The 72,089-nt window shown below is 39.2% G+C and overlaps 4 protein-coding genes, 1 long non-coding RNA gene and 1 other non-coding gene across 11 annotated transcripts in view; 3 read left to right on the top strand and 3 right to left on the bottom strand.

Moving 5' to 3' along the window:
* ppm1bb (protein phosphatase, Mg2+/Mn2+ dependent, 1Bb) overlaps positions 1 to 2,598 on the bottom strand; it is a 28,539-nt gene extending 25,941 nt beyond the window's left edge. For 2 of the 3 annotated variants that reach the window (XM_074619647.1, XM_074619648.1), the window contains exon 1: positions 2,164 to 2,598. The gene's annotated coding sequence lies outside the window, so the exon portion shown is untranslated. The remainder of the gene's footprint in view (positions 1 to 2,163) is intronic. The other variant, XM_074619649.1, reaches the window with a different exon arrangement.
* Positions 2,599 to 9,131: 6,533 nt separating this feature from the next.
* Positions 9,132 to 9,225, bottom strand: trnai-uau (transfer RNA isoleucine (anticodon UAU)). Its single transcript has 2 exons — positions 9,188 to 9,225; positions 9,132 to 9,167 (listed from the first exon to the last, which is right to left on the bottom strand). It is a non-coding gene; the product is annotated as a tRNA-Ile (tRNA).
* Positions 9,226 to 13,721: 4,496 nt separating this feature from the next.
* Positions 13,722 to 45,297, bottom strand: mta3 (metastasis associated 1 family, member 3). Of its 4 annotated transcripts, XR_012591821.1 has the most exons (21): positions 44,933 to 45,295; positions 39,915 to 39,982; positions 37,627 to 37,720; positions 32,353 to 32,479; positions 32,132 to 32,195; positions 30,437 to 30,554; positions 29,390 to 29,492; positions 28,069 to 28,168; positions 27,778 to 27,966; positions 26,214 to 26,288; positions 25,536 to 25,594; positions 25,281 to 25,405; positions 23,974 to 24,131; positions 23,440 to 23,484; positions 22,196 to 22,418; positions 20,580 to 20,672; positions 20,289 to 20,450; positions 19,909 to 20,016; positions 19,747 to 19,778; positions 19,513 to 19,641; positions 13,877 to 14,016 (listed from the first exon to the last, which is right to left on the bottom strand). XR_012591821.1 is itself a non-coding variant. In XM_074619247.1 (20 exons), the coding sequence occupies exons 1-20, from the start codon at positions 44,958 to 44,960 to the stop codon at positions 13,845 to 13,847; spliced, it is 2,154 nt and encodes a 717-aa protein (XP_074475348.1). In that variant the 5' UTR covers positions 44,961 to 45,297; the 3' UTR covers positions 13,722 to 13,844. The 4 variants fall into 4 exon arrangements, 3 of the variants coding, with proteins under 3 accessions (XP_074475348.1, XP_074475349.1, XP_074475350.1); XM_074619247.1 differs by lacking the exon at positions 19,909 to 20,016 and having other exon boundaries at positions 13,722 to 14,016; positions 19,523 to 19,641; positions 44,933 to 45,297; XM_074619248.1 differs by lacking the exons at positions 19,909 to 20,016; positions 23,440 to 23,484 and having other exon boundaries at positions 13,747 to 14,016; positions 19,523 to 19,641; positions 44,933 to 45,296.
* Positions 45,298 to 46,509: 1,212 nt separating this feature from the next.
* On the top strand, positions 46,510 to 52,260 carry kcng3 (potassium voltage-gated channel, subfamily G, member 3). Its single transcript, XM_074620214.1, has 2 exons — positions 46,510 to 47,618; positions 49,611 to 52,260. The coding sequence occupies exons 1-2, from the start codon at positions 46,993 to 46,995 to the stop codon at positions 50,254 to 50,256; spliced, it is 1,272 nt and encodes a 423-aa protein (XP_074476315.1). The 5' UTR covers positions 46,510 to 46,992; the 3' UTR covers positions 50,257 to 52,260.
* A 5,115-nt stretch (positions 52,261 to 57,375) lies between these two features.
* On the top strand, positions 57,376 to 64,703 carry cox7a2l (cytochrome c oxidase subunit 7A2 like). The gene is made up of 3 exons (XM_074619724.1): positions 57,376 to 57,535; positions 63,594 to 63,728; positions 64,381 to 64,703. The coding sequence occupies exons 1-3, from the start codon at positions 57,464 to 57,466 to the stop codon at positions 64,519 to 64,521; spliced, it is 348 nt and encodes a 115-aa protein (XP_074475825.1). The 5' UTR covers positions 57,376 to 57,463; the 3' UTR covers positions 64,522 to 64,703.
* On the top strand, positions 57,542 to 63,075 carry LOC141758375 (uncharacterized). The gene is made up of 3 exons (XR_012591866.1): positions 57,542 to 57,806; positions 59,270 to 60,041; positions 60,083 to 63,075. It is a non-coding gene; the product is annotated as an uncharacterized LOC141758375 (long non-coding RNA).
* Positions 64,704 to 72,089: the final 7,386 nt, after the last annotated feature.

The following is a 72,089-nucleotide window of genomic DNA, read 5'->3' as shown; positions in this document are numbered from 1 at the left end:
ATGACTGGGTATAAACACCTTACCAGCTTGTGACTAACATTATCTGCTTAGATTACATTTCATGTGTACTGACTGATTTCACAGGCTTCAATAAAAGATACTAAACGTAAAAAAAACGGGGGCTTGTGGTTATAATTACCGCTCTAAGGTCACACTGCATACACACAACAGAACATACAGTAGCTACCCACAACTGGCACTGCATGTTTTGTTTGTTTGACACATTATTGACGGTTAACTCTGGACGTTAACATCGCTACTTGTTTATTAATAATAATAATAATAATAATAATAAATTGTACCTATATAACGCCTTTCAGAAACCCAAGGTTGCTTTACAAAGGGGGCACACAAAACCATACTAATAAATAACACAGAGGAGAAACTATAGCTAAGTAATTAAAAGAGTGATATGTAGGAAGAGTTCTATAAATGAATGGCAGTTTGTGGCTGTGTTTGTTTAAATATAATATTATATCTTTAAAAAATACCATTACACTGCCAAAAGCTTAGATTGCATTTCATGTGTACTGACTGATTTCACAGGCTTCAACAAAGACCTAAAACACTTGGGCTTGTGGTTATAATTACCCCTCTAAGGTCACACTGCATACACACAACTGAACATACAGAACATACAGTAGCTATCCACAACTGGCACTGCATGTTTTGTTTAGACACATATTGACGGTTAACTCTGGACATTAACATCGCTACTTGTTTACATTAATGGCAGTTTGTGGCTGTGTTGTTGTTTAAATATAATATAAACACCATTACTCTAAGCCAAAAGCTAACATCACAAAGCTAACACCCCATATGACAAAGTCCTCTAAGCTGTCATTAGCTAGTGGAGCTAGATTAGCTACCATGGGACCAGACTAAACACTGGGAGGCCAACGTGTCGTGTTTTGACTGTTATAACATTACTTTAAAAAATGTGCTTCATTCAGAATTAGCTCACCAAGTGTTGCATTGTAGTCAAGTTACTTTGAAACGTCACATGATAGGTCAGGTTTTATTTTGACAAGTCTGTTTGAACACTTATGTTGTGTTGTTATTGCACAACAACACAATTTATGTTGCATGAAACCAACTGACTGTTTTTGGAAATTTCTGTGTTAAATACCAATCCACTGACCACATGCAACTCCACTCCATTCCCACTTTAACACTGCTCCCCTCTACAGAAAGGCCTAGTTTACTAGTGTGTTGATGTGAGCTAATGTTAGCTAGCAGCGTTCAGTTTTTATGCACCAAATATCTGGAACAAGCTCCCAGAAACCTGCAGGACCAACTACAACCCTTCTAAATCAAAGCTTCAAACTTTCCTGTTTGCTGCTGCCTTTTATTAAACCAGATAATGATCTTATACTGCACTAGAGCTTTTACTCTTGTGTGTTATATTCTATTATAGCTTTTATTTTTAGCTTGTTTTTATTTTCTAATCTTTAATGTTTTTTATAACTGTTTTAATTATGTCTTAATGTTCTTTTGCACTTTGTCGCAATATTCTTGAATGTTTTATGTAAAGCACTTTGAATTGTCCTGATGCTGAAATGTGCTCTACAAATAAAGCTGCCTTGCCTTCAGTTAGCCAGCTGCTAATGTTAGCAGCTAGCTAATGTTAGCCAGCTGCTAATGTTAGCCACCTGCTAACGTTAGCTAGCTGCTAATGTTAGCCAACTGCTAATGTTAGCCAGCTGCTAATGTTAGCTATCTGCTAATGTTAGCCAACTGCTAATGTTAGCCACCTGATAATGTTAGCCACCTGATAATGTTAGCCAACTGCTAATGTTAGCCAGCTGCTAATGTTAGCCACCTGATAATGTTAGCCACCTGCTAATGTTAGCCACCTGATAACATTAACTAGCAGCTAACATTAGCAGCTGCTAACATTAGCAGTTGGCTAACATTAGCTAGCTGCTAACATTAACTAGCTGCTAACATTAGCTAGCTGCTAACATTAACTAGCTGCTAACATTAGCTAGCTGCTAACATTAACTAGCTGCTAATGTTAGCTGTCTGCTAACATTAACTAGCTGCTAACATTAGCAGCTAGTTAATGTCAGCTAGCTGCTAATGCTAACGGCTAACGTTAACTTACCAGCTTGTCAAACTGAAGCTAATGACGTTAGCTCAACATGCTAACATGCTACTTACGTTTTCCTGCTGTTGCGACTGTAGATCCAATCTTGATGCTCTGCTGGATGTCTGCTTTAGTGTGTGAAGAGATAAGTCTACGGAGCTAACGTTAGCTAGCTAAGCTATGTAATGTTGTTATCTTATTTAACAGATAATAATAATAATACTAATAATAATGATGTAGATGTTGTTCCTCAGATGAGCGGTGATAAGTCCTCTCTCGGTGGTTCCCTGCTTGGACAGCGTTGATTTCTACGCATGTTTGACGCCAGTTTCTTCTCTTCTCACACTAAAAATGACTATTCCGATGGTTCCCAAAACAGATATGGACCCTGAGAGAAGTGGTTGTATTATAAAACACTAGATTAATCTCTCAGTTTCTGCTGTTGAAAGAGGCCAACACAGAGCAGAGCTATCCTTCGACTTTGGGGTGCTGAACAAGAGGAGGTGTTATTTTTGGCATCTGCTCGCTGATTGGTTGCAACGTCAGGGGCGAAACGGCCGCTGATTGGCTGATTCTGCCTGTCAATCAGCTCTGCCCCCCTGTCCCAAAGCTGCACTCTCATTGGTCTGTTACTGAAAGTTCCTATGATGCACTCGATCTGGAGGGTGTGCTCGTAATTATTTTGGCGTACGCCGAAAGCAAGTCTGGATAGGCGGGGTTAGATAGATAGATAGATAGATAGATAGATAGATAGATAGATAGATAGATAGATAGATAGATAGATAGATAGATAGATAGATAGATAGATAGATAGATAGATAGAAAGTAACTTTATTGATGCCGAGGGAAATTCAAGTTTCCAGCATCACAGTTCCATAGTGCAAAACATGTTAATAAAAAACCAACAGAAGGAAGAATTGTTCCATTTTACTGTTATTCATTAGAAATTATGCTATTTTAAGATATTTCACATAACTATTGGATTCAAGATTCAAGAGATTCAAGAGTTTTATTTGCCATTTGCACCTATAAGTACATTGGAATTCTGAGCAATTTACACCGAGTCAGCTTTAAGAAAAGAAAAAAGGTAGAAAAGGCACAAGGTAATTACAGTACAAAATAAGTAGCACATTCAACTCAACACAATAAATAAATAAATTATTAAAATATAAAACGCCCTCTGTGTACACAATAAATAAACTAAACTACCCTCTGCATAGGAACGATACCCCCAGAATACAAATATACAGTATATATATATATATATATATATATATATATATATATATGCTCCATGACCACGTTAAAAGAACTTGTAGCTCACAAAAATATTTAAAAAAAGAAATAATTCATATATTTCAGACAATTACGCAGCGGAAGGCAGCATATTGCACAGCATTACAGTCCATTCAGTTCAGGTGTACTGTGTTTCAATAATGGTATGGAGGTGAGGTGTGGGGTATTTGTGTCCCTCTTTAATGTCTTTAATGTCAGTTGTGAAATAAAAGCGTTCAACGCCACAGCGGGAGTTGATTGACCACAACCTGGCGTCCAGGACTCAAAATATAAATAAAATCACAGGTGGCACAGTTAATATTGAAATACATTAACATCCTAATCTTCTATAATGTTCGGAGGTCACCTCAAATATGTGTGTCTCTAAGTAGACTTGGCTCATACTGCCAAGTATACAGAAAAGTCTAAGTAGACTTGGCTCATACTGACAAGTATACAGAAAAGTCTAAGTAGACTTGGCTCATACTAAAAGGAAACTTAATTTACACTTGATCATTGATTCTGTTGCGTTATTGTGCGACACATGTCAGTTCAGAATCCAGTTAGGTGGTACAGGTAAAGCCACAGTGGCACAACGCACATCTGCCTTAATGCAGACTGACACTGTACCCAAGGCTGGATTATTACCAATGGGCACAATGAGGAACTTCCCTCTGGGGGAAGTGTGAACAGATAGTATTTCAGCATAGTAAAACTGTACATATTGAACAGAGACTGGGAGGAACGGGGGGGTTAATATGAGGACAGCAGCTCATTTTTACCCCGGGGCCACTTAGCAGGTTAATGACTGTACCTGCAACAGACTTCAGTTTGTTGTCTTCTCTTTCGTGGCACCATATACAGCAGCAGACTGTCTGTTTGGGAGGTAAAATAGGAAACAATAAGGACGTTTTTCATGGAAATGAAAGATGTCAAACCTTAAAATGGGTCAAGGATCTGCAGTGAGTCTGGTGGTTCCCCAAAGGACACCATTAGTACATGTTTTACATGAGCTCTGCCTGCTCTTGTAGTGAGAGATATCAGTCTCATTTGCAAGAAAGTCAGCTCCTTGTTTTCAGTTAATCTATGTAGCTGATTTTTTAAAAGATGTTTTGGGGGCATTATATGTCTTTATTAGTGAGTCAACAGCGGAGAGATGACACAAAAAGGCCTCTGTATGATTCAAACAAGCTTGTCAGATCATCTAACAGAATCAGAAGGTTTTAATCCAATGTCTGTTTCAGGAGTCTCAAACAAACACTGGACATTTAACCAGGAGTGTTTTGTTTTGTAAGTTACGTTAGTGACATTTATCACGTGTTGATCGTCACATGTTTTTTAGTGACGGTTGTGACATGTTTTCCGTACTTATGTTACGTTGTTTCCATAGGTATTTTACTTAGTTTACATACTTGATTTAAGCCCAACCATGATGTTTTTCCTAAACCTAAGTAAGTGGTTTTCTTGCCTAAACCTAACTGCAGACGTTTGCGTGGCGTATAAATGACACGTGAAAAGCGGCGTACAAATGACATGCACGAAAAGGCTAAAATGCGTATTCATGACATGGCGGAATGTCTGTGTAATGTTGTGGTATTTATACGCCTTCCTGTGAGACTGGGTTGCACCGTACAGCTGAGTGCAACGCCATGACTGCCTTCGTACAATTCATCGCGTCGAGACGACCGCAGCACGCAAAAGACGCAGAGTTCTTCTATCAGAGTGAGGTGCAGCTGGGAGCAGGCTACGACCTTCACATGAGGCCTTTTAAGAACAGGTAGAAACACTTTCAGGTAGGTTCTTATCAAGTATACTGAACCCTTTAATCTGCAGCAGTATAAGGGCTTATTTAGAAATCGAATAACAAAGACGTGCAAAGAAATAAAATGTAGGTTGGAGTGAATGAAACTGGGATGGGGAGATTAAAGCATAAACATGAGTATAAGTGTGTGTATAAAGATGTTTAGTTAGATAGTGGATCAGTGGATCAGTGTGTGTGTGTGTGTGTGAGGGGAAAGCAGGGCTTATCCGCTGTCATTTTGTGTTCCTCCCTCAGGATTAGACTTGTGTCTTATTAATGAAAAACTCATCAGATATCAGAACAGTTCCCTGAGGAACCAAGCAGGGTTATGAGACACAGGTCAGATTAAGACCCTGTCTGTGTGCGTGTGTGCGTGTGTGTGTGTGTGTGAGCATGTTACATGCAGATAGAGGGTGTGAGTGAGTCGCAGAGTGGTATTTAATTTTCCAAGATGGGGGGATTATCACTGGCAGAATTTGATCATTCTGCTCTGATCAGGATGTTCAATCGCAGCTTATCCCAAATATTAAACTCTCAGTCTTTTGTCCCCTTTCCCCTCAATCCCTCACACACACACACACACACACACACACACACAGACACACACATTTCCACACGTACAGACCACAGGCGCAGTGTGCGTTGGTTCAGGGGGCTCACTGAACCCCATAGTGACCGTAACCAAAAACGAATGTAGGGATTTAAATATGATCTATATTTTGTATTATTATAATTTATTGAAAAGATGAATAATATCGACCTTTTAGTGTCTTCTTATTGACAGAATAAAAAAACTAACTAGATAACTAATAATATTTATTACATGGCTGTGTTGAATACTCGATTCTGATCAATCACGGCGTTCTGCGGTCTGTTATTTCTTTATAGCAGACCGTTGCTATGTATAAAAGACCGTTGCTGTGTATAACAGACCGTTGCTATGTATAACAGACCGTTGCTATGTATAACTGACCGTTGCTATGTATAGCAGATAGCAGACCGTTGCTATGGGCGCAGTTCTGATGTCGGACTCTGGCGTACCGTTTTTGTTAAATTATTGATTTCTTCAGGAAGTAGCCGTGTATTAAGCGGTATAATGTACATTGTTGTGAAATAAACCCCTTCAGGGCAATGACAGATGTTTCTTTCGCAACAATGACCGGCTCACTGTACATTATCCCTCACTTGTGGTCTTTTTTTGTGGATTTTGTCGCTCGCACGTGAACCTTAAAGTTGCACCCATGGTACAGACGCTTGCGCCACTCCAACTGCCGAGCCTCTCATTGAGTAAAGTGGCCCGCTGAGCCTACTGTCAGGCTGGTGTGTGTGTGTGTGTGATTGTTCAGCCACCTGGTCACCTCAGGGGATGGGTGAGGAGGAGGAGGAGGAGGAGGAGGAGGAGGAGGAGGAGGAGGAGGAGGAGGAGGAGGAGGAGGAGGAGAAGGAGGAGGAGTTGTGTGGTGGGGTCTCTGGTGGGGCGAAGCTAGGCTTTAGCGTCTTATGGTAGAGTAAATTAAAAAACTGTTTTTGTCTAATCCGGAGCCCCAAGAACAAGTGGCACACACTCCAAAATCTGATCCCTCGTGTTACATGGATCTGGATGAGCTTACACACACACACACACACACACACACACACACACACACACACACACACACACACACACGCTACAACATTCCCTCAAATGATATGCACACATGCACTTACATGCATACATACACACATATTCCCTGCTGCTAAATACTCTGTGATTGTGTCCCAGGCCGGATAGAGAGGAGGGAGGGAGGTATGAGGCCCTGATCTGCACTCTCATTTTCAGCCTGGAGATCTGCAGCCGGGACATCTGGGTCACATCATTACTGCAATCTTCTGCTTGTTCATTCCCAGCTTTAAAGGGCTTAGAGTGACAGACCTGCACACAAACATCCACACACAGCACACACACTCACATCCAAGGAACACAGATATACAACATGTAACAGTCGAGTACAGTGATAAGTTGTTCTTGTCATAAAAATAAATAGTGAAAGTGCATAAGGGTTTAGAACATTATGATAGAAGTATATGAAGAGCATCTCTATTATGTCTCATAAGTTGTTGCAGCAATTTTTGGGTTGATACCATTTGTTACATGAATTTACTGCTAAATTTAACCATTTTTTACCACTTGAGAATCAATAAAAATGATCAATAATCCCTCCAAAATACCACATTAAGACACCAAGCCCTTGAGGAAAACCATAGTAAAAGCCATGCTGTGATTTGGTATAAAAAAACTTTTGACTTTTGGAGTTTTCTGCAAGCATTGCATTTTCCGGCGATTAGATGGCGAGCGCTTCTGTTTTGGAAATTGCTCAGAAACCCCCTTATTGTGAATCTACCTAGGGAAGCCATCCATCCTCTGCATGCTCTAGGTCTGTAGTTTGTGGCTGCAAAGTTTCATGAGGCTGTGATTATCCTAGAGGTCATCACAGGTCATTTTATACAGTGAGGTCAAATAAAAAAAAAATGGTCTCACTAAAGTGAAATGGCTCCTATGGAGACTAACATCAGCACACATGAATACAATTGGGCTCATTGGATCCACAAGAATCTAAGCTTTACAGTGATACCCAATTTATGTAATTCAAAAACTGTTTAAGGACCCCAGTATGCAGAAATATTAAAATACACCATTTTAGAATAGGTGAAAATAACACATTTATACTGCATTCAAAAAACTGCATGTGATTATCATAAAGTGGGCATGTCTTTTCATTTTTCATTCACATATCTTGAGGTCAAAGGTCAAAGGTGGGCTAGTGACACACCTCTACAGCTAGATAACCATGTTTAGAGCTACAGGAGTTGTGGACTGAGTCCTCTGCTGCAGTTGCACCTCCCTCTAGTGGTGAAAATACGGTTTTACAACAGAGTATCAGTCCAACTGTCAGCTGGCAGAGGGCGTTGTTCCACAACACACCTGAGAGGATGGAGGGAGACGGACTAGAGGTACCAAGAGCACCTTTTTCTTAATTAATTATTGAATTAATTGTATGGAATTTTTTTAAAAATATATGGCTTTGCTGTGTTTGTATTCATATTGTCCAATATGAAAAATCCAAGACAGTTTGTCTGTAGTTTATTATGATTATCATGCAGCTAAAATGTGTTATGTTACAAGTGGTTCATGATTTAACTGACAATATATTTAGCACATTTATACTTTATCCTTCCCCTAAGTAATATAGTTCTAGACATTATTATTATTATTATTATTATTATTATTTATTTATTTATTTATTTAGTTACCTATTTAGTTATCTATTTATTTATTTTGTATTATTATTATTATTATTATTATTATGTTTATTTTATTTTATTGTATTATTTTAAATCCTGTTATGTTAATATGTTACACTGCTTTGTTACATTATACTGTATACTATAGTATAATTTAGTAGTACGATAGTTCTATATAGCCTACCTCTTATCATTTATTTTTCCTATTTATCTGTACTTGTTTCTGTCTTTGAGCTGCTGCTTCTCCTATCTTACTTTACTTTACTTTATGAATTATAGAATATGTAAATTTATTTATGTATTGAATGATGTCCAGTAGGTAAACATCACATCAGTACATTCCATCTAAACATGGGAAGTAATAAGCCAGTGTAGTACTGTGATAAAGGTGTATTTAGAGCAGTGCTGTGATAATGGTGCATTTAGAGCAGTACAGTGATAAAGATGTATTTAGAGCAGTATTGTGGTAAAGGTGTATTTAGAGCAGTACAGTATTAAAGGTGTATTTAGAGCAGTATTGTGGTAATGGTGTATTTAGAGCAGTAAGTGTACCTGAATATACCACAGCTGTTTCAGATGGGGTGTTTTACAGTATGACGTCATTACTGCACAGTACAGGAAGTCCCCTCTCATCTGACGGGTTTACCTCATCATGGTTCACCAGGTGAGTTAATCTAAAAACTCTGCTCCAGGTGAGGCTCGAACTCACAACCTCGGCATCGCTCTGCTGCATACTGTCATATAAGTACCGCGCGCTAACCGATTGCGCCACTGGAGCTTCGGCGGTTACCGGGCAGGAAGTCGCTTTAAGAAAGACACCAGCGACTGTGGTGCACAAACATCTTCTTATTTAGTTTATTTTAATTATTATTTAGTGTAATGTTTGTTGTGGAGAGCGTTAAACATGATGGAGAGACCGGGAGGAGAGAACTCACCGTGAGGCAGGTTGGTGGTCACTCACAGTCCAGCAGACACCGGGCTGCGTTCAAGTCCCTCTCACAAAGCTCCGACTTCTTAGTTTCAACAGGAGTAATTTTGACATGTGTTTTTTTTCTTGTTTCGAAAAACAAACATTTCAATAATTTTCCGTGATAATAATAATAATAATAATAATAATAATAATAATAATAATAATAATAATAATAATATAAATAAATAGATAACTCACTGCCGCTTATACTGTGTATATATATATATATATATATATATATATGTATATATATATATATATATATATATATATATATATATACACAGTATATATATATATATATATTATATAATATATATACGCTGTTCAGTCTCAGACTCCAAATCAAACTACACGGAAGCACCAAAACCGCAAAGTTATATCTAGTGAAGCCCGTCTGTTAAACAGTGTTGGCCGCGGTCGGAGGACGCGGGGGAGACCGTAGCTTTGGTCTCCAGGGCCGGAGTCTCTGCTGTACTCTGCTCCTCTACTCCGCTGCCTGCCCGCTTGACTTCACTCACACATCTCGCTCGTTCTCGCTCTTTCGCTCCACTCTTACGTGCATGCATGCACAGTACACGCTGCAGGAGAGTTAGTAGCTCTGAGAATATCTAGTATATGTACAGTGGACGTTTGTGCAGAAATAAATGCTGCAGCTCCTCCAGACCAACTGAGGTTTCCCGTGTCTTGTGAAGTGACGGGGCTCCGCAGTGAGAGCCGTATCGTCTCCGACCAAAACTCCGGTGTCTCCCCTGTTCCCTCCGGCCACGGTCGGGAGGCTGAAGCAGGAAAAGCCAACACTAGGATCAGCATTGATTCATGGAGAGACCTTCGTCTGGTCAGCTAACATTACTGCCAAGCAGGTGAAATATGGTGTGATATTGTGGTTTTAGCTGACGTGTGTCGCCTCCCTGTTTTGAACGATTCTCGTTCATGTCCATGTAGACTAGAGCGAGCACAAGCGCGATCAACACAATGCTGACTTTCGTTGACTTAACGGCCACAGGTGTCGCTGTTAACAAGGAATTCTGATTCTTACAAATAGTCCCTTTAACATAAATTATTTGCAGATTATAAGAGTTATAGATTTGTTAGATTAGAATGTAATTTATGAACTATTATATAATAGATTTAAAAAATTGAGTATTATATGTTTAACTATATAAGTTTTTTGTATTTACAAAAATTATATCATGATTTAAATGAATGAATTTTAAATTTTTTCATGGAACCCACTTTGAGAACCGCTGGTATAGAAGCAAAAACCCACAGCAGTTGCAACAGTTGACTGTGGTCATGTTATTAAAGTTGCACACACATATACACACAGTGAAGTAGCTTGAGGCAGGCTGTATGCTTCCAAGAACATGATTTATATCCAGAGAGGACTCCTCATTCTTCATCACTGTGTCAAATTACCATAATTTCTGGGGGTATTTTACGACATCCACGGTGTGCACCAGGCCTCATCTATTACACCCCCCGAAGAGCAACACAAAGAGAGGCAGAGAGACGGAGTAGGTGGCTGGGAGACAAGGCAGCCTGTCAGGATGTAACACCAAATGACTCACTCCGACTGGAGGGACACCATAATCCAGCATTGAGTTGTTGCTTTATTATTATTGTTTTCAGCATATTCATAATTCAACACATGACACAGGAAACACTAACATAAACATTCTGAATGAAAGAGAAGAAATCATCAGCGGAGGCTCTTCGCCTCAAAGACATGCGGCGGCGATGCCAGTTTTAAAAACTCATAATGAAACACACCTGAAGGCTGGATGGGCAACATTTTGAGGCAACGCCCTCTGGCAACATGGGGATTACAGAGAGAGAGAGAGAGGTCTGAAAACAGGATGAACTTGACTGTTGGCTTTAAACAATGATGAAGAAATATTAGCAAACAGCTGCTGGCAAAGTTTTTGCCTCAAAATGTCACCACAGCCTTGAGGAAAATATGACACATCCATGCCCTTTTTCTGTTGCAAAGGAAGTGCTTTAGTACCCATGTTAGGGCTAGGTAGGTACAGTCGGCCATAGAAATAGGATGAGTAGATTTACAGTGCTTTAATGAGATATACAATATATTATACACCGGCTCGTGAGGGAGGCTGTTTGACTCTATTTCTTTGCCTTGGTTTATTTTCAGACCTGCAGATTTGTCATGAACGACTGACAGCTTTTAGAGTTATTTGTGAAATAAAAGTCTCACCATTCTTCAACACCAGCTCCAGCTCGTTGATTTATAACCTCGAGAAAAAGTTGCAGGTAAAACACAATTCAAAGCAGCCGTTCTTTTTTTTTTTTGAAAAAGAGAAGACTGCTAATTCATTCTTCGTATAGTGCATTTTCTTTTTAGCGTCAGCGTTGGACATTTGCCTCTTCTCCAATGATACAAGAACCCCACAAATGCAATAGAGAGGCGAAGTCCCGCCCCCTCCGATGGACCACCGTGGGACCTTATTTCAGAAAAAAATACGTAGTCAATGGCGGGAGACAAATATTTTTTTGATCCTGTTTGAATTGCGCCATGAATCGTACATGTGATGTTTGTCAATTTAAAAGAACATTTTGCATCAGGCTGTGCAAATACGTAATTAGAAAGACAACAACATCGTAGCGTCAGAGAGAGAGACGTCACTGACACGACTTTTGGGTGTGTCGTCTTTCTAATTACGTATTTTCACAGTTTCAACAGTTTTACGACAAATTGCGACTTTCTTGACTTGCAAAATTATGTTTTAAATTGACAAACATCATATGTGTGATTCATGGAGGATTTCAAACAGTATCAAAAAACTATTTGTCTCTCTCCGTTGACTACCGTTAATATACCATATTTTTTATGAAATAAGGTCCCATAATGGTCCACACCAGACTTGGCCTCTCTATCCCACCCCCCCACCCCGTCCTGATCCAGCCCCATGCCCCCTCCCCAACCAAAATAACTTTATACAAACTGATAAAACTTCACAACAATTCACCATCAACACAAAAAAGTCACACTGTCGTTATGTCCATCCATAGAACGGTCAACATCCCCTCGCTCTCTCATGTGTTGTTGGCATGATCACACCCACACACTCACACCCACACACTCACACACACACACACACACCCACACACACACACATACATACATACATACACGCACACACTCTGCCACACACTTGCATGCACCCAGATACAGTATTTACACACACAAACACATTCCCAGGACTACAGACAGGCAGCACTTGCAGTCAGGTGTATGTTTCTATTGCATCGTGACATCCTTCTGTTGCCAAACAGTTGAGACAGCTTGTTTAAGTGTTCAGGATTTTAAGGAATAAAGGAATTTAATGAGAGAATTAGTAACATTTAATAATAACCATCATTTATAAATGGTAAATTTATAGTGAATCAAATTTAATTAATAGTTATTTTACTGTTAACAAACAACAAAATGATAATTAATAATGTTTACTAATTATTAATAATGCTATAGTTTATGTTATTCCAGTTACTATTATATATGTAAGTATTTGTCAATGATTAAGATATTATTTGTGAACTTTATAGAAATTGTTTGTAAAACATCTATAAACATTACATAAATAGACAGACTTTGTTAATGGTTAATAATTGGTTTGTAAACAGTCTATAAACATTATTTGGATGCTATAATAAAGTTGCAACTGATGATTATAATACCTTGTTAAATGGTTAATAAATTCTTTGTCAAGCGTCTATAATATTTAGATAGATCATATTTTTTCCCAAGTAATAATTAAAGAAACAAATAAAGCACAAATGTAAAAGATTGTCCCTCCATATTTTGGTATTTTTTCCCCCAAAGCGATGCAAAAAGGATAAAGGACAAAAAAAAAAGTTACATTTAAAAAAAAAGAAGTAAAATAAAATAAGATAAGATAAAAAAAAAGTAAAATAAAATAGATAAAGTACACATTGACAGTAATAATAATTATGGGATAAATCCCAGACTACAGATAAAATAGACTGATAAACTTTAGACTTTAGTTAGAGAGTTAATACTTTAACAATGGTTAATAATTGGTTTCTGGTCCATCTATCTATGTAATGTTTATAGATGTTTTACAAATTATTTGGTAATCATTAACACATACTTAATATAGATTATATTACAATATGTGCAACAATAAACTGTTATAAATAGTTTAATAATTTAATCAGAATGTAATAGTTAATTTCATATAACACAAACTAATGATAAAATAACTGAAATTATAGCATTACTAATAATTAGCAAACATTATTAATTATCATGTCATAGTTTGTTAACGGTAAAATAACTATTAAGTAAGTTTAATCAGTTTACCATTTATAAATGATGGTTATTATAAAGTGTTACCAGAGTGGGTTAACGTGTACGCAGCGGCGGTGTCAGAGGGTCCGCGTAGGGGTCAGTCGTGGATGACGATGGGGCCTCGCATCCTCAGGCTGGGGTGAGGGTGTGGCGGGGCGAGGACGAGCCCCTGCGGCGGGGCCTGGGTGACCCTGCGCAGGGTGATCTGCTCACACGGCTGCCGACAAGCATGCCTCAGCTGGGAGCGGGACAGCATCCGCCTGGCCCTCCTGCAGCGGTGGAGACGAGACAGGACATAAGTGCAGAAGAAGATACACTGATGCAAAGCTAATGTCAGGAAAAAAAATCCAGATTGCAAAATTCATTCTTGACCTTGGAAACAGTAGTTAGTAGTAACAGTAGTTGATAAAATAACCTCACTAGTTTGACAAATTACTGTTTCCAAGGTCAGGAATTTATTTTTGTATCTCAATTTTTAAGCCAACATGGACGAGAAGTCCTTAAAGTGCTCAGGAAAAATGAAAATTTGAATATATAATTCAATGACAACTCCGTCTGCTGAGGAAGATTGTGTGATCAAAAGCTCCAGAAAAGTTACTAAATCAACAACGGTTTGTATGATATGTCACGAAACGTTATTCTTTATTTGTCGTGCGTATGTCCAGTAACACATATCAATTTCCGTTTGTTACATGCATACAGTCGTTTCTTCTTCTTTAAAATAAACTGCCGTCTTCAGGAAACTACTTGGTTAGGTTTAGGCAAAGATCAATCCACCCTGACCTCCTCCCTACGCAACGTTTGTCCCTCTTTATACTTCCTGGTTCACAATTACGTGGATTAAATAAATTGATTTCATGGGATATATAAGAATTACAGTGCAAGTGATTGTTTTGTCCATCAAAATGAGTCATTCAGATGGTTTTTCAGCTCAGATTACGACACACACAGAGGGAGAGTGACTTCATTCTCTGCTCAGGTAGACATTACTTCTCTATATCTTTACAAAGCAAATAGTTGTTTGCTGCTATATTACTGCTCTGGATATCGTATAGAGAACCTTTAAACAATGCATTAGTAGCCAATAGCTCATGATTGCATCTTAACAGTGCTTATCAGCAAGTTAAAGTAGCTCGTCCTCATATAATGTTTGTCTGAATACATTATTTATACGGAGCTGACCACAGGCTTGATGCCTTTAGATTACAGCCTGCAGTGAAGAGGCTGACAACACACAGAAACAATGACGAAACAATGATTCTTTGACATGTATGCTTTCGATTTACCAGCAGTTTGACCACGATGCATGACGTAATTAATCACTTAATTGTTTGGTTGTACAAATGTTGTCATCACTCGACCTTTGATTCTGATTTTATAGCAACGTCTCCTCTCTGTGACTGCACATCTCACGAGCAACAGCTTTAAATGAGGCGTAAAGCCTTCACCAGCAATAACCCGAAGAAACTAATAAAGAGAGAAGACTGCAAACTTTTAAGTTGGTTAAAATGATTAAATGAAAAGATGAAAAGTTCAGTTTAAGGGCAGCAAGTTGAGGTTCCAGGCTGCTGAGAAAGTAATTAGAAACAACCCACTTTTTCTCATTTCATTTATTGAACATCAGCAGTAGAACTATACGAATAGATATCTCTGTTACGAGGTGAGAGAGAGAGGGACTTCTCTGCAGGGTTTTGTGGACTAATATAAAGGAGCTCGCTGGTAATTTCCAGACTGCGGTGGGATTTGGGCTGTGACAGGAAGTAACAGCCCACAGCAACCAACAGCACTAAACTACAAGGCCATGGGGCATACTCAAGTGTTGGACGCAGCACTAATGGAATTCATTTGCAGACAAATGCAAAAAACATAACCACAATGTATATATGTGATGCATAGCTTCCTTCAGGCCTTTCAGATTTAATGCACGGCAGAGTATTTTCTTCCTCTTGCACTGCTCTCTCAGGAAAACCCCCTCCAGATCCCTGCTGTTGATAAAATGAGCACTCATGAAGACCCTGCGTACATGATGTGCTCGTGCATCCAAGTAAATAGGCCTGCAACAGTCGTGCAATCGAAACAACACATCTTTCAAGTACAATGAACCCTGAGATTATTACACAGCATGATATATGTATTGTAACGTCCCTTGGAGTTAGAGCGGAATATAAAGCAGAGAAGAAGAGAGCAGCTTTAGCTCTGGTGGCACATTATCTAAAGCTGTGCTGTTTGTCTGCTCAGCTGGCCTTTGGGAGGAGGAAAGCAAACATGTAAATCCACGCTCAAATATATCAAGCTGTCTCATTTACATGTTCTGTTCCTCTCGTTCTGTTTTCTAATATGACCCATTTTGTCCTGTTATTTCTCTGTCCGCATTCAACTGCATCTTATACTAGGTAAAGGCGTGAAGGAATTACGATTCTTTAGTTAAAGCTTCAGTAGGCAGAATATCTATAATAAAAATCCATAATAACCTTTCAGCATATTGTAATACAAGTGTTCTGAGAGAAAACTAGACTTCTGCACCCTCTCGTGGCTCTGTTTTCAGGATTTAAAATATCTAGTACGTGACAGGAGACAATCACAGGTCATTTCAGAGAGAGAGAGAGCGTTCCTATTGGCTGTTCATTCAACGGAGGCAGCTGTCAATCACTCACAAACTCTGACCAAACGGTCAAACTAGGCAGCGCTGATCAAACATTAATCAATATTCTGTTACTGTAATGCCTATTTCTCTCCTCAAATGTTTTCAGAAACATCTTGTAGTGTACTGTTTAGCTGTAAAATGAGAAAATTTGTGACCCGGCAGCCATGTTGAGATCAGTTGAGGAAATACCAAGCACCGCCCCACCAGCCAGAGCACACTTTCTCATTACAATATGCTGAAAGGTTATTATGGAAGTTTTGCCCAAAAAGTCCAAAATCCTACTTAACTAATACAGAAGTATTACTGTATCAGCACAATGTACTTTAAGCATCAAAAGAACTCATTCTGCAGAAAAATGTCTCCTGTGGCTGATGTATCTTATTGTTATATATGACATTACTAGACTGTTAATACCGATGCATAAGCAGCAATAACTATTATATATACTTCAGTGGTTCCCAACATCGGGGTCGGGCCCATCCAAAGGGTTGCATGATAAATCGTGAGATGATTAATCTGGTAGGAAAGAAAAAGAAAAAAATTCTAGTAATTTTTGGACTTTTCTCTGATCTCTGTTGTTGGGGAAATATTGGATAATTTAAAATGTTACAATTAACTTTCATGAACTGAAAACACACTGTGAAAGGGTTAAAGTTATGAGACGAAAACACGGTCAACTCCCAGACCGGACATGGCCGTGGTAACGACCCTGCTTTATGGTCTATTTGACTCTAAATGGGACCATCATTTACTAAATGAACATCATGCTGTATTGAAGAAGACTTAAAACTAGCGATTGAGAACATAAACTCATGTTTACAATGTTTACTGAGGTAATAAATCAAGTGAGAAGTAGGTTCATTTTCTCATTGACTTCTATACAATCAGACTTCTTTTTGCACCCAGAGGAGTCGCCTCCTGCTGGCCATTAGAAAGAATGACAGTTTAAAGCACTTCAGCGTTAGCTTCACTTCTCAGAAGTGGAGGTTGCCACTTGGTACAGACATTCATTTTCCATCCAAAGTTCTATGATAATTTGTTGATCTCCTGACTTTTCATCAGCTTCATCATCAGGTCACGATTTCAGTTTCTTCTTTCTTATTATTGTCCTGTTTAGCAGTTTGAATCGTGCAAAGAAATCTCTCTCTCTCTCTTTCTCTGTCTCTATTTGTCTCTCTTGAATCCCTGAATTTGTGGGAGTGATCTCCCACTCCTTCTCTCTGCTCTGTGACACACTGAGCTCTTCATCACACTGAGAAAGAGAAAGAGACGGAGAGGGGGGAGAAAATGAAACTTCCGATTATCTCTCATTAGCAGCCGGCCTTTCAGAGCACATCTATTAATGTCTTTTATTCAGAAAAGCATTAATCGTCTCTGCCAGGGGAGCGAATGACAGTGTAATGTAATATAATAAAGGGACAGTATTCAGAACGACATCTCTCTCACACACAAACACACAGCCATGTTGATACTGGTGGTAAGTGAGTGATCCATGCCATGGTTAATGTGGTAATGATATTTCCACTCAGGGCCCAGCGCTGCCTGGCTCCTCGCTGGCACCAGTTAGCTGCTCTAATTTTAGCCTCGCTGATCGGAGGGCGTCTGTGAGGGCCGGGGTGCCATGGCTCATTTAGACATGGGCTTAATGGAAGAACATCTTTCTCTCTCACATACAGACGTGCAAACATTGACTCATTGTATGTTTGAATGTGTGTGTGAGAGAGTGTGTGTCTATGTATGTGCGAGAGAAAGAAATAGATTTTAAAACATAAGTGTGGTTTATTTCAATCAACAAAATGTGTTCTGAGAGTACAAAGAGAATCTGCTGTTTGGGGTTTTTGAGACATTTTTTAAAAGGCTTTATTTTCAACATATGATTATGTAAGGGATAATGTACAGGTCACTGTTGTGAAAGAAACCCCGACAGGGCGCCCTGAAGGGGTTACTTTCACAACAATGACCCGCTAGCTGTACATTATCCTGCTTATTACACGGCTACTTACTTAAGAAATCAATAATTTGACACAAAAACGGTCCGCCAGAGTCCGACATCAGAACTGTGCCCTTAGCAACGGTCTGTTATACATAGCAACGCTCTGTTATACATAGCAACGCTCTGTTATACATAGCAACGGTCTGTTATAAAGAAATAACAGACTGTACAACACTGTGATTAACCAATCAGAATTGAGTATTCAACAACGCCGTGTAATAAATTAAGTTATTTGCATCTACTGAATGCATCCTCAAATCTTACATTTCTGCCCACAATTTAATTTGATTCAAATTGAATCTTCTAATCCTCTAAACTTCTTTAAAAATGCAAAATCTAACACTTAAGACTTCAGAGTCTGCAGCCATTCTAGCAGCTCTGTCAGGGTGCATTTAAGCACAGCGGTGCTTTCAGCTCAACGCAAACATCAGCACACAAACATACTCAAAACAAAGTCATGATTAGCCTCAAACAGGCTAAATAACGCTAATAAACTTGCGCTAAATGTTTTGCGAGGAAAAACTGGCAAGGCCATTTTCAAAGGGGTCCCTTGACCTCTGACCTCAAGATATGTGAATGAAAATGGGTTCTATGGGTACCCACGAGTCTCCCCTTTACAGACATGCCCACTTTATGATAATCACATGCAGTTTGGGTCAAGTCATAGTCAAGTCAGCACACTGACACACTGACAGCTGTTGTTGCCTGTTGGGCTGCAGTTTGCCATGTTATGATTTGAGCATATTTTTTATGCTAAATGCAGTACCTGTGAGAGTTTCTGGACAATATTTGTCCTGAAACCTGAATTCAGTCTGTCAAAATTGGTGCTTTTTTACAGTGTTTCTTAACTGTGCGCGCTGCGTTAGTGGTTTGATGAAAATAAACACTTATATACAAATCAATTGTGATCGATTTTAACTCTGCAGGATTCCCAGGCTGCACTGGTCCGTGTGAATTTACCCACACATGCGTTGTGTTTGTGTGTTTCAGCTGTCTGAGGTCACCACGGGACATAAATAACAGCTCAATTCCTCCCATATGCTGTCGCTCGGCTCTCAGCATCACGTGCTGTCCCTTCACACACACACACACACACAGTCAGCCAATCAGAGTTTAGAAAAGTGTCACCTTTGCTTACCTGGTCTCCCGGGTGACGAGGAAGAAGCTGTCATCCGGGGCATCGATCCAGTTGGGGCGTCTCTTGCGGATCATCACTCCACCTCGGGTGTTTCCACTGCTGCTGCTGCGGCCGTTATGCTGCAAAAAAAGACAATTAAATATAATTTTATTAAAATTGGTGCAGCTGTAACAGGATTTGATTAAAAAAAAAAAATAAAAAAAAGAAGAGTATAAGACACCCACCAGGAGGGGTCCACCTGTTGTACCAGGGTTATCTGCAAAAACAAGATGCAAAGTATGCATGAGGGAATCTGCCATTTGTGAATAGTATTGATTACTTTTCCTAGTTTACAAGTGGTGCAACAAATGACTGTGTTTCAATTTCAGTAGAAATAGTGAAGTTACCAATAAAAAATAAAGTGTCAGACTGAAGTTGAATCATCCAAATTATCCAAATGACCCCCATCTGCTGATTCGTTTTCATTAGAATTAGTTGTCATTCTCTCCAACGAGCTAGTTTAGATAAGAAATGGCAGAAAAGGTTATCAGCTCCGGGTGTTATTTCCACTAACTTGATTTTATCAAGCAAAAGGACATCAACAGCTTGGTCCCCAAGGTTCACTCACATCATAAAAGAAAACTCATTTTCCAATTGTTGGGGGGAGAGGGGTTTAAAAAAACAAAACAAGTAATGACTTTTTGCTTCAAGGCAGGATTAAGTTAAACACTCTTATTTAAAATAAAATAACTCATTTGAGGAGCTGTTTTTAAAGAAATGTGTGTACCTGCGCGCCTGTCTGGCTCAGCCCTGCTGTGGTGATGGTAGCTGCGCTTTCCCAACATGCCGTGGGGGCCGTGTGGCAGAGAGGAGAGGAGGCGTCGAGGTGGAGGCGTCTGCAGGCCCGGGGTGCGGTGGGAGCGAGGGGCGTGGACCGCCGGACGGGACTCTGGAAGAGACACCACACTGGAGCTGCATCAACCAACTCCTATCTGAATAACTTATACCATATTCCTTTGATTTTTACAGTTATTTAGCACATTTACTGCTCAAACACTGATTTTATATGTTGATTTACCTAGAAACTGGACAACACTGGTCAGAGTGCTCCTTTGGGCGGCTCTGGTTTTGGGTAGGCGAGTCCCCTGCCCTTCCGACACCCTTAACATGTCTAAACCAAACACACACACACTTATTTTACAATCCAGTGCAGCGTCTCAGCGACCGTATGATCTCCCTCCGTCTACTGAGACACATTTCTGCAGCATCATGCATGTAAAAAACAAAACAAAGTGTATAAAATCAGTCCTAACTGTTGGTTAAAAAAAGTAATCTTGTGCAAATGAATGATGCAGGAGTCGATGCAAGTGTGCAAATAATGTGGTGACTAAAAAATAATCTCTACCCACATGCACATACAGATGTAATTACATGCACACAAAAACATCGTAAACACACGTACATTAAAATATGGAGGTATGACTGCAGGTTGAGTCCATGCTGGGAGGGGGAAGGCGAGTCTTTATGGTTCCTCTGAGTGTGGTGGAGTTGATGGACAGATAACACGGGACACATGAAGCACAAGGACTCGGAAGAGATGCTTTCAGGTGTGACTTTATTGGAGGTCTACTCTCACATTCACACAGTGATGAAAGAAAAAGAGCAAAAACAAACAAAAAAAAAAGAGGTAGAAGATGAGATGAGAGTATTGCAACAGTTGTTAGAGAAATGAAGGAGGCAACGTGGAGGGGAGGAATGGCTCTGAGCGGCAAATCCTGTGTGCAGGATTTACAAGCGAGAGGCGACACGATGAAAGTTGCATGATTTGAACACAGGAGAACAGCTGAGTGGATGGTATGGCGAAGGGGACACATCCGAGAGGACGTGGTCCGGTTGATGCAGCCAGCAGCAAAGAAGTTTAAAAAAAAAAAGGTCCTTCAACCTCCCTTCTTTCAAGTTTTATCAGTCCAAATCCATCTAAAGCTCATTATCAACCCACACAAGTCATTTTACACACATGATTAACAGCATGAGTGCGCAAAAAGGAACAAAAATTTGTTTTGTTTTTTAAAAATGGTGAGGGGCGTTTCAGTATATACATTAAACATTCGTGGCTGAGACAACTCGTTCAGCACAGAGTGGGCACGCCTGCAGCAGGGGCGCCGTGCAAAATAGAGCTTCTCTTAGTAAAATACATTTTCTCTACGTCTAACTTCACACGGCTCAGACTAGAATATGAGTTCTATTGGATTACAGTCTACTCGTTAATGACAGGAGCAAAAGTCAGTTATTATTTGTGTGTGCAGGCGTAGAATAGCTGTGAGTTTAACCGATAAATCTTTGTGTTTAATTCCAACAAATGGAGTTCACAGTGACCAAGAACAGATAAAAGAATAAAAAAAAAAACATAAAAACACGAATGAAAAGATGATCAAAACTCATAGTTATGAGGACAGGCAGTCTTTATTGGAAACAGGGGGTGGGAGAATACAAAAAACAAAATAATAATAATAACAATAATAATAAAAACAGAAAGAGAGACAGACGGGGGGGGGGGGGGGGGAGAGAGATGGGGGGTTGATGGTGGGGCGGTCAGGGTGAGGAAGGGTGGCGAGTGTGTGTGTTTGTGTGTGTGTCTGCAGGTGTGTGTGTGTCCATGTGGCAGAAGTTAGGAGGAATTGAAAGAGCTCTTACACTCTGCCTTTATGGCCCCACAGTTAATGGGGACAAAGGGCCGGCGCGCGGCACGGCGCAGCCTGATGATGTCGCGGCACATGTGCCGGGCCAGCTTGGTGAGGCGGGTGGCCTGCAGCAGGAAGGCCTGCTTGGTCTTCATGGAGGACTTGGGGCTGCCGCTGTTTCGCATCGGCACCATGTGGTTGGACTGGCGAGCTGCGTGACCCCGTGAGCGAGGCTCCTGGGAGGGGAGGAGGGACAGAAAAAGACACTTCATTAAAAAAAACATTTTTAAGGTGCTTTGAAAAAAAAAAATGGCATGGCCATTTTCAAAGGGGTCCCTTGACCTCTGACCTCATGATATGTGAATGAAAATGGGTTCTATGGGTACCCACGAGTCTCCCCTTTACAGACATGCCCACTTTATGATAATCACATACAGTTTGGGGCAAGTCATAGTCAAGTCAGCACACTGACACACTGACAGCTGTTGGGCTGAGTTCAACCAAAATATACAGATCAACTAATAAAGTCAATAAATCCTCCCTTCATTAAGGTTAATATGATCAGTTTTTGTTTGAACGGTTTTAGAGAGGAGGCTTTGTTGTGCTGTTGTTACCCTGAGAGGTGATCCTAATATTTCGTCCACACCGTTTATGTCAATGAGTGTAACTACAGCCTCCAAAATGACCATAAAGTTGAATCAGCACCTTATTAAAAACACTTAAAATGAAAATTTAACATTATAACCTTCGTTAAGGTGGGATTTATTGCAGGTTGTATTACACTGCATTAGATCAGGGATTTTCCTGGCTCAAAATGAGGCGGAGGTGGTACCATCATGATCTAAACTAATTAGTTTTCAAATGTGTTAACAGTGTAGCCCCAGAGCCTCTTTCCAGATATACCCAAAGACTAGACAGGAAGAGAGTAACTAGGAGCATGGTGAACTGTCAAACACCACATCGTAGATCATGTGACTCTTTGACATTAGCATTTCAAAATAAAATGTGTTGTGACGTGGAGGCTAGTGGAACAGAAAATAGCCTGGAGGTGGACTAGGACGTGGGGTGAACATCCGGTTTTAAAAGTTTTGACGCCCCTAAAGACTTTGTTTCAAAGCTGAAGTATCTGTCATTACACAGTATATTATACAGTACAGTTTATATACAGTTCCCTTTCTTTACACTTATTTTGAAAACCGGACGTAGTCACACGTGTATACTTCCGGTAACTTCGCCAAGTCAGTTGCTAGCTCTTACCGTCAGCTCCGTTCTCTTTATACTTCCATGGTCAGCTCCATCGGCCTGTTTGAATGCATTTAACATAAATCAGTCAGTATATGGGTGCTCTACAGTTGTAGCGTCGGCCAATTCGACCACAAAAAATGAGAGTAACGGCTGGCTTGACCGCACGTTACCGCAATACGATAACGTTTCCTGTCCATGACAGAGTTAGCATGCAGCTTTAGCCATGATGTCTAGCTCTGCTTTTTCTGGCAATGTGTGAAACCCAAAGTGTTTCCATACTTTACTGTATGTGTAGTGTTTACCACGCTGGATTTAACATGCGAGGGTGCAGGTCGTATCCAGACGGCTCAAAACGTCACTTGTATACTGTATAATGTCAAACTTTAAAGAGCTGCAGTTGTGTGGATTCAGATTTTGTTCCACGCTTTATAAAAAAAACATCTCTAATACAGTATTTTTGAGGAACTGGCGACACCCAGATTTCTTCCGATTCTCCCCCACTACACCCCACGTGTTTTTACATGTGTGCCTTCTGCCTGAGCTTACATTGGCTGCTGGACTGGGGGAGGTCCTCTCCTCTGGGGCCTCCGCTCTGCTCGGCATCTTCAGGCCTCCGTACTTCTTCCAGTACATCCAGCAGGAAACACAAAGGCGGCACTGCATGTTTGGAGGCCCCCATGAGTACCACTGGGCCGACTGCATGGCTGTGAACGCACAAAATGCATTAATGAAGGTCAGAAGCATCGCGGCCGACAAACTGGTTCAAAGACACTCAGCAGCATTATTGATCTCTACTTCCACCCCTCGCGCCTGCTATTGACTGATGAGATTAGTTAAACATCTGTAGAGACTCAGAACACACAAATGCTTTGGTTGGCATTTTGTTGCTGTTGCTCATTCAGCCTGTTTCCGATCAAATCCTGAATCCAGTTTTCAGCATCGTACTTGAGCAAGACATTAGGGCTGCAACTAATTTTTATTTTCTTGATTAATCGACTAGTTGTTTGGTCTATAAAATGTCAGAAAATGGTGAAAAATGTGTTTCCCAAAGCCCAAGATGACGTCCTCAAATGTCTTGTTTATCCACAACTCAAAGATATTGAGTTAACTGTCATAGAGGAGTAAAGAAACCAGAACATATTCACATTTAAGAAGCTGAAATCACAGAATTTTGACTTTTTGTGCTTAAAAAATGACTCAAACTGATTTATTGATTAACAAAATAGTTGGCGATTAATTTAATTTGATTAAACGTTGCAGCTCTACAAGAAATTAAACCAAAATATGTTGAAAGCAAAAATCAGCTACTGGCTCGCGGTCAAAAATTTTATTTATTTAGTGATTGTCATTTTGCGCGTTATCGCGTTAACTTTGACAGCCCTAATAAGATTAATCACTAAATTAATTTCATCATAGCAAAAATGCCAAATGTGAGGATTTGCCCTTTTTTCCGTTATATCACTGTAAATTAAATATTTTGGCAATTTGAAGACATCACCTTGTGAAACTGTGCATTTTCACTATTTTCTGACAATTTATAGAAGAAGAAAAAAATCAACAGAGCTTGTTGGCCCTAGTAGCAAAGCAGGTCCAAACCTTCCTGACAGGAATTGACAAGTGAAGAGTGGAGCTATTGGATAGAGATATTGATCACAGCTGTCAAGATAAATAAGCAGTGACGGTGAGAATTAAAGGAAAGCTTCTCTTCCAGAGTCAGAAGAGCTCAATAGTGAGAATGAATCCTTTAGCTGCCTAACACTGCATTAGTTTCCCTTTCATTTCTAATTGACCCATGTTCACTGCCCTTGTGATTTAATTTCACACTTGCCACGCTTAAGCACACACACACTCACAATAACAGCTCTCGCAGGCTCTGCCCCCGCCTGCTGCATGGTAGACCCCGGGGCCCGCTCCGTTCACCGTCGCCATCGCCATCTTGCCATTGGTCATAGAGATCTGGTTGGGGTTGGGCTTGTTACTGTCACAGAGAAGAAGAACAGGAGGAGATTTAAGAAACAGACCGGCTGCAGCTGACAAATTCAGCAAATCAAAACGTATGAATAATGCATAAAAAAAACACCAACAACTATAAATGAAGTTAGACTTACTATGTGGGGATATAAACCTGCTTCAGTTTGCTCTCTGCCTCTGCTGCCTTCAGTCTCTTCTGCTCAGAGAGAGAAACACAGTGGATTATTTCATTAATAACTAAATAAATCATCTTTTGATAAAAACCCTCTCAGACAGTTTGACACCTTTCTAAATTAACTCTGATCGGCATTACGACGATGATCATTAAAGGTGTCATTTCAAAAGGTGTTGTTTCCTTTCTTCCTGACAGTTTGCAGTCACACCCTCCACTGATTATCAATAAAGCTGGATTACATGAAAAATCCATTTGCATGAAAAGTTAACCCTTTGTCAGACCAGTTTCACGTTATATATTTGGCTGATGCTCTTATCAACCCTTGTATTTGACACCCAAAAGTCACTATTTTCCCATTAAAAACTGTAAGCAGTATAGGCTAAAATACATTTTGCTGAACAGCAGTACATTGCTTTGCTCCTGTCTGTTTCTCCAAACTGGGGGGCGTGTCGACTGTCATCTACTGTAGGTAATACACTGACTATGAATAACAACCTCATACAACCCCACTTCAAAAACACCCAAACTATCCCTTAATGCCTTGGACTCAAAAGTAAAAAACTGAAAATCTTTCACAGCAGAAAGCCAAGCAAAAAACAACTTTATTTGACTGTTTTGCAAACTACCGATTTAGTCTCACCTGTTGCACATATCTGTCTGTGGTCTTCCACATGTAGTAGTACTCTATGATACTAGTCAGAGACTTCCATGGCAGCTTCACATGAAGAAACGGCGTGAAGAGAGGGGAAGAGAAAGAGAGACAGAGAGCAAATTAATGATATTAATATCTCATGTTCTTGCCATCTGGGTGCGAAAGCCCTCATATATATTCATGAGGCAACGTGACCAGAGAGGCTGAAAAGCTACCGGCTTTGCTTGGTTCTGAGCCCCAGACCAAACACACACACATAGTGATTCACACATTTAATAAGTATTCATGAGCACCTGGTGCCATTGCATGAACCCATATCCTGTCTTTATTTATACAGTACAGGTAGATGGCGGGGAGGAAAGTTCAATAGAGATAGTCACCCCCTGTAGGCTTGAAGCGCGGCTGTTAAAATTGGTCATTTTGTCCTTCGGAGAGCAGCGACTGTGGTCATGTTGAATTCATGAAGATTACAATGAATTCCCAATTGTGATAAGTTTTCGCTGATGAAGAAGCAAGTATCAAAACGCCCGTTGAAACTTCTAAAAACACCGCGGCAGCACAATCAAACTTCTCCACTGTGCATCTATTTGCTAAGTTAGTTTAAAAAAAAGACACATTTTCCACTAAAATACAGCTAAACACACAACTTCTGCTTTTTGCTTCACTCGCGATTATGTACTCAAAGCCCCCCTCCAGCCAGTTTTACCTCCTGTTTTTTGGTTAACGTTCTTTCTCAAACAGAGAATGGGGGGCGGGGTTAATAGTCAGATGTAATTGATAGGTGCGGTGTCGGTGCTGGGAGCTGAGGCGAGAGTTAGTAATTTAAGGTTACTCTTTGAATAAACAACAGATATTGAACTCTCTCAAGTCAAGACAGGACGAACTGGATATTGAGAAATGTAGCACGTTTTTCCTGTTATTCTTGCCTCATCTTCTCGTAACGATGAACAAATCTTTCTGACATTCAATACCAGTGCAGGGAGAAAATATTATTCACATCTAGAGCTGACTGAGCTACATAAAACTTGTGTTGCATCCTGTTAGTTTGCAGGTAGAATCATGGTTGACAAGAACTGATACTTCGGCACCAAGTCGACTACCAACTCATTTTTCTACAGTATCGCAGGTACCGTCAGGGCTCAAGATTAACGGGTCTATTCAGTAAAAATATTGGGTGAAGGTAAATTCTAACGTTATATCATGATGTGTTCAAATGTAGTTTTTGGGAAGAAACTTGAATAAATCCAGTTGTTTGAAGATGTTTTCACAGCGATATGAAATAGAGGGAATTTCAACCCGTTTAACTTCCTAACAAAGACTAGTATGCAAACGGTAATAAAAGGAGTGGATGTTGAAGTACATGAGATTTATTGTTTGACTTTTGTTTTTTACCGTGGTATTTAATTGGTATTGAGCATCTTGGAATTTCACTGGTATTAGTTTTAACTACTAAATTTCTGTTACTGTGACATAAAAATGATTAAATCAAACATCTATGGCAGTTCTGTAAACTATCATATTTCTGTTGCTCATTTTATAAACACACACTTACAAAGTCTTGTCGGATGTCGTTGAAGTCTTTTCCGTATTTCTCTAGCGCCTCTTCGAACATGGCGGCTTCCGAGGCGCTCCACTCCTCCATCTCGTCCCTGCAGAGCACCGGGCCGCCCGCTGGGACCAGTACACTCAGCGCACTGGACAGGTCGTAATTATGGCGATGCAGCGTGTCCATCGCATGGAACTACAACAAATGGGACACAGAGAGGGGGGGGGGGGGGTTATCATTTAAGTCACGATCAGGTACTGCAGAGTGAGTGTGCCTTTATGTTTGTGTCCAACTCACCAGTGTGATATCTCGTGACGCTGCAGCTGCACTCATGTGTAAGCTCGGCTGTCTAACTGAGCTGCTGCAGTCCAACGCTCGAGCAAAGGTCCCAACCGCCCTGAAAATTACACACAAACACACACATATGAATGAGATCTGTGTACCAGTTTACTGCTGCATAATTACACACCCTCATCAGAAGCAAGGACGTTAAAAAGAGGAGAAGTCACAGCATCATGTTGCTTCATATCATCGGGGTACAACTATCAGAGAACACGAGGATGATTGATTCGTTTCACCGAGGCGTTTGCAGGGAGGGTGTCAATAGTCGCCTACTTTATTGGTGAGAATTACAATTCTGCAATTATTGAAAAGATCTTTAATCAAAGACCATAAACAAATGCTTTCTGTTTGAAATCGTTCAATTGTATATCGGCCGCCATCCAGTCGAGCGTGCCCAAAAACTTCTGTCAGGCTGAGCGCACCCAAAGAGCATCTGAGCCGACACCATCCTTTTATATCTATCGCCGTCTGCTGTAACCCTCCAACATCACAGCTCCAGATACACTGCGCATGCGTCATACCCCATAGCTCAAGACCGTGTCCCAGCCTTCATTTAATAGCCTTAGTCGGAAGGGCACACTGTTTTTGTTTATTGGTGTTTACAGAAAAATAACCAGGCACAGCTGCACAGCTCTGAATATGCTTCTAGTAATGAGACACGAATGAGTCGATCAAGACTCAAATACAATAAATGGTTAAACTATACTAAAGTTTTTGCACTGATTTAAACACAAATCTTGTAATAATAATAATAATAACAAATCTGAATAACATGAATAAAATAAAGAATTAAAAAAAACTTTAATACAGAAAAAAAAAGATAAGAATAAAACAAAAAATGTTTGGTGTTGTTTGGTAGGATTCTACATATTTTAATGCAATTTTCATCAATTTATTATATCCAGAATAAACTATGATAAATCCACATATATTTTTTGAAGAATAAAAAGAAATAATGGGTCAAACTTTGCAGCTATCCCTCAACATCACAACAATGTGCATTTATTACGTTTGAACAATCATATTTACGTTACCATCCACAAACAGAGGAAAATAATGGCTGAATAATGTAAGCTTTGTCTGCAGTGAGGGTTCGGATCCTCTTAATATGAATTGTTCCATCTGTCTGTTATGCCTAGATCACACTACAGGACTTTAGCCCTGATTTTACACAGACAGTTTTTGGAGCTCCCCGACAAATGCCTTGGGATCAGAAGAAAAGTTATCAAGTTAATAACATCCTGTAAGTGTAGAGGTCAGCGGTGAGAGGTCTTACCGTGCCACCACTAGGAATTGGTCTATCTGTTTGCTGGTGAGCGGACACTCTGGATACCACAGCTTCTCTTCCAGCTTGGACTGGTCCCTGTCATCTGCCTCACCTGCAGGACACACAGAGGCAACAGCTTACAGACAGAGCGGGAGCTTGAACACAGAAGAAACTGAACAATAATTTGGTTATTTGTGAGATATTCTAATCAGGATCATCAAACCATGACATTAACGTAATAACCTTTCTGGTAGAACTCGTAGTTTAAACTCTGCACACAATCTGCTACCATCTGTAAATGTCCACAAACAGACGGAAGACAAAACGGCTGGTTTCTTCCACTATTAACTGTGTACATATTCATCCCACTGCACAGTGGTAGCTCCATCTCCTTTGTCCAATATAAATAGAATGATTTTCAGCTCTACAAGCTGCAAAAAACTGCAAAATTAAAACCCCCAAATCTCGAATGAGCATGCTGGACGTAGACATTTTACCACTTTAGTTTACACTGGCAAGAAAATAAATTACTTTTCCCTACTCAAGCTGTGAGGTAGCTGATTGCCAAGTCAACTTTTTGGGAATAATAACTCCAGTTAGTTAGTTGCTGCATGTGTGAAAGAAGCTTAAAATCAAGTCATGAGACAAAATCATTCATCAGTGAAGATCACCACTTAAAGTAGCTAACGTTGATAAACACTCTTTTGAGCGTCTTGCAGCGATTATAGCCTAGTATCAAGATTTTAGGTAACCGGAGACAAAACTTTCTTCTTCTACTCCTCGTAGATGATAAATCCTTGAATATAAAAACGACTCATTGAAATCAGTTGAGAAATTTAAATGTTATGCTTTTTAGCCAGAAAAACGGCAAATCCCCCATTCACTTGAATGTGTTTACAGGCCAGTCCTGACCTCCCCAATATGGCGGCTACGCTGACGTATCGCAGCAACGGGCTAAATGGGCCAATGCGGTCTGATTTATTTGTTAACATCATTACTATGATTGGATGTAAAAACCTGTTGGTGTAATGAAATTAATCCCACGTTCTGACTGACCCTCTTGTAGCATTTCAGGTACGTCTGCCTGAAAGCGCGGTCCCACTCTGATCTCTCCTTTGTCGGCCAGCAGGGTCTTCTGTGTGGGGTCGTACACCAGCGAGTAGAAGAACGTATCCTGAAGAGAACAACACACCAATCAGCTTCCATATTTTCAGCTACAGGGTTTTTAACAAAGAAAGTCAAACTTCTACATTATACATTTGAACCTTAAACTTGAATTTCCTGGTTGGAAAAGAAGCATGAAAGAACGGCAAGGATTTCTGCTGGTAAACCTGTAAATTCCAGCTGTTGTGTAACAGAATAATCTTTACTGTAACATCTGCAAAAACAGTAACGTGCTAAAAATAAAAACAAGGTGAAGTTTTAATGGGAAATGAAGATAATAACTGCTGCAAAAATTTGACTTTTCTAGAGCTGAAATGAATAATTGATAAGCCAAGGCAAAAAGTCCTTAAATACTCTGGCAGCAAAATGTGAGGATTTGCTGCTCTCTTTGTCTTATGTGATAATTAATGTAATAGTTTTAGTCTTGAGGTGTTGGTTGGTCAAAACAAAAAATCTGACACCATCATCTTAGGTGTTATACAATTGTACTGCACATTTTTCCCTGTTTTTATCAGCTGATTAATCAACAATGAAAGTTATTTTTAGTTGACACCTGACATATGAAAAAGCCAACATATCGTTATACATATATTTTTAAGGCTGTCAATCGATTCAAATATTTAATCGTGATTAATAACATGATTGTCCATAGTTAATCGCAAATTTATCGCACATTTGTATCCGTTCAAAATGTACCTTAAAGGGAGATTTATCAAGTATTTAATACACTTATCATCATGGGAGTGGGCAAATATGCTTGCTTTATGCAAATGTATGTATATATTCATTATTGGAAATCAAGTCAGTTTATCCTCGCCAAAATTTAGCGTAATTTTGGAGTGTTATTTAGCCTCTTTTGCGACAAGCTAGTATGACATGGTTGGGACCATTGGATTCATTAGGCTTTCTAGTTTCATATGATACCAGTATATTCTATATGACTTTACAACTGAGCCCGCTACAACCTAAAAATTGCAAGTTACATTAATGCGTTTAAACTTTGACAGCCCTAATATTTTTGATATATCAAATAAATCAAATCAAATACAACGGTTCTTATATCTTATGAAAAGTTATTCCACAATTCTTGTGCGTTTTCCTACGAATGTCCAGCAACATGTGTCAATTTCCGCTTGTTGCATGCATACAGTCTTTTCAAAATAAACTTCCGTCCTCACAGGAAAAAAAATTGGTTAGGTTTAGGAAAAACACGTAATGTGGGTTAACATAACACGGGAAGTGGCGTTACTTACAGAAGTTATGCGACAAATAAATCAACGTTGACTTCTGGTTTCACACAGGGTACCAACAGTGGTCTCCTGGGCGAAAGTCTGGTCTTTTAGACCCACCCATCCTCTCCGACGTCCTCCCTAAGTTTGCGTTTCTCTTATACCTCCTGGTTCACGATTACGTGGATTACATACAAATTGATTTTGTGGGATATAAACGAATTGCAGTGCATTACTTGTCGTAGGTATAGCTACAAACGGTGTATGAGAGCAGCCTGGAAAAGGCATATAAAGTACGACTAAACCTGCTATGACAAAGTCTGAAACAAGCAAAGTCAGGTTCTTTTCTCTGGCTCACCTCTTTGTCAAGGTATGAAAGAACGGCTTCAGTCTCATTCAATAATGCGACACTGCACTTCCCCCTGATAGGAAGAGAGAGAGAGAGAGAGAGAGGGAGAGGGAACAAGCACATTGTAAAACACAGATACAGGAAGTGAGCAGCACTTGATTTGTCAGTTCATGGCTGGATGAGTGACCATCCATGGGCACTGCCTGCAGATGAGATGCGGGGTCCAGTACCTGATGTGTGTCGCAGGTAGACTCTCATACTGCCGGGAGAGGAAGAGCTCTCTGTGACGAAGCTGGTGTTTCTGTTTTTCTGTTAGGTCTGTCTCTATCGGGCTCTCCTTCTCTTCTTCCAACTCCTCTGCAAAAAGGCACACGAGAGAGAAAACGATGATGTTATAAACTCATGTGACACAGAGGCAAGTTGAAGAAAATTGACACAAGAAACATGACGGTTGCTTACTCGTGACAGATCACAGACCAGCAGGTTATCAAATGGTTTCATCTAAATTCATCCATTTATCTCTGAGATCTCATAAAACACCACTTAATGACATCTCATAACTGTGCCGTCTTCAGATCTAATACAATAGGCTGGTAAAATGTCTCTCGAGGGCTTTGCAATCACAAACTATTGCTGCCATCCATTAAAGATGCCGAAGCTATTATCCTCAGGACTGCCACGAGAAACTTAATGTTAACAACACAGTGTTCATCCATAAATACTGGATTAGCTGCAGCCCAGTCGGCACATAATGACATGCGGCAGATGAACATTTGAAGTCAGTGTTGCACAGTGAAGGCATATACTTATATAATAAATAAATAACCATCGGTCATTGGCAACTATCTCTTATAACACCAGTTGTTTTCACTCTGTAGTCTTGGCAGCTTCACATCCCCGTTAGAAAATCCTACAGAGCCTCAGATTCCTCTGTCCCCATATGTCACGCTTTTAAGCTGCCAGTATGCCTGTTCAGGTGTCCATCGGATGGCCGAATAGCTCCGGAAACCCCTGATATTCACACCCACTTCACACCGTGATTGGCCAGCTGTGCGTAGGTGAGAGAGGAGCCAACTTCTCTCTCAAGCTCTCTTTTTTTCATTCTTGACACGACTATTTTATGTAATTTTTCAGGTGAACAACCGAGTGCAACCCTATGAATGTCTTCCAGGAGAAAATGCTTGCCGTTATCCCCATATTTAAACGATATTACATCTCCTCCTCTTTAGGTCGGCCGGCTTTTCACCCCGCCTTCCAGTGTGGCTGTTTGTGCATTACCCGCCCCTTAGCTGCAACGTATAGCGTGCATTTCCACTGTCAGAGCTAAACTCTTAAAGCCCTGACACACCAAGCCGACGGTCGGCCGTCGGTGAGCGTCTGTGTCAGAGACTTTTCGGCCGATTCAGCATGTTGAATTGCCGGCGGAGCTCGTCTGTGAGAGAAATCACTCTGATTGGCTGTTCAGCTGAAACGACTCAGTGCATGAGAAGAGAAACGGAAGAGAAGAAAGCAAGTAAATGAGTAAAGTCAAGAGGGCACACACAGAAGGCCCTTCTCATTTTTCATCTTCATCCTCATCTGATCATTCCAATCCACAGATATTTACACAACAACATAGCCATCTGGGGAAAAATGGGAAGAACACTGAACACTTTTGGACAGTGTTTTCATGAGGGCATTCATGGTGTGTAACTAGTTTCCACACAGAAAAAGTGACGGAAGTAGAAAGAGAGCTTGAGGGAGAAGTTCAAACCCTGCTTACTTTCTAACCTCTGCACAGATGGCCAATCGTCTGATTGTCGGTTTCTGAAAGTAATAAAACCTTTCGGAAACAAGCCCCCCCATATTCCAACATCAAATGGATTTCAGACGCTGTACGGCCGTCCGACAAGCACCTCAGTTGAGGCACACTGATCCCCTCACCCCCCCCAATCAACTGAGCACTGTCTCTGATTGGTTCACCTTTTTTAAAAGTCTCTCTGTTCAGATTTTAGTGTAACATAGTCTCATGTTGCTGTTCTTACTTTTATCCAACAGATAGCAGCCCCGCTGTTTCCTGATCTGTTCTCCGTCTCTACATTAGAGCTGTAATTACTGTGTAAAGACACAGCTAATGCAAACCGAAAGGGTTTTTTGTTTTTTTTTGCTGCTGCTGCTGCTGTTTCAAATTGAAAGCTTTCCACTTGCAAACCACTGGAAGGCAATTACAGGAAGTCCATCTCTTATTTCTCACTGAGGTTAGTGACCGGTTGCTAAATTCATTACAGCAAGATAGCAGTGGATGAGTAAATGTAGATATTCAAATACTGTAAGGTACGAATGGTAAAAGACGTTTTTTTTCCCAAATCAAATTTTTGGGTGTTTTGAGTGCCACAAATGCAATTCTTTTCACTACTATTGTGTTTTGGAGGGAGCAGCAGCAGCAATGTTCTTCTTATAATCTTGGCAAATCAAAACTATTTGCATGGCTTGATACTGATGAGGGTAGGTTGGAAAGTGTCTATTTTTTCCAGATAAATTGGCACATTAGCTACCTGTAGAGCTTGTGTTTGGCCCTCAGCTGTTTGACATTTGGCTGCAATAATTAATCAGCATGATAGACAAACAGGGCTCCAGAATAACTCCAGTAAGGGGCCGTGTCTAACAAAGCTTTTTTTTCCCCAGTTGACAACGGCAGGCTCTCTTCTGAAAACGCTCAGCTAGGAGCACTTTGGAGGCGCAGTGTTTTTTCAGCTGAGACGCTTTGGTTGCATCTGGTTGCTATGATACGTAATATCCACGGAAGTACACATGTCGGCACCAGTCGGCACAAGGTAGGGTGCTTGCTCCATACATAAAGGCTTGCTCTGGATGAGGAGAAGGCTGAAGCACGTAGGGATAGAGGACGGACCCGCCGGTCATGTGGGTTCATGAGATATTTTGTGGGCGAGGAAACATATCGGCGAATACGATTGTTCGGCTCAGATTCAGATCACAACATACTCATAATAATAAACACATTTGATCACGTATTTGTGGTAGGCTATTTGTCCCACCCCTTGTAAAAACAGTGACAGTGGCGAGTGCAGCGTTTTACCCAAAGTTGAACATTTTTCAACACTCGGCGACCTAAAAAACTATAAGACAAACGTGCAGCACTAGGCGCAGAAAAGACGCTCGGCACCTCATCGCGCTGCTGGCATTTTTACCATAGCGTAAATATGCGGTGCTCCCATTGCAAAAACAAAACATTGTTGCTCCCTTCTGAAATTTAAACATTCAGAGCAACAGATTGATATTTTTGCATCTCAACTTGTAGATTTTTTTTTGTAGTTTGGTAATAAGTGCAGACATTTCAGCTTTGACTCATACAAACTCTGCACGCTTTATTCCTGTAAATCAGATTCTCTGCCTGTCCTTTTGTTTTCCTCCTGAACTAATCTGAGCCGTAAATTATGTTTTTTTTTTTTTTTTTACAGTGTTAAGTGGCAGGCAGTGCTACATTTTATTGTTGTTTCTGTCTCTTCTGCCGAGCAGCTGGTAGACGACTGACTCCAAATAGCTTGTGGAATTGGCACCGTGCTGCGATGAGTGCATATGTCCCTGCATACTGTACGGTTTATATTTTTGTACTTAAGGTTGCTTGATGTTTACAGAGTCTTTGCCAAATGAGGAAAACTGGTTTTCCACAAACAGTTTGACCACACAAAGAGAGCAGTACTTAGCAACACAATACATTCCTGTCTTTCCTGTCAGTGCTGATTGTCAGTCACGTAAACTTTATAAACTGTTCTTCACTGGGTGTCCTGATGCTGACTCCTTATCTCATTCAGCCTCCTTAAAGTTGTACGATTGCTTTGGCAGAGGGGAGCTTTTAATTTCCACACGGAACAGGTGTTGGTGTGATAACAACCGTTTACTTTCCTACATTCTTCTCCTCATACAGCCACACTCCAATTCTCTCCTCCCGGTAATAAGTAATTGAGAAATAAATGTGATATATACTATAAATAGTTGCACTCTGGAGCTGTGGTCAACATGAAAAGAAATAAATCATGTTGATGGTAAATATTACAATGTGCACAGGACGTGCTAAGTGGAAACGCAGCTGGAAATGTGTGCCTGACTGACATGCAGCAGAAAGCCCATAATGATATTTTCCCTCACTGAAGCGGGCTGTAAATATGAATGAAAACCCTACAATTTCAGACTATTCAAAAATTAACAATTTTAATAATAGATTCATGATTTTAGTCATTTATTAAGTAAAGATGCAAACATTCGCCAATTCTCACTTCTCAAATATGAGGATTTGTTGTAGGGCTACCCCCTCTTTGTCGATTATTCGACTAATCGGTCGTTTTGGTCTTGGTCGACTAAGATTTCTTTAGTTGGTAAGTCCTTTTTTATGCTTTTTTCATGCTGAATGACAAACTTATGAGCACATCTCTGGTAAACACAACATTTAAAGTGGTGCTTTTGTGTGATACTTTGTGGAGAAACTCAGTTTTACAGATCTGTCGATTAAATCAACTAATCAATTAGTCGACTAAATCGTATGAGTGTTACTCGACTAAGAATTGCTTTGCTTGTGGACAGCACTAACTTGCTGCTTTTTTCATATTGTGAATACATTTGAGCACGGCTGCAACTAATAATCAATTTCGTTAGCGATTAATCTGCAGATTATTTTCTTGATAGATCAACTAACCAAAAGATATTCTATTTACAATAGAAAAGCAGAAAATCTTACTTGTTTTTCTACAGTGCCACAGGTAGCGTAGGTACCGTCAGGGCTCGAGAGTAACGGCAATAGAAAATGTGTTTCGGACGCAGTAAACTCACTATCTACGCATCCAGGTCCTGCAAGAAGCTAACAGCTAATGTTAACAGGAGGTTCCATTGAGTTACATTATGATGCGTTCAGGCAGGACAAGAGCTAGTTTAAGTTAGCTTGTCAACGGTGCTGCTCCGTGCAGGACTGTGCTGCTTACCGACTGCTAATAGCTAACATTAACTAGCTCTGCTGATTTTAACATGGGATGTTCCATTGATCGCATTATGATGCGTTCAGGCTCTATTCAGTAAAATGAGTATTGGGCGAAGGTAAATTTTAACGTCATCATGATGTGTTCAAATTTAAGATGTTTTCAGAGCAATATAAAATAGATAATAGAGAGGGAATTATGACCTGTTTAACTTCCTAACAAAAAACGATATGCAAATGGTAAAAAAGAAGTGGATGTTGAAGTATCTGGGATTTATTGTTTTCTTTGTTTTTTACCGTGGTATCGAGCATCGTGGAATTTCACTGGTGTTGGCATCAACTACTAAATTTATGGTAGCCTGGCATCCCTATAATCGAGTTATTGTTTCAGCTCTACATTTGCGTTTGATGTTGAATATTATAAAGATTCTGAAGATATTGTCTTCTACTACACTGAGTTGCTTGAAAGGGACTTTCATTCACACGTGACACCTGAACAACAAGTTTGTCCAAGTGTGTGACAGGAGTTGCTACTCACTTGCATGTTTGTCTGCGAGCTGGATGAGGCTGTGGGAGATGTCTCTCCTTCTGTAGAAACAAACCACCTTGGCCTCCACGTTCCCACTGGCCGTCTGAAACAGAGAGAGTAGAGGGATCCAGGTTGACTGAAAGCGGTGGAAACACCTCCTGGCACAAAACCTCTAATTTCCCAAGAGACCTGGGGCTCCTTTGTGTGCTCGTCAAGCTATGCTGCTATGACAGGCTGACCAGGGCGGGAACGCCGCTTTTGATCGGATGATTGATTGACTTGTCTAGCTGGATAATTAGGACGACAAGCTTAAAGACTCAGCCAGTATTAAATTCCTTGACTGATGGAGAGGGAATGGATGTGGGGGTATGAGGTTTGAGAAAACCGCTTCCAACTTCTGCTGCTTTTCTAGGGAGCTTGTAGGTAAGAGCAGATTAATGACAGTGAACAGGAACTAGGGATGTTCATAATTAACAGTTTAACCCTTAACCGACATTCAGCATTTTAACCGATTAACGCTATCGGTTAAAACTGTTAAAAGAAATATTTATAATTAATTAAAAAGCTGAGCGGCTCATCACTTTAAGGAGAAAAGCTGGTCCACCTTAACAGCCTACCTTCACCGACAAATAAACTGTACACACACTGCTACACCTACGTTCACAGCTATAACGCCACCAACAACCTCACACTCACCGCCAGCACACACACGGACACTCGTTAAAGTGACGTCGCGCTGACAGACTGTGTGTGTGGCGGCGGCGGCGGCGGGTAAGAAGCCTCCGGCAATGCTAGAGCTGCTAACGTAGCACCAATACACACACTGTTTATCGGGCAATCGCTATCGTTAATCCGGGCAGACAGAGTGTCGTTACGCTGGGCAGACACACAGCTGATAACCTGCTAAACTAAACTAAATGTGCGGTGTAGACTTTTACCGGGAAAGTGGCTGCATGTCCGCGACACTATACGAAGCAGCGTGGCTGCCAAGTTAACGCTCCCGGACGAGGGAACTGGGTTCTCCGTTGTTTGTTGTGCTCATACACTGCAGCTGGCGTGAGGCACAAATCTTGTCGGTTAACGGTGAATAATCGGTTAACGAGGGTCGGTTATCGGTTAAGAAAAGTTTTCAAAATGAGCATCCCTAGTAAGAGCAGATTAATGACAGTGAACAGGAACACCTCATAACATATTGCAATACAGTGCAACACCAACATAAACTACAGCCACAAAAATGTCCACCAAGTTGCATCAACCTCTTTCAACCTCAACAAGAAAAGAACATTATGAAGCCCCTTTTCCACTGGACAAAAAAAACAACAAAGACCTACTAACATCTAGCATCTGTCTTCAGTGGGAAAGGTTACAATCAGCATTCATTCACAGCACAAATGACTTAGCAGTAGTCACAGGTATTTATCGTCCCCAGCTCCGATCGGCAGTGATGATAACATGACAACTGGGCGGATATAATAAATAAAATCAACAGGGATTTGGACAATTTTAATAATCTCATAATGTACAAAACATACAATTACTATGCTCTCCTCAAAGCCACCACACTCCACTGACAGAATCAGTCATTTTACCTTAAAACGCACTTCATTCAAACTCAACAGAAACAAAATAAAACTCATCAAACCCGTCTTTGTTGCCAACGTTACTTATAACCGATAGCGTTAATCGGTTAAACGGTTAATTATTAACATCCCTAGGTGTTACACTGCATCATGCTGCAGGGTGTTCATGTTATTTTGTCTATACGTTTATCACTTATGATAACAACACTGTCTCCTGGGCGGATACTGACCAATCTTCCCACCCACACCATCTGATAATGGCATGCATTCATCTGACTATCTTGCAAATGCAACACAGGAAAGGCTTTTCTGACACGCCCGTTAAAGATGCTTGTGTCGTATTTAACCAAAAGTTTACTTTGGTCTGTTCTTAACTGACATATGTGACACACGTCTAGGAAATAACAGGAAACACTATTGATGATCAAACATCGGCAGAAAAGACATTGTTGATTATCAGAGCTGGTGTGAGCTGATGTTTAGTACAAAGCTATCTGAGCTCCTGAAATGTTCATTACAACACACTCCAATAGGTGTGTCCTATGAGAAACACCTGTCCGGTTCAATCACATTACACTTTTAGTCACAAATTGCACACACACAACATTGCAAAATGGGGGGTGGGGATGTAAACAGCAAGGAATCCTAGCTATTCACCCTCAGGCATTAAACAGCATAAACACACACACAAAAAGTGACACACAAACACTTCAGTACCTTGTTGAGTTCTTCTATCCGCCGGATCAGGTATGGGTTACTGGAGGAGTTCTCAAAGAATACATAATCTGCAACAGAAAACACACACTGATCACTTCACTGTAACGATGGATTTGCCTTCGAAGCAGATGAATTAACCCCTCTCTGACGGTGTCAACAAAGCTTAACATTATAATCTTCCTAAATGTAGAATTTGTGGCAGATTTGTTGTATTGGATTGCATTAAATTGTATAGGTGTACACTAATAAAGTGGCCAGGGAGTGTACATTTATCTACATATTGCAACCACTATCCCATTCCCAGCTCACTAAAAAGTACGCAGAGGAACAGGACACTGGTTTAGTAACATAGAGTAGTGTTTTCTGTCATTTTTTAAGTAAAGTGCAGTCCCCGTTCAAAACATGCCGGTTCAGAACGGGCTGAAAGTTTGGCCCGAGGTGTTGATGCTTCCATCTTTCTCGAGAACCGCTCATACAAACAACTTCAAACTCGACACTGAGCTTCCTCGGGTCCTCAACAATACACCTGCCATGACATAGCTGCATCACACACACAAGTTGTGGCTACTCTAGGTCAGAAACACCGGTGAAATACACTCTGGTTTGCGGAAATAAACACCAGGGGCAGACTTTACCGTTCGGCAAGGTAGGTAATTGCTTGGGGCCCCCAACGGCTATAGATTTGTGATGTTTAGATATGAAAATTATTGAATTATGTTACTATTCAAACGCATTGTACCCCGAAACAACTTAGAAAAGGTCCCCAAAGCACTCAGTATTGCAGTACTATATTTACCTGACAGAGAGATGTTACTGGTTACGTTACAGATTCAGATTTGACTCACAAAATATAACAATTAAAATACAATGCATTATTATTCATTAAACTATCCAGCATCATATTAGAACTGAAAGCTCCACCTTGAACAGACATTAAGCAAATGTAAGAACATTGTGCTGATAATACCTCTTTCACTCTTAACTTGAAGTAAACATTTGAATGCAGGACTTTCACTGTGCAGAATTAATAGTTTTACTATTAATAGTTAATAGTTTTACTTCAGAAAAAATAGCTTTGGGTAGGCCTACTTCTTCTACAATTGCCAATACCAGCATTCCCAGTTAGAGAGAGGGGGGAAAGTAAAGCAAGATGGCATTCGCCTGGGTCCCCCAAAACTCTAAATCCACCCCTGAAAAACACACCCAAGTCGCGGTTACTCGCGTTCAGAAATACACTAAGCGAAGTGTCGCGTTATTGCACCAAATTCGATAAAGCCCTTCCTGGGGTCCCCAGCAATACACCCGCCAAGTGTGAAGTAGATCTGATGAGCAGTTCTCGAGATATGCAAAGGACATACGGACAGACAGACAGACAGACAGACAGACAGACAGACAGACAGACAGACAGACAGACAGACAGAGATTCCTTGCTTAATAGTTTGATGCCATTGAGCAACTAATAGTTCAATAATACCGTGGAGCCAAAACCAGAAGCATATCTGTGTAAATGTAATAAAAAAAAAAAAATGACTATCAGCAATTGTTACATCAAGTAAAAAAAAAAAAAAAAAAAGATGTGGGAAATCGATTCACCTATGTATCATGATTTTATTCCCCCACGATTTGAAATAGATTTTTAATGCCAGAATCGATATATTTGCTTAATTTGAGTCTGTGCGGAGGTAGAAGGGAGTTACCGCTTTTAATGTTGTAGTCTGAGTAACGTAACGTCATATCCGTTCCGTATCTGTCAACCAAAACAAACCGCAGCTGGCCGCAGCCAGCCAAAACAAAAAAGTAGAAAACGGCACGTGGATACGACATGCACCTTCACATTTTAAATCCAAAGTGGTAAACACTACACATACAGTAAAGTATGGAAACACTTTGGGTTTCACACATTGGCAGGAAAAGCAGAGCTACACATCATGGCTAAAGAGCCAGCTATCACTCTCATCTCCGTGGTCAAATGGGCCGACGCTACAACTGTAGAGCACCCATATACTGACATTTGTGTTAAATGCATCCAAACGGCCCCGATGGAGCTGATCATGGATGTATGAAGAGAACAAAGCTGATGGGGAGAGCTAGCGACGGACTTGGCGAAGTTAATAGAAGTATACAGGGTGTTAACAAAGGGAACAGTATACACCAAATGCATATATGGAAATAAGATTGATTGGATTATATTCACCAGAAGTATAAAACATTACGTGTCCCTTATAAATTAAAAAGAAAATACCACTTATTTGTGAGGAAAATGAGAAAAAAAAAAATAATGCCTGACAATGACTGATATATTTAACTTCAGGACATCTCTGACTACATACATGCTGAAAATCTACCATTTTTCCTAGGTAAATGTCCCTAGTAGTGTATGATTTAATTTTTTCCCTTGGTCTAGTGTTAAAAAAGTTACAAATTGCAATAAATCGTAATATCGAATCGGCATCCAAGTATCGCCATAGCATCGAATCGGGATAGGTATATCATCCCAGCCCTAATTAATAAACTGGGTAATTGTAATGAGAAGGCACCACAAAAGAATAATTAAACAGGTCAAAGCAAAGGCAATTATATGTGTACTGCAAGGTCTTCACATCCTGTGAGACAGTCACCACACCGTTAAGATTTTGTAAGATAAATACATTGACAAGGATATATTTTTAGTCATATTTGCTTATTTTCCACTGCTCATCAAAAATAATCAGCATAAAAATGACTGCACCTAGTCTAGGGATACAGAAATCCAGCCTTATTCAACTCTACCTGAGCAGAAAATACAGTAACTTTGGAAAAGTTCAGTCCATGGCAAATGCTGCCTTCAAGTGCTGTCTGAAATGTTGAAACTACTATGCACTAGGCACATACACATATCAGTGAAGAGGTAAATACTTCAGAGTTGACAAGGTTCGACATTCAGTCAGTGCATATAAATATCACAGTTGTCTTATACTGGATTCAAAATATGTTTATCCCCATATTGTTTAAAGAGAATAAATTGCAACCCTTGACATGTATATTCTTCTCTTTCAATTGCACAAATTAAAACTAGCTATATCTATGTAGCTGCAAAATTTCCAAAAGACTATTTTCAAACCAGATTTTGTTATCATTTCATAAAGACAAAATGCAACCAACACGCTTTAAGTTAATGTTTGGAAACCTTTGTTGGAGTTTCTTGGATTTCAAGGGGCATAGTCACATTGAAACTGTTGAGTGCTGTTGTTGAAATTGTTGTGTGTTGTTGTGTAATATTTTTTTTCTCTGTTCTTCTCTGAGGTATTTATTTATTTTGTCTTATCTTTCATTTTATTTGTTTTCTTTGTTTAGATATGTGAAATGCATGCAATTTCATGTCTCTCTCTTTCTTTGAAATTCTGAATAAACATTTCATTTAATCATTTAATTATTAATATTGTTAGTCTGTCTGTATGTGTGTATATATGTATAAATGTAAAATTCAATAAAAATATTGTATAAAAAAACAACAACAAGCTTTTAAAGTTCTGGGAGCTGCCGTTTCCAAAGAGCACTTGAAGGCAGCAGGAGAACCATATGGACAACAAACTGATATACATTGATACATTGATATATTGCCAATAATATAGTATAATAAGATGCGTAATGCTTATTTAAATGATGTGTCAAGCATCTATAACATGTACTCTTAATCACAGTATTAATGTAGATTGGAAATACGTGTGAATAAAAGGTGTAAAAGGTTTATAATCAAACACAACACAGCCACGCAATGAATCCAGACAATTATTAAGAATTCAAGTACACTGCTAAAAACAAGCTAAGTGATTAGCCAATTTAAGATAATTAATTAAGATTGTGAATGCAGTTAGACAGTGTATAGAGTATATGTACAGTGTATAGAGCATATCTGTCATGTCTCTCTCTTTCTTTGAAATTCTGACTAAACATTTCATTGTATAATTGAATTATTAATATGGTTAGTCTGTCTGTATGTGTGTATATATATGTATATATGTAAAATTGAACAAAAAACAACAAAGAAACAAGCTTTTAAAGTTTTGTGAACTGCAGTTTCCAAAGAGCACTTGAATGCAGCTTAAGGTGACCATATGGACAACAAACTGATATACCTTAACATTGATATGTCACCAATAATATACTATAATAAGATGCTTAATGCTTATTTAAGTGATGTGTCAAGCATCTATAACATGTACTCTTAATCACAGCGTTAATGTAGATTGGAAATACGTGTGAATTAAAGGTTTAATCAAATCAAACAGCGACGCCATGAATGCAGACAATTATTATGAATTCCAGTACACTAGTAGCTAACAAGCTAAGCTAGCTAAGTGATTAACCAATTTGCTAATTAATTAATTAAGTTTGTGAATGCAGCTGGGCAGTGTACATAGTATAGTGTATATGTGAACTGTACAGAGCAATACCTAGTGTCTAATGTTACCAAGACTCTCTTAATACATGCTTTCCTCCTAATGTAAAACGAGCTAATGCTAATCAGTGATGCTAACGGTTAGCTAATGATGCTAACAGTTAGCTAAATAAGGACTCGTACTAAATGGCTGCATGCCAGAAGAGGCAAATACAAAAGGCAGCCTCAGACAGCCTGTGGTAACATTTTAACAACCTTTACAACACACATGTCTAGACGAGAAGTCCCCAAGTGTGTCCATTCGCCTGTCTTCGGTTAAACTGTCCCCAAATGTCCCCAAAAAAGGTGTCCAACAATATAGAAATATGTTTACATTGTGAGCTAGTTAGCATGCTAGCTGCTGCTGTTGCTGTGGCCACAGACAGCGAACAGAGGCCTGACCCATTTTGAATCCCAAATATTTAGCAATTATCACCTTCCTGCTCCAGTTTAAAGCATCTCTGAGTGTGTAGGAGCAGTTTAACTACAGGATGCACATTAGTAAACACAATAAAGAAGCCGCATGAATGCTTTCAGTGAGGATGTAAAGATGTGATTGTTTGATCAGTTTGATTAAAACACATTGACTGACATTACATACCTCCGACCCGGTACATGTTGGCCGCCATTTCTCTCTCTCTGCCCTCCCGGAGTGGTAACGTGAACCATAAACTACAGAGGAAATGTAGAATAAATTACAGTAAAAAAGGTAAAAAGGTGAGATCAGGCGTCGAGACTCCGGATGTGTTGTAGATGTGTTTTTTTTGTTGGTTAAATGAGCCCCCCCTCCTCTTCCTCCTCTCCTCCTCCTGTAAAGGATTCACACACAGCAGCAGCAGCTCCGTTTACACCGTTTACAACCAGACAGAGCTGAACTCACAGCAGCCAACAGAAAAGAGGTCCGATCAACCCGAAACAACCACCAACCACCAAACCTACGACTGGTGACGTAGAGAGAGAGGGGACGCGCACGCGCGCACACACACATACACAGACACACGCGCGCACTGTTACCTTTACAAATTTTACCTATACTTTATATTAATTAGTCTATATTATTATTCATAGTAGTAGTAGTAGTAGTAGCAGAAGTAGCAGTAGTAGTATTGTTTTTATTAGTATTATTACTACTACTACTACTAGTAGTAGTATTGATATTATTTGTATTATTATTATTATCATTATTATTATCATCATCATCATTATTATTATTATTAGTAGTAGTAGTAGTAGAAGTAGGAGCAGCAGTAGTTGTCGTAGTAGTAGTATTTTTATTATTATTATTATTAGTAGTAGCAGCAGTAGTAGTAGTAGTATTGATATTGTTATTATTATTATTTGTAGTATTAGTAATAGTAGTAGCAGAAGTAGTAGTAGTCGTAGTAGTAGTAGTATTGTTTTTATTATTATTATTACTACTACTAATAGTAGTAGTAGTATTGATATTGTTTGTATTATTATTATCATCATTATTATTATTATTAGTAGTAGTAGTAGTAGTAGAAGTAGCAGCAGTAGTAGCAGTAGTTCTCGTAGTAGTAGTGTTTTTATTCTTATTATTATTATTAGTAGTAGTAGTATTGATATTGTTTTTATCATTATTATTAGTAGTAGTACTAGTAGTAGAAGTGGTAGTAGTAGCAGTAGTTGTCGTAGTAGTAGTGTGTGTATTATTATTAGAAGTAGTAACAGTAGTAGTAGTAGTAGTAGTATTGATATTGTTTTTATAATTATTATTATTAGTAGAAGTAGTAGTAGCAACAGTAGTAGCAGTAGTTGTAGTAGTAGCAGTAGTAGTAGTAGTAGTATTGATATAGTTTTTATTATAATTACTACTACTAGCAGTAGTAGTAGTATTGATATTGTTTTTATTATTATTATTATTATTAGTATCGTTTTTATTATTAGTAGTAGTAGTATTGTTTTGTATTATTGGTAGTAGTATTGATTATGTTTTCATCATTATTATTATTATTTGTAGTATTAGTATTGATATTGTTTTTTATAGTATGTTGAAAAAATATTAAAAAAAAGTTATAGTATACAGTAGTATATTGAAAGAAGTCATGGTATAGTATGTACAAAAAAAGTCATAGTATAGTATGTCGAAAAATAAAAAGTCATAGTATAGTATGTTGAAAAAGAAAAAGTCATAGTAAAGTATGTAGAAAAAAGTAAAAGTAAAAAAAGTCATAGTATAGTATGTAGAAAAGAGTAAAAAAAAAAGTCATAGTATAGTATGTCGAAAAAAGTAAAAAAAAAAAGTCATAGTATAATATGTCAAATGTTTTTAAAAAAGTCATAGAATAGTATGTCGAAAAAAGTAAAATAAAAAAGTCATAGTATAGTATCTCAAAATTTTTTATGCCTCTAGTTTGTGCGTTTCCCTGTATGAGTTTCTCTCTCTCAGTGCGTGCGTCCGTGCGCGCGCGCATGTGACATCATTGATGGGATTGGCTCGCCCTGACTGGAGTGGAGAGTCTCTTTCTACAGGCTGCACAGAGACGAGAGGAGAGGAGAGGAGAGTTTCCATCCCCATCCAGCAGCCACAGGAGCTCAGCGCATCAGAGGACATCTCCACAGGGGGACACCGTGGACACCCACAACAAAGTGTCCAAGTGATGGAAGAAGATAAGTTATAGTTTTACATGTTGACGCAAGATGAAGTTCGGAAAGAGCATCTGCGTACTGAACGTGGGAGGAACCCGGTACGCCTTCACCAGAGACGTGATCAAGGATTTCCCTCTCCGGCGCGTGAGCCGCCTGCATGCCTGCGCGAGCGAGAAAGAGGCTCTAGAACTCTGCGACGACTACGACCGAGACCGGAACGAGTTCTTCTTCGACCGCCACGCGCAGGCGTTCGTCTTCATCATGCTGTACGTGCGCTCCGGTAAACTCCGGTTCGTGCCCGGTGTGTGCGAGCTGTCCTTCTACACTGAGATGCTCTACTGGGGTTTGGAGAGCGTGCACTTGGACACGTGTTGCCAGAAGCGCCTGGACGACAGGATATCCGAGATCGGACTGGATGATCTGTCCGAGGTGGACATCATCTTGGACGAGTCCCGGCAGAGCTCGGTGGTGGAGCCGGTGCACCGGATTGCGCTCACCGGACGCGCCAAATGGATGGAGAAGACGCGCATGACCTTCGAGGAGCCCAACTCGTCGCTTTTGGCGCAGCTTGTGGCGTCTGTGTCTGTGATCTTTGTGCTGGTTTCCATGATTATGCTGTGTGCGAGCACGCTGCCGGATTGGGACACTGCCAAGAGGAATATTGTGGAGGAGCACAAGTAAGTTTGGAGGGTTCTTTCATGAGGATGCTGCTTAAATGTTTAGAAATTCTGACTTTTACGCACCAGATTTTAGAACTTGGTCTAAAATCTGGTGCGTAAAAGTCAGCGACTTCATGCCAGGAGCTCAACATAAAGACAAATAAATAAATAAACACTTGGGAATCTCATACATTCATGTGTTCAAGGCAGCGGTCAAACTCATTGCACACTATTGCGCACAAATTTTGATTAGATGGAAAGATTGCAACCCTCCAACATTTGCACAATGGCTCAGAGATATGTTATATTTTATTAAGTTGGAGAAAATGCGGTATACTATTAAGGGGTCAGCCGACAAGTTTTCATTGATTTGGCAACCTTTCCTTAGTCTTGTTGACTCCTTAGACTCAGATAACTTTTTGGCTGATTAAAGTTTGATGTATGTGTATGTATGTATATGTATGTGTGTATGTATGTGTATGTGTATATATATGTATATGTGTATGTGTGTATAAATGTATGTATATATATATATATATATATATATATATATATATATATATATATATGGATATGGATAGAGGATATGTGTGTATATATTTGACGTTATATTTGTTTATTTATTTTATTTTATTTATTTATTTATATTCATTTTTGTACACTTGTTTTTTTTGAGTGCCCTCTGGGTATTGTCATGGTTGGGTGTGATATCTATCAGTCCAAACATGTTTGTGCAATGGATTGTCAGAGTTGTATTAACAAAATTCAGAAATAAACTCTGTTTAAAAAAAAACAAAAAAACTCATTGCGCACTATCCATTTATACCCAGAAGGTTGATGTATGGATGTCATTTCCCAGCGTTTTTTTTAGCCCCAATATGATATTTCTTTCTACTATTTAAGGGGTAAACAAAATCAACTGTTACTTTAAAGCAATATATTTAAAACCATGATAGAAAACACTCATTAGTTAGATCTATCCTTGTCTTTAGTGGTCAATACAACATTAAACAGTAGGATCCTCACATGTCAGACAAGCTCCCAAGGAAGCCAAATCAATAAACAATCCATATTATCTACAAAAAGTGTTAACACACAGAACACCCTGTCTTCCTCCTGCATGCGCCTCTTCCCCCTCCTCTTCACAATTCATTTGAATATCTTTATTGGCTTGGTTAGTGTACACTGCACAGTACACAAGAAGGACAAACATATCGGGTAAATGACAGATAGGCTTCATAATATTCCAGCGGGTAATGAGTTGAGAGTAGAAGGTGCACTGAGGGATTATCTATTAGGGTAAGCAAACAAAAAGGAATTACAGGAATCACCTTCTGTCTATACTGCTTGATGGTTATTTTGTCTTTTTGGATGCAAGGTGAAAAAGAGCACCTCTCTTTCCACATTATGTTTTTGCACAGCTTGTCCTTTCCAGGAAGCCCGAGGCAGCCTTTCTCTCTATATAAGGCCGGGTTATGTTCACTCAGGCTGGATATAGTTTTGGATCGGCCACAGTGGTTAGGTAATCACTAAAAAGTGTAGTTTATGCTCGGGGTCAACATGATTCCGATTGCCAGAAGATGATGCAATTCCCTCAGTTGCTCTATAATTTGGTTTTGTTGTCTAATTGTGCTGACATAGTTATCCTTAGGCTCTGTGTGCTATTAGCTGGGCCTGATTGCTTCTATGTCGAATACAAGCACCACCTCACTCTAATTCAGTTTGATTGCCTTTGCTGTGCTAATCAATGGGGGGTAATCATGCTTGTGTCTCTCTTTGAGGGGTTTTAATCCCTCCCTCTTCTGTCCTTACTGTATATCGTTCCTTCTGTCTTTGTTTACTCGTGTCAACCCTGAATTGCGTCAGATGTCCTCCTTGTTTCCCATAATTCACATCACCCCCTTTGCTTCCTTCTTCTTCACATTAGTCAAACAGTGTCTCATATCATCCGTATCTCTCTGTCATTTCCTGTTTACGGCTCATTTTTCTCCTCTGCTCTCCCCTCTGTAGGATAGTGGAGACAGTGTGTATCGGCTGGTTCACTGCAGAGTGCATGATGCGCTTTCTGGTGGCCAGAAGCAAGTGGGAGTTCCTCCGCCGGCCGCTGAACATCATCGACGTGATCGCCATCACCCCTTACTACATCACCATGGCGTTGGCCCGGGCGGGGATGCCGGGCGCCGGGCTCGGGGTCGCCGGGGTCATACTGCGGGTGCTGAGGATGTTGCGAGTGTTCTGGCTCATGAAGCTGGCCAGGCACTTCCTGGGCCTGCAGACGCTGGGGATGACGCTCACGCGCTGCTACCGGGAGATGGTCATGCTGATGGTGTTTGTCTTCGTCGCCATGGCGATATACAGCGCTCTGGCCCAGCTGCTGGAGTACGGCTTGGACTTGGGAGTGAAGAACCCGGATTACGCCAGCATCCCGGCGGCCGCCTGGTGGGTCATCATCTCCATGACTACAGTGGGGTACGGGGACGTGTACCCCGTGACAGTTGGGGGACGGGTGCTCGGGGGGATGTGCGTAGTGAGCGGCATTGTTCTCTTGGCGCTGCCCATCACGTTCATCTACCACAGTTTTGTACAGTGCTACCATGAACTCAAACTCCGCTCGGCCAGATACGCACGCAGCCTGTCAGTGGAGATGCTGAAGTGAACATTTATACCAAAACATCTTTGGTCCTGCCTCAACAAACCAGTGGACCCGCTGATCCCCCTGTGATCAACTTTGTGCCTCGTTTCCTGCCTGAGCTGCACCTGATTTTATTTGGCCTGTCTAGTTCCTGCCTGTTGTGTTGATGATCTCCAATCATCGTCTTCAACCAGCATGCTCTGCTCCCCGTCTCCTTAACAACACCACTTGGACAGAAGAACAGGAATAAATAATTGAACACACACACAGGCGCAGTTAATCCAGTTGCTGGTGCACGGCTTGGACTTGGGAGCAAAGAACCCGGATTACAACAGCATCCCAACGGACGCCTGGTGGGTCATCATCTCCATGACTACAGTGGGGTACGGGGATGTTTACCCTGTGACAATTGGGGGACGGGTGCTCGGGCGGATGTGTGTAGTGAGCAGCATTGTTCTCTTGGCGCTGCCCATCACGTTCATCTACCACAGTTTTGTACAATGCTACCATGAACTCAAACTCAGCTCGGCCAGTTACGCACGCAGCCTGTCAGTGGAGATAGTGCAATGAACATTTATACAACACATCAGCGAGAAACTCAACAAACCCGCTGATCCCCTTGTGATCAATTTGGTGCCTCGTTTCCTGCCTGAGCTGCACCTGATTTTATGTCCTGTTGCGTTGATGATCTCCAATCATCGTCTTCAACCAGCATGCTCTGCTCCCCGCCTCCTTAACAACACCACTTGGACAGAAGGAACAGGAATAAATAATCCAGTTTTGACGGCGGCTGCTGTTTACACTGTATTCCCATGGCTACAACATTTGTAGAGACGACTGCTTTTTTTCCTCTACGATGCATCCAGTGCTGTGTGTTTGTTTGTCTGGCTTTTCACTTTGTCTAAGCTTTGCACCCAGATGGCACAAGTTACACAAGATCGATGTGTGACCTACATGCTTTCTGTCAAACCTGTGAAATATAGAAGTGAAGTGGGGATGCACAAGGGGTGCACAGAGGGCTTAGTGTGAAGGAGTGGTTTTAAGCCAGGGAAAATGAAATATGGAGACGGGTCAGCGGACTATAAGGTGGCAGACAAATAAAGGTGTGACGGATATGACAGCGCAGATGGAGCGTGAAATGGTGGATAAAAGATTCTGGGACGAGAGATGACAGAATGTGGAGCAAACCGTGAGCACAAAGAATGAATAGAAGGAGGCGAGAGTGCTTGTTTTCTCCATTTGCGAGTGAATGCGAGGCATTTTGTGTTTCTGTGTCTCCAAGGCAACCCTCCATCCTCCAACATGTCAATCATAATGGTTGATTTTTGTGTGCACACAAATATAGGCCACATCCACGCACACAACTCCTGGCTGGCACGCAGCCTTAGTGCGATTAGATGGGAAAAATACATCACAGGATTCGTTGAAATTTCCGGGAAAAAAAGAAAAACGAGTGGAAAAAAACTCTGACATTCATGATTCAGACATGTTTGCACTGCCCGTCGTTTGCCAAGATGATATGATTTGTGGAAGAGACACATGATCCAAAACAAACAAGTCAACACCTCTCCCACACAACAGTCTTTCTCTGCATCTCCTCTCCTCTTCCTCCTGTTGCAATCAACTGTCCTCGCTTTACACACACATGCACACATCAAGCTCTTCTGTTGCAAAAATAAAAAAATGAATGAGTCTTAATTATCCGTCGGTCCTTGAATTTAAAGTTTAGATTTGTTATTTCCTCATCAACTTTGCAGCCTTGTATGAGTTTAGTACGTATTGTAGACAGTACACATCTCACTATCGTTGTTGTGTTATCAATGTGCTTTTTAAGTAGTCATAAAAATTAGAGAATATTTTACCACCTTGCCTACAACGCGTACTTTCCCAACATAGCTCATAGCCCAGTGGGTTTTGGCCAGGCCTGAATGAAACCATCAATCAAAAACCTTTTCATCAGTCGACTATGAACTTATAATTAATGTGATTAATGTATGAGCTTTTATAATAAAATGTCTCTGAGCAAAATGTCTGTGAATGTGTAATTGCTTATTACAAATCAGACTGTACCATAAAAATGGTGAAATTGAAGAGTTATCAGACTCCATCATCTGCTTCCACTTATTCCTAGACGAGACACCTCAGGCAAAAACATCATTTTTTCAGGCACTGATCAATTTTGAGATTTTGTGCTATTTTGCGTCTTCTTTCTTTCTTCCAGTGGAAAGAAAACATGAACAATACACATTTAGGTGTTTATTTTACTACTTTGTCTATTTGCGTCTGTAGATTTTTCCTAAATTCCCCAAAAGTTAATTGCATATGGTGATATCTATTAGTTAGTAGCATTAGTAGAAGTATATTTCTACCCTATCCCCCTGCAGTGTCTTGCAAAATGTATGGAATTTTACAGTCCATATTTTAAAGTTTTTTCTCACTCTGAGTAAGAAATCTCTACTTCAGTAAAACTTACATACACCAAACTTTCAATTTTCACTCCTATCTATATTCTGAAGGTTTTTACTGAGGGGTTTGTTCATATATCATTCATAGCCTGATTTATACAACATTTTATTCCTAGAAACGTGGTGAAAATAGATTTTTGTTTATGAATGTTGACAGTATTTTCTGATTTATGGACTGATGAAAAAAAATATCCCAAATCCCCTCTGTAAAAACCTTTGACTCTAATATGTCAACAAAATGAAACAAGAATTCTGAACCTGGCTTTATTCAATGTTCAGATTTCTGTTGTAGAAATGTATGTAAATTAGCGCATATTTAAACATAACATTTCAGAAAATGTGTAGTACAAAAAATAATTATCTTAATGTCAGTAATCAACTGGGGAAGTTTCACAGTGATATCTATTACTTAAAATTCTTTACCCTATTCCTCTGCAGTGTCTTGCAAAATATATGGATTTTTACAGTACATAACTTTAAAGGTTTTTCTCAATCTGAGTCAGAAATCTCCACTTCAGTAGCACTAAACTTTACACTAAACTTTCCAGTTTCATTCCCATCTATATTCTGAAGGTTTTTACAGAGGGGGTTGTTCATATATCATTCATAGCCTGATTTATAGAACATGTAATTCCTAAAAACTTGGCGAAAATTGATTTTTTTATGGCCGTTGACTTGATTTATGGAATGATAAAAAGAGATATCTGAAAATCCCCTCTGTTAAAACCTTTTACTCTAATATTACATCAACATAATTGCCTTAATGCATTTGTATTGTCCCCCCTTATATAACTTTCTTCTGAACTAGTTAAAGCCACACAGTATGACATCGAGAGGTGATAAATGGATGAGGCCTTTTTGGCAGATGGAGCTTGATAATTCAACAGTTTTGACATCCTACACCTCTGGGCCTCCTGCAGGCGGTGGAACATAGCATTCAATGTGAGGAACACCTGAGCCCGTTGGCGAGGACATTCGGTGCACTCAACAGATTCACGCTGGGGTGAACATCATGCCACGGTCTAGTTCACAAAGTACTGTTGTAAGAGCCAAACGGCTGCTGCTCCATTCTCAGGGGCTCAGACTTTTTAATGCATGTTGCACATCTGTCAATGAGCTCTTAAGGCTTGTGTTTCAGCTCATTCAGTATTATATGCACCTACAGTAAATTAAAAAAAAATAGATACATGGGTGACAAATTTAAGGAAAAACTAACTAAAATGTCTGTTAGTTTGTCACCCCCTCTCTATGTATGAATGTTGTTGTTGTAAACCATAGACTGTATATAAAGATGGACGACATGACAGCTCCCCAAAAGTGACGCCAAAACATCTGGATTGCCCCCTGGTGGCTGGCTGCAGTATAGATCATAAACCCCGCCTCATCCATGTTAGCGGATGGGACTTGAACCAAACTAAAAAGTCAAAGTACACGTCATATACATTTTTCCCAGAGATGGTTTCTGTCATTTCAGGTAGTTCTTATCACGCTGATGTATGTTCAAGTGTTCATTTTTCTGATAAGTTTGGTTTTAATTAGTTATTTGATGCTATAAAAAGGGGCTGAGACGTCATGATTGAAAAAGTCAGGGGATCACCAGAGTCAGTAGGATTCATCCGGGGACCATGAATATTTGTACCAAAATTTCATGGCAATCCAACAGATGTTGAGATATTTCAGCTGGGACCAAAGTGGTCCCAGCTGAAATATGACGGTCCAGATGGTCACTTAGTCTCCGGGGACGTTCTGGATTTACATTTGAAAAACCTTTTCTTAAAAAGCTCTTTTTATGTAACACAGTACAAAACATGCAGTGAATACAAGTGAACTCAGCCTGGGGGAGGGAGGCAGAGAAAATCACATGTGGACAAAGATGCTCACAACACACAGTATGTTTTCATATTCCTGTCATGAATGAGAAAATAGCATCACTTATACGCTCGCATAATAGAATTTTAAAAAGCAGGTAAGTGGTTTGACGTGAACATTTTAATTCATGCAGGTCAAGTAGGATTCAGACTGACTAAAAAGTAAAAATGCATTAGTGTTTTCAGTTTCAAGTAATGCATTTACAAGGGTGTAACTTCCACTGGGGATGGAGAAAATCCTGTTTTGTTTTTAATCACGCTGCTCTAATCTTCTGATCGATGGACCTTTTTGAGGAAAGAAGGGAAGACCGGCAGAAAATATTCAGGGCTGAAAAAATATGCCTACTTTCCTCTGTATATTTTTCAGGAAAACAATCCCTGAAATATTTTAATTTACACCTGACAATGTGGGATTATACTGTAATAATCTCCAATGGTGCGAGAGTTAACATTCAAAGATAAGGCAGTAAATAATGCTCCTTTTCAACATTATTATGATCATTTATCCATCATTATCTTAAGTATTAGGTCTCTATAATGTTAAGTTCATTAATTAAACTTTATATTTTTTTGGGTTGAAGAACCCATGACTTCATTGCATCCCCCCACTTCTGAAACCCAAACCTACATCCTTGAAATTTAACTATTTCCTATGATGGATCCACAAAGCCAAAACACATAAATCACAGCAGAAAGTACAGTTACTAGAAGTACGCTACTCAAACTTTTACTTATGTAAAAGCAACAATACTAACGTGTAAAAATACTCAGTTACAAGTTAAAGTTCTGCATTAATATAGTCTACTTAAAGTACCAAAAGTACTTATTATGCAGAATGGCCCATTTCACAATCACATATATTGTATACTGTTTTATAATTAGTGATGCATTCATGTGTAGGCTACATTACTTTAATGTTGCAGCTGGTAGGCCTAAACGTGGGGCTAATTTAATTACTTTATATAGTCTACTGCTGGGTAACTTAATCTGTAATGATATATCATGATGTATTAGTTGATTTATATTTTGTATTAATAATCTAAATCTGAAGTAACGTTAGTAACTAAAGCTGTCAAATAAATGTAGTGGAGTACAAATTAGGCTACAAAAAAGAAGTTTATTCAAGTGTGCTATTAGTATACTTCTTTTAAACTTAAAATAAGAGAGTATACTTTCAGTTTAATTTTTACGTACTTATCAGAGATATACTTAACAAAATTATACTTAAGAATACTTGACTTATACTGAAAAGTATACAGAAAAGTATATTTGGCTAAGTACTATAAGTTCACTTAAGAAAACATATAAGTATACTTGCATCAAAAACCATTAAACTAGTAGTTTACTGAGAGTATACTGTTAAGTGTACTTTCATAAACTAAAAAAATGGGCTACAAGTATATAACTAGTAGTTATACAAGTTCACTTGTAGTATGTAAACTAGTTGTACTCAAAGTTTACAACGCTTACATTTAAAGTATACTTAAAAGTAAACTTTTATACTAAGAAGTGGGCCAATTTAGTCCCTAGAAGTATTGAAGTAGTGCACTTACAAGTATACTACTAGTACATTGATATTAGTATACTTATTACATACAGTATACTTGGGGGATGTACTTAAAGTATACTTAAGTTTACTTCATAAAATAAACTTGAAGTATACTTCTATTTTGCAAGGGTTATTTGCCTCCAAAATGTAGAAGTTTAAGTAGCATAAAATAGATAGATAGATAGTAACTTTATTGATCCCGAAAGAAATTCAAGTTTCCAGCATCACAGTACCATAGTGCAAAACATGTTAATAAAAAGGCAGTAAAAAAGTTAGTAGTGCAAAGTACAAAAAAATATACCAGATATAAAAATACAAAGAGATGAAGAAAACTGTTAAAACGGAATAAAGTGCAGAGTAACAGCTGTGATACACGACTATTAAAAAAGTGAATATAGTGCAGAAGAGACTGTTAAAAGTGAATATAGTGCAGAAGAGACTGTTAAAATGAGTAAAGTGCAGAAGAGACTGTTAAAAATGAGTATAGTGCAGAAGAGACTGTTAAAAGTGAATATAGTGCAGAAGAGACTGTTAAAATGAGTAAAGTGCAGAAGAGACTGTTAAAAATGAGTATAGTGCAGAAGAGACTGTTAAAAATGAGTATAGTGCAGAAGAGACTGTTAAAAAGTGAATATAGTGCAGAAGAGACTGTTAAAAATGAGTATAGTGCAGAAGAGACTGTTAAAAGTGAATATAGTGCAGAAGAGACTGTTAAAAGTGAGTATAGTGCAGAAGAGACTGTTAAAAGTGAATATAGTGCAGAAGAGACTGTTAAAAGTGAGTATAGTGCAGAAGAGACTGTTAAAAATGAGTATAGTGCAGAAGAGACTGTTAAAAGTGAATATAGTGCAGAAGAGACTGTTAAAAATGAGTATAGTGCAGAAGAGACTGTTAAAATGAGTATAGTGCAGAAGAGACTGTTAAAATGAATATAGTGCAGAAGAGACTGTTAAAATGAGTATAGTGCAGAAGAGACTGTTAAAAGTGAATATAGTGCAGAAGAGACATAGTGCAGGGTAACTCCAGTAGCTTAGTCTATGAAAGTGCACTGTGTGCATTATTTTCTGAATAAATTATCATTATTATCCAACTAAATGGAAACACTCAAGCAAAGTACAAGTACCTCAAACTGTGCTTGAGTACAGTACTTGAGTTAATGTACTTAGTTACATGTTTTACATCCCTTTAGTGTTGCACAACTCCACCTCCAGCAGGCCATTAGAATTTTAAACAGGCAGCGTCGAGGCAGCTGACTACTGACGTCACTTCCCTCGATGGTTTCAGCAGGAAGACCCTTGCCCGGCTGATTTTGTTGTGAAGACACCTTGTTTTCGTCCTTCAGCAGGAAAATGTACTACAAGTTCAGCGGTTTCACCCAGAAACTGACGGGATCTGGTCCCGCGGCCGCCTACAGCCCTCAGGTGAGACGGAGCGCGGCGTGGAGGTGACAGAGCGAGTCTTTAACCGGGGAGATGACCTTCATTATATCACTGTGTTAGTGGATCAGTACTGCGACGGTAGAGAACATATACACACTTTAACATATCTAAACATCTACAGGGCAGTTAGATAAACATACAACACGTATATTAACTCGCACACGTGGTGGGATTTGGTGACCAGCTGCATAAAGTCATCTGTAGTTTCTTTTAATTAAGTAATCTAGAAATCTTTGAGACACACAATCAAGAGGTGATGTCCTTTCTTTCTTTGAAAGTATACTTTAAATGTGTGAGTATACAACTAGTTTACATACTACAAGTGAATTTATAGGTATACTGTTAGTTTACTAGTTTTATAAGCAAATAACCCTTGCAAAAAAGAAGTATACTTAAAGTTTATTTTATGAAGTAAACTTTAGGTATATTCCCAAGTATACTGTATGTAATAAGTATACTAATATCAATGTACTAGTAGTATACTTGTAAGTGTACTACTTCAATACTTCTAGGGACTAAATTGGTCCACTTTTTAGTTTATAAAAGTATACTTTAAATGTAAGAGTAGTAAACTTTGAGTGTACAACTAGTTTACATACTACAAGTGAACTTATACAGTAGGTATACTGTTAGTTTACTAGTTAAGGCAAATAACCCTTGCAAAAAAGAAGTATAATTAAAGTTTATTTTAAGTATACTTTAAGTATATTCCCAAGTATACTGTATGTAATAAGTATTCTAATATCAATGTACTAGTAGTATACTTGTAAATGTACTATAAAAGTATACTTTTAAGTATACTTTGAGTATACAACTAGTTTACATACTGTGAATTTATAGGTATACTGTTAGTTTACTAGTTATCTGAACACCTGAACCAGCTGTGTGTCGCATAAAGTCACCTTTAGTTTTCTTATTAAGTAATCTAGAAATCTTTGAGACACACAATAAAAGAGGCAATGTCCTTTCTTTCTTTGAAAGTATACTTTAAATGTAAGAGTAGGGTTTCCATTTAATGCTATTTAAACTTCTACATTTTGGAGGCAAATAACCCTTGCAAAAAAGAAGTATACTTAAAGTTTATTTTATGAAGTAAACTTAAGTATACTTTAAGTATATTCCCAAGTATACTGTATGTAATAAGTATACTAATATCAATGTACTAGTAGTATATTTGTAAGTGCACTACTTCAATACTTCTAAGGACTAAATTGGCCCACTTTTTAGTTTTTAAAAATATACTTTTAAGTAAATGTAAGAGTAGTAAACTTTGAGTATACAACTAGTTTACTTACGTAAGTGAACTTATAGGTATACTGTTAGTTTACTAGTTATATACTTGTAGCCCATTTTCTTTGGTTTATGAAAGAACACTTTAAAGTATACTCTCAGTAAACTACTAGTTTAATAGTTTTTAATGCAAGTTTACTAAGTTTTCTTAAGTGAACTTATAGTACTTAGCCAAATATACTTTTTTTCAGTTGGTGTGATTCTCCTTGACGTGTTTTATCTGCTGAAAAATAACGGTTATTAACGGTAGTTTCCAGTCTTAGTACACGGTAGTTCTTCACTTGAACCAGCTGTGTGTCGCATAAAGTCACCTGTAGTTGTTTTATTAAGTAATCTAGAAATCTTTGAGACACACAATAAAGAACCAATGTCCTTTCTTTCTTTGAAAATGTAATTCCCCTTTTTTTCATCACTACCTTATCGCAGAACCTTTATTTAACCATTATTTTGAAAGGTTATGGGGTTCATGTGACTTTACAGCCAATTGTGAAAATCAATAGCCAGATGTGACCTTCATTATCACCGCTCCAGCCTCCTTGTTGTTTCTCTATGATATTGGATTATAGGCTGCCTTCAAGCTGTCCTGCGTCTCAGTATGGAAGTCACTTATTCAAGAAAAAAATAGCCTGTAACATTAATATTGTCTTTGGTGGAATGTTACTAAAATACTTAACTAAAGTCCAATATGCTGTATTTGTATTTTACTCTAGTATTTCCCTTTCATGCTACTTTATACTTGCACTCCACTGCATTACACCAGGGAAAAAATATATTTTTTACTACACTACATTTATTTCTAAGGCTGCAACTAACGTTACAACGTTCTTCACCTGAACCAGCTGTGTGTCGCATAAAGTCATCTGTAGTAATCTAACGTTGGAAATCTTTCAGACACACAATAAAAGAGGCAATGTCCTTTCTTTCTTTGAAAGTATACTTTAAATGTAAGAGTAGGGTTTCCATTTTATGCTACTTAAACTTCTACATTTTGGAGGCAAATAACCCTTGCAAAAAAAGAAGTATACTTAAAGTTTATTTTATGAAGTAAACTTAAGTATACTTTAAATATATTCCCAAGTACACTGTATGTAATAAGTATACTAATATCAATGTACTAGTAGTATACTTGTAAGTGTACTACTTCAATACTTCTAGGGACTAAATTGGCCCACTTTTTAGTTTAAATGTAAATGTAAGAGTAGTAAACTTTGAGTATACAACTAGTTTACATACTACAAGTGAACTTATAGGTATACTGTTAGTTTACTAGTTATATACTTGTAGCCCATTCTTTAGTTTATGAAAGAACACTGTACAGTATACTCTCAGTAAACTATTAGTTTACTAGTTTTTAATGCAAGTATACTTATAAGTATACTTAAGTACACTTAGGTTTTCTTAAGTGAACTTATAGTACTTAGCCAAATATACTTTTCTGTATACGTTTCAGTATAAGCCAAGTATACTTAAGTGTAATTTTTGAGTATATCTCTGATAAGTACATAAAAATTAAACTGAAAGTATACTCTCTTATTTTAAGTTTAAAAGAAGTATACTAATAGCACACTTGAATAAACTTCTTTTTTTAGCCTAATTTGTACTCCACTACATTTATTTGACAGCTTTAGTTACTAACGTTACTTCAGATTTAGATTATTAATACAAAATATAAATCAACTAATACATCATGATATATCATTACAGGTTAAGCTACCCAGCAGTAGGCTATATAAAGTAATTAAATTAGCCCCACATTTAGGCCTACCAGCTGCAACATTAAAGTAATGTAGCTTACACATGAATGCATCACTAATTATAAAACAGTATATGTGATTACAAGTTAAAGTTCTGTATTAAAGTTGTACTTAGCCAAGGTAAAAGTATTAGCATCAAAATATATTCTATTTAAAGTACCAAAAGTACTCATTATGCAGAAGCTTTATTTAACCTTTTATTTTGAAAGGTTATGGGGGATCCGGCTTTCATGTGACTTTACAGCCAATTGTGAAAATCAATGGCCTCTCCGAGCATCTGCCAGATGTGACCTTTATTATCACCCCTCCTGCCTCCTTGTTCTTCTATGATAGTGGATTATAGGCTGCCTTCAAGCTCTCCTGTGTCTCAGTATGGAAGTCACTTATTCAAGAAACAAATAGCCTGCAACATTAATAATGTCTTAGGTGGAATGTAACTAAAGTAGTTAACTAAAGTCCAAGAAACTGCATTTGTATGTTACTCTAGTATTTCCCTTTCATGCTACTTTATAATTGCACTCCACTGCATTTCACCGGAGAAAACTATTTTTTTTTTACTACACTACATTTATTTCTAAGGCTGCAACTAACAAATATTTTTATTTTCTTGAATAATCGATTAGTCATTTGTTCTATAAAATGTCAGAAAACTGTGAGAAAAAATCTCTTCTAGATATCAGAGATGACCAACGAACCTTCCTATGTCTTACAGTGAGGAGTGTGATAGCCGTCTTGAGTAATAAATCGAACGGGACTGTCGTAATCGGCTCCCCATTGACCAGCTACATTGTTAAAATGGTGCTTAATCTCCTGCTGATAATGTAATTGCAAGGCTCATGTAAATCCCTCAATGCATCTGATGCCCCAAAGGGAAGAGAAGCAGGCTGTCTGAACAGCCCATAGGTGTGAGATGAAGTCTAATAAACTTATCAGATGAATAACATATATATAACATAATTTAGCTGCTTTGACCAGAACAGATTTGTGTCAACAACAATACTTCTATTCAACCACAAGTGAAGCAGGCCGCTGTTTATAGTGTGTGGATAACCAGACAATTGCATCTATAGTCTCTTACTGCAACACAGTCATTTTTTGCCAATTGAGCATTCATCTTAGTAAGGATGGGGTTCGATAAAATTTTTTCTAATCTGAATCCAGTTCTTAATCCCTTATTAAATCTTTTTAGGTAGTTTGTTTGGTGGGGAATGATGACATCTTAATAGTTTGTTGTGACTTTTGTATCTGGAACATTTTAAGTTAAAGTGGTTTTCCATTTTTATTTTCAGAGGCCTGTAGTTAGGGCTGCACAATTAATCAAATATTAATTGCGATCACAATTTTGGCTTCCCACAATTAAAAGATCACGATCGTCTGCCATCTTGACATTTAAAATTCGTGCTCCGTTCAAAGAAAAGCTGCATATCAAGTCAAGCGCTTCCTAAACAGACAGCCAGCCACCTAAACCTAATTGCTGATCCCTGATATAGTAGAGTAATAGAAAATCTCACCTTTACCAGCAGTTGTTGACGCAGCACTATGACAACTGCAGCGTTTCCCACTTAATTATCACCGTTAAAGCTGGTCATGTGACCTCAACTCATCTTGCCCGGGTCTCCTCACACAAAGGCAGGTATAGAAAGGATGTTAGTTTGTAAAGGTTAAAAAAAAAATTTACAACAACATTCACACTTGGAGTCACACCTTCAGACAATGTAGAATTTCCAGTCTGCCTTACCTGTATGTGTTTAGATAAAGGTGAAGGGACCCCCACCATACAAGGCAGCGTTTTTGTTCTTCTCCTTTGCATTTTCGCTATTTATTATCCCTCAGCATCTTGCACAGCGTAGCACATGTCCCTCTGTAATAACAACAGGTGAGGCTACAACTACTCAAAGGGAATTATGTCTGTATTTCTGGTTTAATGCACAAAGATGATTCCCTGCTGTTAACATTTTTAGTTAGGCTTCCTCTTAAATGGCATTTAAAAATAATCTGCTTTCAGTGCCTCTGCGTTTTCATATGTCAGATTTCATTTTCCCCGTCTCCCAGTCATTTTCAGACCCAAGGTGGGTGCTATGGAGGACAGAACCTTCCAAAATCATAAATAAATAAGTAAATATATAAATGACTCGATAAATGAATAAATATGTCATTGATAAAAATGTGACTTAAATTTATATTTCTGTTTTAATTTGCTTCTTTATTTATTTATCTTTGTATTAATTATCTTATTTATTTACTCTCGTTTAATTTTCCCTTTTATTTATTTACGTATTTATTTAATATTTTTTTTAAATGAATTAACTAATTTGCATAATGAGGCAGAAATGTGTAAAGAAATGTATAAAGAAAAAAATACAGAAATAAATAAAGGGTGAAATGCAGAGGGAAAAACGTGCAGAAATAAATAATTACTGCATAAATACATAAATAAACACATACAATCAAAATAAACATTAAATAAATAAAAATAAATCCAAAAAATAAATAAATTAATAAATAAATGCTTAAATAAATAAATTGATTAAAAATTTATAAAAAATAAATACATAAATAATGAAAAGGGGAAAATGAAACAGAAGTGTAAATAGGTAGGGGAATTAATACAGCCCCGAAAGCCCCCTCCCACCCAACCCTCACCCACTGCCGATGCAAAAAGGATAAAGGACAAAAAAAAAAGGAAGAAGAAAAAGAAAGAAATGAAAATATAAAAATAAAATAAATAAAGTACACATTCACACTGTAAATAAATATAGGATAAATCCCAAACTACACATAAAATAGGCTGATAAATCACGGTTAGTGGTCATTTCTGTTTACATAATTCAAACTTTATGATGTCATACAATTTAGCTGATGGAGAGAAATACATCTCCATAAACGTCCATAAATCTGCTCAGAAATTATAGGAAGAAAGGTGCTTTCATGCATGTGTGATAATGACGTTGAATAGAAAAGTGCATTATTGTGACCAGTTGGTTATTTGTGTTTAGGGGCTGAAGCCGAGTGTGCCAGCAGAGGCCCCAACCATGATCTTCGCCACACCCACCAAGGTGGTGTCAGAGGCCGGGTCCACGGTGGAGTACATGGGAGCAAACAGGGTCCCTGACCTCCAGAGGCTATTCCAGGTAAAAAGACTGAAATAGTTGTGACAAGAAGATCATTTATTTCCACCTGACACTGATACAGTCTTCACCGTGAATCCGTTTTTGTTAATTCAAAGAAGTCCTCAGAATAAAAGTTCATGAGCCGTTAAAGTGGTCAGTCAAAGCACTGAAGATTTTTTTAGCCTCAGGCGATGACTGATATTTATTTCCCTCCGTTTCTTAATGACCTCCTTCAGTATTCATCACACGAGAGGCATGGAGGGAAATAACTATGAAGTTGGGCAGAGCAATCACTCAAACAAATGGAAATCACAGTAATGACTGCTGCGATTTTCAAATTGCAAGGGAATTTTTTTGTTAAAGTGAAGGACACGTGAACCAGAAGTCTGTGTAGAAACTGTGGCCTTCCAGGGCAAATTAAATAATGGAGAAAACTTTTTCTTTCTTCTTCTTCTTATTAAACTTACAATTAAAAAGTCATTTTAATTGTTCCAATATTTTTTCATTCTGACAATGGTTATGTAGAAAAAGGACACTGCACACACACAGCATCGGGGAAACATGCAGAAATGGTTTGAAACTGGGTGTTATGAAGGACAGGAAAAAGATAAATGGTGTTCTGACCCAAATAATTCATTAACTCTCCCCCCTCCTGTTTCATCTCCCCCCCCAGACGTCGGACGGTGTCCCCATTCATTTGAAGCGTGGCGTCCCCGACAAGCTACTGTACCGCACCACCATGGCTCTCACTGTGGGAGGCGCTCTCTACTGTCTGGTGGCTCTTTACTTCGCAGCCCAGCCCAACAATAAGTGACCAACAACGCAACCCAGGATCTCCATCTAACACCTCATTCATCGACCTGACATTCCCGGCCTCCATCTGCCCTCGCCATGCCACCTCTTGGGACTCAAACACAACATCACGCTCAATAATAAAAATGTCTGTCTTCTTTGTAAAACAAATGTCTAAGTTAATAAATTTTAAGGGGAAACAAAGGTGCTTCTTGTTTCCTGTTTGTCTTCAACATTACATCTCCACTGAAATAGCACTCAGAGGTGTTGCCGATAAACAGACAGATGCACATCACGTATGAAACTGTCTATAGGGTAAAGAGCCAAAATAGAAGCGGAGATGTAAAGATAGTTTTCTACGCCAGGCGTGTGGTAGTGCAGTGATGAGCATGTGTGTGTGTGAGAGAGAGAGCATGATGGAGACACCCCGTCTGGAACATAGCTGCTGCTCACTTGGCTTGAGTACGGTCTCATACAGTATTTATACGTGTGGGCTCTGGTGTGATGTCAGATGCTTCTCGCCGAGTTCGTTTCAGACAGACATGTTGGCAGCCCCACATCAAGCTGCTGAAACACTGATGATGATGTCAGGCTCTGCGTTTTCTCTCTTGCCTCTGTTTTTTTTTTCTACTGCGACTTTATTTTTAATAATATTTTCATACATGAACATAATACTTGTGGAGGAAAAGGGTCTTTCAATGAAATGTGTTACAACTTAAAGGCACATATACAGTGTAGTTTACTGTTAAAGGTGCTTTATACGATATTCAGAGCATTAATATAGCAGTTAACTGTTTGCTATATAAAGATATAGAGTGCTACAGGAATGAGTCCTAAAACCCAGAAATGAGTTAGCATTTTAGCACTTGCGGTTCTTTCGTCTAGAGGTCAATGGGTTTGTAGTTAGATGCCTGAAACAACGTCTGTGGTTAACACAAGCTTAAGAGAATTTAAACGTTTTGTTCTACGATATAAAATATGACGTAGAACTCGGTAAGCAGTTTATCCCATCATATAAAACCATGCCTGACCATTAGCTCATAGGAAACTAGCAGGGCAATACCAATGTCTGGATTTTAGTTCCCAAAAACTTTTAACATTTCCAAAGAATGAGTTTGAGGACTAATTTATTAATTATTTTTTTAAAAAGTGTGAAATTATTAGCATCAAAATATACTTAAAGTACTCATTATGCAGAAAATAAATCATCCTCAGACGTCTCCAGGTCTTACTCTCTCTCTGTTAATGTAGTTTTCTACTCTATTATATATTTGTTTTTTGTTTTTAGTCTTATATGCATCAATTAATATATCGACCAAATTAGATATTCAGTCTCGGAGCCTGGAGATATCTGAAGAAGTCTTTTTTTTCAAGGTTATATTCGCCTCAAAGCCTTTATCACCAGTTATTATGCTGTAAGCCGTTACATCTTGATGTACTCGATGTACTCACGGAGAGATCTACCACTCGTAATAATCAAGTAGCTCAAAGCATGAACATGCTGCATGGTGCACACATGTGCAGTGCTGTCATTATGACAGGAGTTTCATCAGCTCTGTAGACACCCTCGAAGTAAGAACATTAAACTCATTAAACACAAATCCTTTCTGGAGAACAAAGCTAACACAACAAATGTGTCTCTGTCCAAATGCTTTCTAACTGCAGTGTAGGAGGGAATAAGAAGTCTTTAGTTGTATGCATAGATTTAAAAAATAAAACTGAAGATGTGGCACATTAATTTGTCTCCCTTTGTCATGGCATCAATACTCCACACCCTGAGCAAAACGTTATGCTGGATAATTGATGATGGCACTCATTCAAAGAATAATTTGACCTTCTGTGGGGAAATAATGAGTATAAATAAAGGCAGAAGAGTGTCTTTAAAACATTTCTACAAAGCAAGGATGAAGGAGAGAGTATAGGTGCATTACATCCTAGTTTACTGGCTACACATACTGTAGGTGTTGAGTTCCTCACTATCTTGAACAGCACTAATCTGCCAGGTGACCGGAGCAAGACTACTCTTTAACACTTGGCCTATCAAGCTCTACATTCAACGTGCGAGGCTCTATTCACTCCAAACTGAAAACATGTGCCGTGCCTTGTTGAAGAATTAACATTAGAAGAATAACAGTTCTACATATTCACAAAGGGGTGGACCTTGACTCATTCATTGCTTATTCCACAACATTCACAAACCATGTTTTCCCTTTTAATGTCATTGATTGTTACTATGGAAACATGGCATGAAACTCAGACACTATGGTGGCTAATTTTTAGAGTTAATCACCCAGTCTTTATTTTTGTGCCACTGTCTAGCTGGCATTAGACACGTGTAAAAGCGAGACTCTGAAGACCCTTCTAACACAACGCTGCTTCCCAACTGTGTTTGGCTTTTGATCCTTTAAACTGAGGCAATCATTACTGGTGACCCTCTTGTCACAGCTTGCACGTGTCTATGAATTACAAGCACTGCAACACAAGAAGAGATGGTTTAATTTATACAGTTGTTAGAGGTGCAGGTATCTAGTATTTCACAATAATATATATATAGATATATATAGATATCTATATATACAGACGTAGGCAAAATTGTTGGTACTCTTCCGTTAAAGAAAGAAAACCCCACAATGGTCACTGAAATAACTTGAAACTGACAAAAGTAATAATAAATAAAAATTTACTGAAAATTAACTAATGAAAATCAGCTGTTGCTTTTGAATTGTGGTTCAACAGAATCATTTTAAAAAACAAACTGATGAAACTGGCCTAGACAAAAATGATGGTAGCCCTAGAAAAGATTGAAAATAATTTGACCATAGGGACATGTTAAACTAAGGTGTGTCCTGTAATTAGCATCACAGGTATCTTCAAACTTGTAATCAGTCAGTCTGCCTATTTAAAGGGTGAAAAGTAGTCACTGTGCTGTTTGGCATCATGGTGTGTACCACACTGAACATGGACCACAGAAAGCTAAGGAGAGAGTTGTCTCAGGAGATTAGAAAGAACATTATAGACCTTCATGTTAAAGGTAAAGGCTATAAGACCATCTCCAAGCAGCTTGATGTTCCTGTGACTACAGCTGCACATATTATTCAGAAGTTTAAGGTCCATGAGACTGTAGCCAACCTCCCTGGACGTGGCCGCAAGAGGAAAATTGATGACAAATTGAAGAGACGGATAATACGAATGGTAACCAAAGAGCCCAGAACAACTTCCAAAGAGATTAGAGGTGAACTCCAAGGTCAAGGTACATCAGTGTCAGATCACACCATCAGTCGCTGTTTGAGCCAAAGTGGACTTAATGGAAGACGACCGAGGAGGACACCACTGTTGAAAGCAAATCATAAAAAAGCGAGACTGGAATTTGCCAAAATGCATATTGACAAGCCACAAAGCTTCTGGGAGAATGTCCTTTGGACAGATGAGACAAAACTGGAGCTTTTTGGCAAGTCACATCAGCTCTATGTTCACAGACGAAGAGATGAAGCATACAAAGAAAAGAACACTGTACCTAATGTGAAACATGGAGGAGGCTCGGTTATGTTCTGGGGCTGCTTTGTTGCATCTGGCACAGGGTGTCTTGAATCTGTGCAGGGTACAATGAAATCTCAAGACTATCAAGGCATTCTGGAGCGAAATGTGCTGCCCAGTGTCAGAAAGCTTGGTCTCCGTCGCAGGTCATGGGTCCTCCAACAGGATAATGACCCAAAACACAGCTAAAAACACCCAAGAATGGCTAAGAACAAAACATTGGACTGTTCTGAAGTGGCCTTCTATGAGCCCTGATCTAAATCCTATTGAACATCTGTGGAAGGAGCTGAAACATGCAATCGGAGAAGGCACCCTTCAAACCTGAGACAGCTAGAGCAGTTTGCTCAAGAGGAGTGGGCCAACATACCTGTCGACAGGTGCAGAAGTCTCATTGAGAGTTACAGAAATCGCGTGTTTGCAGTGATTGCCTCAAAAGGTTGTGCAACAAAATATTAAGTTAAGAGTACCATCATTTTTGTCCAGGCCAGTTTCATTAGTTTGTTTTTTAAAATGATTCTGTTGAACCAAAATTCAAAAGCAATGTCTCATTTTCATTAGTTAATTTTCAATACATTTTTATTTATTATTACTTTTCTCAGTTTCAAGTTATTTCAGTGACCTTTGTGGGTTTTTCTTTCTTTAACGGAAGAGTACCAACAATTTTGCCTACGTCTGTATATATGGCTGAGGAGAGCGACTCAACCATGGCAGTCCGAGCCAGATGGCAGTAGGCTACCCGGTCCGTGATGTTGTTCCAATATTAAATTCACTTCTGAGAATTTCTGAGGCGAAAAATCAACTGTGTGGATTTTGAATATTGGCAGTTTTTACAAAAACTGATTGACGTTTTCGGAGTTCAGAAGCTCCACAAACTGGCGCGACTGTCAGCCAACCGACAGGCCGGCAGACCGACATTTCCATTCCGAGCGTGGCAAATCTCCGAGCAAATCTCTTTATCCTTAAGGTTTATTTTACCAACGATTTGTCACAGCCGACAGCGTTAGATGCCGACGCTTAAGGCACCCTTTAGGACCGGTATGAGAAGCACCGGACTTTCCATTAACTATAATGTAAACCAATCCACATCAATATAAACGCTCAGGGAAAGTGCGCTGGGAGGGTGGAAACGTTTAAGAGCGAAAAGACACACACTGGGAAGGTAGGTGGATGGGTCCAACAAACACAAGGCTTTCATCCAGGAGACCGCTGTTCGTGTTCCGTGCGTCACGTTACAATCAGCTGTTCGTTCATGTCCCGCGTTCACAAGGTTCAGTTTCATTTTCACTGTACAAACGTAGTGGTTTTAAGGCCAACCATGTTGTTTTTTCCTAAACCTAACTATATTGGTTTTATTTCCTGAAACTAAGCACGTCTTTTTGGGTTTACTGCAACCGAAAAGAGTGACGCCGAGGGGTCTGAAAAGGTGTCGAGTTGGGATGAGAACGCGTTGGTGTACAAAACCTGTCTTTGTACTGTTGTTTTAACAAGGGATCCCCTACTCATTTGCTCCTTTTACATCTGATTCTCATTTATTTAGTCATTATCCTCCCACTGACATTAACTTGTCATGAGATGCACCCAATATCTTGTTTTGATAATAAACCTCGTACCTGCTTTTCATCAAGGAACCCTTCAGCATCCCCTTAATGTCTCCCCCCTCCCTCATGCGTCATGACAGCCCACTTGAGCATCCCTCGATCACAATGGATGCTTTTGTTGTTGCTCTTAGACCTGACAGGAGAGACCCGAGAGCTCTGCAATAACATGTTTACCACTCAATAACACAGCACTGAAACTGTTAATGAAGCACGCACCAGGGGGGGGGGGGAACACAGGAAACTGGGGGAAAGGAGAGCAAAACACAGGAAGCAAGTTGGGTGTGAGGAGGGGGAGGAGGAGAGTGTGAAGGGAAGGTTGTTATGTGGAGGATGGGTGTGATTTATTGGGAGAAAATTGAAAATGTAATCCCTTTACAGCTACTCACAGCCTCCTCAGCAGAACCAGATTAGTACACGAGGAAACCGATAACATCTTGTCCATCCTGTTACACCTTCCAGCTCTAATCCCTTCTTGTAATAACTGTAATCATTGTCAAGCCAGTATGTGTAACACTATTCCAGCTTTCTAATTATTCTGATGGCATTTGTTTCCTTGTAGAAAAATGACACAATCCTGGTGAAAATTGATGAAGCTTATGTGTCGCTGTCAGCCCTTTTATTAGTGTCCTGTGTCAGATTTGAACATCAGAACCAGAAGTTATACACATACTGGCTTTAAGCATAATTATTTTGGGATTTTCTGACCCAAAGTAAACATTTAAAGGAACAGTGTATAACATTTCAGGGGATCTATTAGCAGAAATGGAATTCAGAACTATGTTTTCATTAGTGTATAATCACCTGAAACTAAGAATTGTTGTTTTCGTTAGCTTAGAATGAGCCCTTCATATCTACATAGGGAGCGGGTCCTCTTCACAGAGTCCGCCATGTTGCTCCGCCGTGTTTCTACAGTAGCCCAGAACAGACAAACCAAACACTGAATCTAGAGAGAGCCTTTCGTGTTTTCACGTACCTGAAGGCCACCGTAGTTCTCCGACACGCTTGTGAAACTGTGGTACCGCCAGCAACCGTCTGACATCCGTTGCTCCTAAAGTAGTGTTATTATGGTAAGGATGACCTCTGAGCGAGGCGAACGGCGTTACCACGGTTTTGCACTTGCCTCCAAAAAATCCTACACACTCTCCCTTTAAAATAGAAAACGATAAACCGGATCAGGGCAGATCAGGGTACACTAGTACATGCACAGTGGACATGCCCTATAATCCAACAATCCTGGATGAAAATTCCCTGTTGTATTGTGAACGTCATAGGTCTGCAGTCATTTGTATTCTGTCCACAGCTTCACATCTCATTACAAATTTAGGAGGCTGTAAGGTATAACTGGACCCAGACAGCAGTGATGATTGGACAGAAAATGAGACGCAGGGACTGGAGTGCCTCCTCATCGAGATGAGAGGCCGAGGTGAACAAATGTCATAAAGAACGTGTAAGAAGACGGAAAAATGTTTCCTCAAGAGGGGCATGGATGCGTAAACAAACGAATAAGGTGGAGGCACACTGATGTCATTGATTTCTACATGTGAACTAAGATGTTGTTCTTTTTCTCAGCATTGAATTATTTCTTTTTGTATTTATTTCTAGGAAAACAAGGTGATGTCAGAATGGATATTAAGATAACTAAGATAGCTTGAACTAAGAGTGTGTTTGAAAATAGTCTTTTTTTTCTGATTGCTGATATAGTGTTATATTTCAAAATAACAAGACAAACACTAGTGGCTCTGTGAGGCTGTACTTAGGCAGCACTTTAGGTGCTTTTTAGCTAAATGATAGCAGGATCACAATGACAACGCTAACATGCTGATAATAGCAAATTTTTCAATGTTCACCATCTCAAACGGCTCATTCTAAGGTAACGAAAACACCACAATTCTTGATTTCAAGTGATTATACACTAAAGAAAACATACTTATAAATATTTGATTCCATGTCTGCCAATAGATCCCCCTAAATGCTACACACTTTTCCTTTAAGTTAATTACTTTCCCCCCTTATTTTTAAAGCTGCATTCATATATTTGAAGCCACTATGGGGCAGAACATGTTGTCAAATTATTTTCACATCAAGCAGACATGGAGCAACATTCATTTGGTGCCATGTTTCTGCTTCTCGCTGCGGTTTTGTCTCCACCAACTCCTGAGAAATATATCTGACTTGTTAGCTTGTTAGATTGTTTGACTCTTTTTGTCACCAGCTCGCTTTGTCAGTCTGCCGTTTGGTGCTGGGCTGGCAGCGTACAGGGGATTAATCAGAACTTGCTTGCTGAAAACAACTCTAGAAACAGAGTTAATAAGAGCTGTGAGACTAAACCTGAAATTGAATTTGCAGCCTGTTAAAACCAAGATGATGGCTGAAAAAGCTGCAGAGCTGGCTGTGAACTCTGTGCTCTCTGCAGCCCGAGCAATCTTTTTGCACAGTCATTTGATTCAATGCTGCCCTT

Source organism: Sebastes fasciatus, chromosome 20 (assembly GCF_043250625.1).
Source record: "Sebastes fasciatus isolate fSebFas1 chromosome 20, fSebFas1.pri, whole genome shotgun sequence".
NCBI lineage: Eukaryota > Metazoa > Chordata > Actinopteri > Perciformes > Sebastidae > Sebastes > Sebastes fasciatus.
Note: the sequence above shows the minus strand (reverse complement) of the source record. Positions and strands in the feature narration are given on the sequence as shown.

Coding starts and splice junctions, on each gene's coding strand:
- mta3 (XM_074619247.1), bottom strand. CDS start 44,960: ATGGCGGCCAACATGTACCGGGTCGGAG. Junction 24,132..25,280: donor AGCCTGCGAGAGCTGTTATT/GTGAGTGTGTGT, acceptor GTGCGTTCACAG/CCATGCAGTCGGCCCAGTGG. Junction 14,017..19,522: donor CTCGTCACCCGGGAGACCAG/GTAAGCAAAGGT, acceptor CCACCGCTGCAG/GAGGGCCAGGCGGATGCTGT.
- cox7a2l (XM_074619724.1), top strand. CDS start 57,464: ATGTACTACAAGTTCAGCGGTTTCACCCAGAAACTGACGGGATCTGGT. Junction 57,536..63,593: donor CGGCCGCCTACAGCCCTCAG/GTGAGACGGAGC, acceptor ATTTGTGTTTAG/GGGCTGAAGCCGAGTGTGCC. Junction 63,729..64,380: donor ACCTCCAGAGGCTATTCCAG/GTAAAAAGACTG, acceptor CTCCCCCCCCAG/ACGTCGGACGGTGTCCCCAT.
- kcng3 (XM_074620214.1), top strand. CDS start 46,993: ATGAAGTTCGGAAAGAGCATCTGCGTACTGAACGTGGGAGGAACCCGG. Junction 47,619..49,610: donor AATATTGTGGAGGAGCACAA/GTAAGTTTGGAG, acceptor TCCCCTCTGTAG/GATAGTGGAGACAGTGTGTA.